A 72,089-nucleotide genomic window follows, 5' to 3' on the forward strand; every position below is an offset into this window, starting at 1 on the left:
GTAAATTCTGTGTAAATAGTTGCCAAGTACATTGCTTTTTGAAACTTTCTGGAGTTTAAAAAGAAGATAATTTCAAACTGCAGTTGGTAGAGTCCACAGATGCAGAGCCTGTAGATACAGAGTATGGAATGTGTAAAGTTCAGTAAGAAAAGGTAAAGTGTTAGTTGCTCATTTGTGTCTGACTCTTTTGTGACCCCATGGACTGTAGCACACCAGGCTACTCTGCCATGTAATTCTTCAGGCAAGAATACTGGAGTAGGTAGCCATTTCCTTCTCCAGGGAATCTCCTGACCCAGTGAATGAAACCGGGTCTCTTGCATTGCAGGCAGATTCTTTACTGTCTGAGCCACCATGTAAACCCTCAGTAAGAAGCAGATATCAACAAAAATGATCATGTGGTTTATAGATCAAAATCAAGCAAAGAAATGAAAATTAAATGAAACATCTTTTGGAAGAAAATTGTATTCTACAGTTTGCAGCTTAGAGAATGAATAAAAGAACTACAAATTATGCATTGTCTTAATGCCAAGTATATATCAGAGAATTTATTGAGAAAATGTTTGTGGTTACAGAGAAGAAACCAGGATGAGGTAGACTGAGGTATTAGCATGAGGCAAAGAACTAGTACTGAAGAGCTGACTCACTGGGAAAGACCCTGAGGCTGGGAAAGACTGAGGGCAGGAGAAGGGGACGACAGAGGATGAGATGGTTGGATGGCATCACCGACTCGATGCACATGGGTTTGGGTGAACTCGGGGAGCTGGTGATGGACAGGGAGGACTGGTGTGCTGCAGTTCATGGGGCCGCAAAGAGTTGGACACAACTGAGCAGCTGAACTGAACTGAAGGAACTAGAGAAATGAACAAAGAAACCTTGTTCAAAAAGTGGGGGCATGAAGATGAAAAAAGAAAAAGGGTGGTAGCTGGCTGTTAACGGAGAGTTGAGTGGGACAGCTGTGGTAATGCATCTTGTGTTCCTCCTGTTCCCTGGAGCATAATTGATAAATGGCCCCAGGTTCTGAGCCTTTAAAGGCATCATAGCATTCACAAGGCCACACCTCCTCTAAGCTTCACCTCCTTAACACAGTGAGTCAGAAATACTAAAGTAGACCATTCTGCAGAGACAGGGGCAGGCTTGGGCTCAAGGACTCCCTGATGACCTTGTTGAATATTTCTTAGATTGCACAACTTCCACCTAGCCTTCTCTCCTCTTTTACACTAAGGATCAAATTGCAACACTGCCTGGTTGGTTCTCTCAGCAGTCTTCCCTGCCTCTTTCCCTGTTTCCTTTAACATAGTCTTGCCTTTAATAAAATTTTTACATGCAAGGGACTTCCTTGATGGTTTAAATAGCAAAGAATCCACCTGCAATGCGGGAGACCTGGGTATGATTCCTGGTCAGGAAGATCCCCTGGAGAAGTGAATGGCTACCTACTCCAGTATTCTTTCCTGGAGGATTCCATGGACAGGAGCCTGGCAGGTTGTAGTCCAAAGTCGACTGAGTGACTTTCACTTTTTTTTTTTTTTTGCATGTTTACCTCTTTGTATCTACATCTCAGAGTGACTGACAAACATATCAACCCAGAGGTATTTTTTCATAGTGAGTTTCAAATTAATTTGGAGGTAGAGAGACTTTTCAGGGGGGATAAAAAAGAATAAGAACATAGGACTTATTATATGGACTTATAGGATTATAAGGACTTATATCATGGACTTTTATCATAGACTTATATCATGGACTGAGAGTTACAGAAAACATTTAAGCTGCAAGTTTTGAGGAGGTAAAAAGCTAGGGAAGGAAGCAGAGTTATGTTTGTGAGAAGATACATTATAATCTATATGGTGAGAAACTTCTAAGAAAGAAGAGTAAGCAAAAGGTTTTATTTATTTGCCTGTGATGAAAGAGAGGAACCTTGCACGGTTTCAGTTTTGTTTTGTTTTGTTTTTTCTTTTAATTGTGCAAGATCGCTTAGGATGAAATGTACCTTCTCAACAAAATTTTCCATCACAATGCCGTACTGTTAGCTACAGGCAGAGTGTTGCACAGCAGCTCCCTAGAACTTCCTCATCTTGCATAACTGAATCTATATGGTTGAAAAGCAGCCTCTCATTTCTCCCTCCCTCTAGCCTATGGCAACCACCATTGTACTCTGTCCCTGTGAATTTTACTGTTTAGGTACCTCATATATGGAGACTCATGTAGTACTTTCTCTGTGCCTGGCTTTTTTCACTTAGCATGTGTCCTCCAGTTTCATCCATCCTGTTGCATACAGCATTAGATTTTGAAAGAACTGTCTCTAGCCATCTCCTAGGGGATATTGGTTGGTAGGAATCAGGGCACCAGTGGTCAGATGCTTGCTATCTTGCCATTCTGGCAAAGATCCTGCTTATCAGTTTCCCTCAAGTGTAAAACAGAGGCTGCTGTTGTCAGATGCCTGGTCCAGGATCCGATAGAGGTATGGAAATTGCCATCATAGACTCTGGGCATGAGGAGAGAAGGATGGGCAGAGTCCTGATGGTAGAGAGAGCGCCTCACGTTTAGGCTAAAGCAGAAATCTTACTGGTCAGAAGCACTTCAATGCAGATGTGTATGTAGTTTCATGAAATATTTTAACCCATTAGCATTAATGTCAAGAAAATTTAATAAATAATTCAAAGTATATAAAAGGAGGTCCTATCTTATTTGTGTGGATTGGGAAAAAAAAAAAACAGCAAAAGAGTCTAGCTTGGATTAAAATACAGTTGAAAATCTTTCAAGCAAATGATATTCATATTTTGGGGGAAATTTTAGAATTTCTTTGTCAGAATGTATATTTAGGGCATCAAAGTTTTTGTCAAAAACTCTCTTGTTATTGGGTTGTGATGAATCATCTGTTTTACTATGACTAGCAGTGATCCAAGTTTAGAAGAATCAATATATAAAAACTCCAGACTTTGTCATTTTAAAGCAAATATTTATTTTGAACTTTGTGCTGGCAGCAGTCAGGATGTAGCAGGCATTGTAGAAGCATGTGCCTACAGATTCTAGGTCTACAAGAGGAAAATGATGAAAAAACTGGTAAAAGTAAAGTGTAATTTCATATCATAAATGAGCATTTAAATCATCAACCCCAAATTACCTCTTGGTGACAGGAAGTAATGACTCTGCATTTGGGATGAGCAAAGAATTCAAATAGATAGCTATATCCAACTTTCTGTATGAATAATAAACTAGAAATGTATATGAATGGGTGAGTTAATTTCAATTAAAACAGTTTGAGAGAGCCTAATGAAAAAGAAAAGAACCCATATTTGGCTCTTAATACCATAAGATGTTAGTCTAATTTCTTATTAGCTCTATGCTTTAAAATGAGGCCTTCTCTTATTTGTGTCATTTTGGAAGAAAACAGAAAAAAAATATTCTAACCTGGAGTAAAATAGATCTGAAAATAATCCTTTAAATGATATTCACGTTTTTTGAGGAAAATTTTGAGAAACTCCTCCATAATTTTTGTCAAAGTTTCCTGCAAAGTTCTACTGTGAAGCAGGGGCTTGGGAGAGGACCAAAAAGGATTTACTTTTTTTTTTTTAATGTACTTATATTTATTGTACAGTTTCAACATTTTCTGACTTTGGAGTTGCAAAAGGGGTGGCTTCTGTGTAGTTATCTTTTGTTTGTTTTTGGAAGAGTTGTTATTAAATGTGAAAACAAGTAGCCACATTGTCTTCAGCTGTGTGGGACATTACCTCTTCCATTCTATTTTATTGTCAATTATTTTTAGGATGCAGGACATCTTTAGATTTTTCTATGTTGGCCATATCTAGCAACTTAGTTTCTAAATGAATAAAACTAGTTTTTATATTGTTTATGTCTTAATAATAGTGTATATAGTTAGAAAGTGTGACTACTTGATTTCTGTCCTTGCAGATTCACTTATGGTTTGATGCAAAGCCATATACTTCAATTTATAAAGAGTTGATAGCTTCTTTACGTCACAGTTATGCATAAACAACCACACATTGTTAAGTATAAATTTATTAAATGTATATATAATAATTAAAGTTATGAAATTCAGGGTTTTTTAAGATGAAAGTCATTTATTGTATAGCCTACTGGGAACTGGCCAAAACTTAGAAAGTCAAGGAAATCATTTAATCTTCATTTGTGAAAAATATACTCTGAGTCTAAGTAACCAAGATATCATTGAGCCAACAAAATACAAGTGAACAAAATATAAATTCTCTTATGAAGTGCTTGCCATAGTTTTCCACTTAAACTATCTTTCTCATGTAAAGATAGTTCTCATATGAACTATAGAACCTGCTGCTGCTGCTGCTGCTAAGTCGCTTCAGTCGTGTCAGATTCTGTGCGACCCCATAGACGGCAGCCCACTAGACTCCTCTGTCCCTGGGATTCTTCAGGCAAGAATATTGGAGTGGGTTGCCATTTCCTTCTCCAATGCATGAAAGTGAAAAGTGAAAATGAAGTCCCTCAGTCGTGTCTGACTCTTAGCGACGCCATGGACTGCAGCCCACCAGGCTCCTCCGTCCATGGGATTTTCCAGACAAGAGTACTAAGTAGTAGTAATCAATATTATGCAGCTTCCTTGGGCAATGTAAAACTAAAATCAGATGAACAAAGATAAAAGCCATTATAGTTTTTCTTCAGAAGGAAAAAACAACAAAAAAACAATGCCCCATTCATACCCACAGAATATTGACACAAAAATTGCACAAGCTTGCTATATGTTGAATGAGGTATTTTATCTCATAACAAATTGAAAAGATATGCTCCTTCTGCTTATATTTTTATGAGCTGCTTTTTAGTTCACTGAATTTTCACTGAAAAGTTACACTGAATTTTAAACTTTCACTGGATAATCTTATATGAACTGCATAATATCCTTTCTAGGATATTGTTGGAGAAGGAAATGGCAACCCACTCCAGTGTTTTTGCCTGGAGAATCCCAGGGACGGTGGATCCTGATGGGCTGCCGTCTATGGGGTCGCACAGAGTTGGACACGACTGAAGTGACTTAGCAACAGGATATTGTTTTGATTCTTGGATATTGATCCACCTGTTGTGAAACTCATTTTTTCTTAAATATTTAACATTTCACTGTCTTAATTATATTCTCTCAGATTTATACTGCAATTATGATATCACACAACTGATTTTTTTAAACGTTCAAACTTTTCATTCAGAACACAAAGCATACATAAATAAAAGCATTATGGCACTCATTGTTAAAAGTTAGTTTAAACATAACATTGTTTAATAAAGTTAATAGATATTTGTGCTATTCTTGGTGATACTTAGGATTTTTGTCATTTCTACTTTTATTATGTATTCCTAATGTTTTAATATGTCACTTTGCTATCTTACAATGTTTGCAGCTAATTTATCAGATCTAAAAGCAAAAGACTATTAGTTCACTGAAATTCACAGTATAGCAATTTTCAACTGATTGCTTCTTAAAATAATTACAGATTTGACCTTTTATGTAAAAGCGATTTAAACTTAAACCATTGAGCTCAGGCTTAGCTTTCCTTTGATAAACTTCCCATCACTGAAAGTAACACACCTCACCACCACCATTTCCTCATCTAGTCTCAGTTATCCGGTCTTAGAAACCTGTATGAGAATGTGCAAAATATAATACAGCTCTGTGACCAAAGGGAATCAAAAATAGGTTTTCTGAATACATGGCAGTCTATACCCACCATTCTTTCCAAGTTTTTGCCTATTTTGTATGCTTCCTGAGAGGCACCCATTACCAACTCCAAATAACAGATTTTTCAAATTCTTGTAATTCTTTCAATATTTCCTGTATTGTATAAGGGACATTACCCCAAAATGCTTGTTGTCATGACTAGCCCTTAACTGGCTCTTAGATGATGAACTCAGCCTTGGAATATTCTCCCTGATAAAGAGGATTTTTGTATGCCTGAAACTTTGCTCCACGCTGTTCCCTTTGACCAGGTAAGTTAGGCTAACAATGTAATCTGTGATGATGCTTGTTTTTTTATTCCTGAGGACATGGGCCATGCTGTACCAGTTTGGTTGTATAGTTTATGTTAACAATGTAATTTGTAGTTAACACCTGTTTTCACTCTGCAGGGACTGGAGTCTGAGTGAGGCCAGTCATTCAAGTGCTGCATGGCTGACCCCATTAAAAACCCTGGAGATGAGGAACTTCTTTGGTTGGCAACACTTAACATGAGTTGTTACGTATCATTGCTGGGAGAATTAAGTATGTCCATCATGTGACTCCACTGGGAGAGGACACCTGGAAGCTTGTGCCTCCTCTCTCCTGAGCTTCACCCAGATGTCTTTCCCTATGCTGATTTGACTCTGTATTGTTTTCCTGTAATGCAACTTTGTCTTGTGAATCCTTCTTGTGAGTCATTGAGCCTAAGAGACCCTGGTGCAGGACCTTAACGATGAATAGACAGAAAGACAGAACTTTGTGTTCAGTCGTGTCCTACTCTTTGCAACCCCATCAGCCTGCAGAAGGTGGGTCCCATATAGCCTGCTAGGCTCCTTCATCCATAGGATTTTTCAGGCAATAATACTGGAGTGGGTAGCATTTCCTTATCCAGGGCATCTTCCCAACCCAGGAATCAAGCCCGGGTCTCCTATATTGCAGGAGGATTCTTTACCAACTGAGCCACCAGTGAAGCCCTCCTTTGATGATGAATATTATTATATTAAAAAAAAGACATCTTCAATCCTTATCTTGATTTAATTTTCAGTTTATAAATTTTTATTCTATTTGTAGATCTTCTTACTATATGGCTCAAGCCTCCATCAGGGTGTCTTGTTGTGGTTCAGTCAGTAAGTCATATCTGACTTTTGTGACACCATGGACTACATCATACCAGGCTTCCCTGTCCTTCACTATCTCCCAGAGTTTGCTGAAACTCCTTGTCCATTGAGTCAATGATGCTATCCAGCCATCTCATCCTCTGCCCCCTCTTCTCCTTCTGCCCTCAGTCTTTCCCAGAATCAGGGTCTTTTCCAATGTGTTTGCTCTTTGTACCAAACAAAGTATTGGAGCTTCAGTTTCAGCATCAGTCCTTCGAATGAAGAGTCAGGGTTGACTTCTTTTAGGATTGACCGGTTTGATCTCCTTGCAGTCCAAGTGAGTATCAATAGTCTTTCCCAGCATCACAGTTTGAAAGCATCAATTCTTTAATACTCAGCCTTCTTTATGGTCCAACTCTCACATCTGTACATGACTACTGGAAAAACAGCTTTGACTAGATGGACCTTTGTTGGCAAATTATGTCACTGTTTTTTAATATGCTATCTGTGTTTGTCATAGCTTTTCTTCCAAGGAGCAAGCATCTTTTAATTTCATGGCTGCAGTCACCATCCACAGAGATTTTGGAGTCTAAGAGTATAGAATCTGCCAATGTTTCTACTTTTCCCCCATTTATTTGCCATGAAGTCATGCAACCAGATGCCAAGATTTTACTTTTTTGAATATTTAGTTTTAAGCCAGCGTTTTCACTCTCTTTCACACTCATCCAGAAGCTTTTTAATTCCTCTTTGCTTTTTGCCAATAGGATGGCATTATCTGCATATCTGAAGTTGTTGATATTTCTCCCAGAAATCTTGATTCCAGCTTATGATTCCTCCAGCCCTGCATTTCTTATGATGCACTCTGCATATAAGTTAAATAAACAGGGTAACAATGTACAGCCTTGACAAACTCCTTTCCCAATTTTGAACCAGTCCATTGTTCCATGACCAGTTCAAACTGTTGCTTCTTGACCTGCATACAGGTTTCTCAGGAGACTAAGGTGGTCTGGTATTGCCATCTCTTTAAGAATTTTCCACAGTTTGTTGTGATCCACACAGTTAAAGGCTTTAGCATAGTCAATGAAACAGAAGTAGATGCTTTTCTGGAATCCCTTTGCTTTTTCTATGATCCAGTGGATGTTGGTAATTTGATCTCTGGCTCCTTTGCCTTTTCTAAATCCTACTTGTACATCTGGAAGTTCTTGTTTAACATACTGTCGAAGCCTAGCTTAAAGAATTTTAAGCATTACCTTGCTAGCATGTGAAAAGAGCTCAATTGTCTGGTAGTTTAGCATTCTTTGACATTGCCTTTCTTTGGGATTAAAATGAATATTGATCTTTTCAAGTCCTGTGGCCTTGAGTGTTCCAAGTGTGTTCCAAGTGTGCTCACATATTGAATGAAGCACTTTAACCGCATCATCTTTCAGGATTTGAAATAGCTCAACTGGAATTCCATCACCTCCACTAGCTTTGTAGTAATGCCTCCTAAAGCGCGCTTGACTTCATATTCCAGGATGTTTGGCTGTAGATGAGTGACCACACCATTGTGATTATCCTGGTCATTACGACCTTAGTTGTATAGTTCTGTGTATTCTCGCCATCTCTTGTTAATCTCTTCAGCTTCTCTTAGGTCCTTGTCATTCCTGTCTTTTATTGTGCCCATTTTTGCGTGAAATGTTGTCTTGGCATCTCCAATTTTCTTGAAGAGATCGCTCTAGTCTTTCCCATTCTATTGTTTTCCTCTATTTTCTTGCACTATTCACTTAAGACTTTCTTTTTTCTCCTTGCCATTGTCTATGATGTAATAATAGTTATTAATTTCTTTTTGCTAATCACCATGCTTACCTTCTACTCTTCATCCTCAGCTTACACCAGCTGTACTCATCCAAACACTCATTTTTTAAAAAATCTGAACCCAATAAATTTGGAATTGTTTCCCCTTCAAACCTTCCAAAAGGAAAGAAAATCCCCACATATCTTTGTAAACAAAGAAATGTTATATTCCTGACACTTCCATCATTTGTTTCCCACCGGAAGTGTGACTTTTTAAATGTAAAAACCATTCACTTATCAGAAAAATATTTGCTGAGCCTGCTGCTATATGATTGCTTTGATTGATACCTCATGCTAAGTACATCAAGTGTAAGTTTTAACTTCTGGAAGTTTAAAATGTAGCAAAAGTTTTAATAGTATGAAATGAATAATAAGAGCTGTAAGAAAAGTGCAAGAGGATATCAGTGGGATACTTAAAGACACTACTTTCATTCAATGCCAGTTCTGGGTTTTGTTGATTATTAATTTTTGTTTTCTCAAAAAGTTTCTTAAAGCTCAGCATTCAGAAAACTAAGATCAAAGGATCCAGTCCCATCACTTCATGGCAAATAGATGGGGAGACAGCAGCTGACTTTATTTTGTGGGGCTCCAAAATCACTGCAGATGGTGACTGCAGCCATGAAATTAAAAGACACTTAATCCTTGGAAAGAAAGTTATGACCAACCTAGACAGCAAATTAAAAACTAGAGACATTACTTTATCAACAAAGGTCCATCTAGTCAAGGCTATGGTTTTTCTAGTAGTCACTTATTGATGTCAGAGCTGGACTATAAAGAAAGCTGTGTGCAGAAGAATTGATGCTTTTGAACTGTGGTGTTGGAGAAGACTCTTGAGAGTCCTTTGGACTGCAAGGAGATCCAATCCAGTCCATCCTAAAGGAGATTAGTCCTGGGTGTTCATTGGAAGGACTGATATTGAAGCTGATACTCCAATACTTTGGCAACCTGATGTGAACAGCTGACTCATTTGAAAAGACCCTGATGCTAGGAAAGATTGAGAGCAGGAGGAGAAGGGGACAACAGAGGATGAAATGATTGGATGGCATCACTGACTCAATGGACATGAGTTTGGGTGAACTCTGGGAGTTGGTGACAAACAGGGAGGCCTGGCGTGCTGTGGTTCATGGGGTCGCAAAGAGTCAGACATGACTGAGCAACTGAACTGAACTGAACATTGGTATTTCCAGCTTTAATTTCAAATTCGTCATTAGCACAGTCATCCCTGCTCTTGTGAATTGTATCACGCCTAGTACAGTAAATTATAGAAACAGATAATGAATGTGAATTTGCTCAGTCGTGTCCGACTCTTTGCGACTCCATGGGCTGTAGCCTACCATGTTCCTCCATCCATGGGATTTTCCAGGCAAGAGTACTGGAGTGGGTTGCCATTTCCTTCTCCAGAGGATCTTCCTGACCCAGGGATCGAACCTGGGTCTACCGCATTGAAGCCAGACGCTTTACCGTGTGAGCCACCAGGGAAATCCTAGCTAATGAATAGTTTAAGAAAAATAGTGGTATTTAGGTGTTTAAAATGGAGTTATTTCACATAAATATTTTTAAAAATAAATGTTAATTTAGAAAACTCAACATTACTGGGTAACATTATTCAAAGGCTACTCATGCTTTTAACATTGGCTTCAAGGGATTGTCTCCATTTTTAACATTACTTTTATGTCTGAATTATTAATTATAATATTAGCAAAAATACTAGTAACTATTGTAAATTTATTCTGTAGATAAGAAGTAAAACTTCATGATAGTCAGGAAATATATTTATTTCATAAAGTGGTAAGGAAGCAGTGAAGTTTATTGAATGGAGAACATTAACATTCAACACCTTGATTCAGCTATCCCTATTTGCCCATTTATATTTCTAGTTATTTAAAATCATGTTAGAGTTTGTCACCCACTAGCTAGTGCCTGAGGTTTATATCATTCAGTTAAAATGTGAGATATTTACAGCTTACTTTTTTGTTGTTTTTGTTAGTCACTCAGTTATTTCCAATCTTTGTGACCCCTTGGATTCTAACCCACCAGGCTCCTCTGTCCATGGAATTCTCCAGGCGAGAATACTGGAGTGGGTAGCCATTCTCTTCTCCAGGGGATCTTCTTGACCCAGAGATTGAACCTGAGTCTCTCACATTGCAGGCAGATTCTTTTAATACCTGAGCCATCAGGGAAGCCCATATCTTACTTTGGTTGTCTACTATTCCTAATTGATTGTAGCTGGTGAGTAATATGTTACATTCTAAACTGTTTTTTTTTTTTAACTGTATGCACTATTTGAGAATCCAATTGCATCTTACGGAAACTTGAAAATTCATACGTCTTATGTACAGACCAAGCTTCAGGTAATTTGTGATATAAATTAGGAATAGCAAACAGCACTACTGTATTTCAACTTGCTGACTAAATTAAGTAGATCAAAAATCTAATGTTTGTATATATTATATCTAGTGGATATGTTATCACTAATAACCATAGTAACAAGGTAAATATAGAGTATACCGTAATCAACAAAAATGTATGTGTCATACTTAGGAAAATTATTGCTTACCTTGAATTCTCCATCCTGTGTTTCAAATATTAGTGCAAGATATTATTGAATTGATCTGAAGAGCTCTAGCTTGTAAGCTGCAAGTTGTAGGAAATTAAAAATAGACTTCTGTTTTACCAGAGGTGCAAGATTTTGTTATATTAGAGTAACATTATGGAAATTCATTAACTATTGTATTAATTCTCTACTAAGTATGAAGTTTAATACTAAGTTTTAGGGGATGCACAAACTATGAAAGCAAAATTGTTTACATTGAAGAAGTCACAATCTTGGGGGAAACAAATACATGTTTTTATTATTCAAACAAAATACGAGAGAACAAAATATCAAATTCATTAATACAGATTTTTTCTTCTTTTAATAATAAAAGGATCCCTTGGGTCCAATTTACAAAAGAATTGGAAATTAACTTGATTCAAGGGTTGACCTCACCCAAAGCATCCTCTACTCTATGGTGGAAAGTGTTCAGAAATGTATAGGGAATTTTAAGTCATATAAGGGTTTTATTCAGTCTATTATGTAGTCTGAGAAAAACATAACCCATAGAACATGGAAAACAAAGGCTAAATGAACCTGATAAAGACAACTACAGTGTATTGGTCTAGCTAGTTACACAGATGATTCCACTGTTAGGTGTGAAAGTAAGAGAACTAGCATCATTTATGGACAGAAAGGGCTTCTGGGACCATTTCAAACATGACCCAAATCCTTGGGAGAAGTGAAAGTTTAAACAAAACTATAATACAAAATTCAATCACAAAGAACCTCAAAAAAAGAAAAAAAAAAAAAGGTAGATAATCAAAGAAAGCTGCCATCGAAAAGGTGCCTAGACTCCATTCCAGGCAGAGCAAGTTTTGAATCAGTGCTCTCCTCCATGGAGCCCACGAGGCTCCTCTGTCCATGGAATTCTCCAGGCAAGATTACTGGAGATGATAGCCGTTCCCTTCTCCAAGGGGTCTTCCCAACCCAGGGATCGAACCCAGGTCTCCCACATTGAAGGTGGATTCTTTACCATCTGCAATACCAGAGAAGCCCAACATGTTTCTATAGTAATACAATTTTGCTCTACTCTGACACCCACTTTAAGCAGTACTAACGAAGAGGAGGGAAGTTAAGAGCCAGTGGTTATAGTTCATCACTTGTGTCCAAATGGAAATTCTGTCATTTCAATTTAGTAGTTAACTGAATACAAGCTGGAGTCAAGATTGCCGGAAGAAATATCAATCACCTCAGATATGCAGATAACACCACCCTTACACCAGAAAGTGAAGAGGAGCTAAAAAGCCTCTTGATGAAAGTGAAAGAGGAGAGTGAAAAAGTTGGCTTAAAGCTCAACATTCAGAAAACGAACATCATGGCATCCGGTCCCATCACTTCATGGGAAATAGATGGGGAACCAGTAGAAACAGTGTCAGACCTTATTTTGGGGGGACTCCAAAATCACTGCAGATGGTGACTGCAGCCATGAAATTAAAAGATGCTTACTCCTTGGAAGAAAAGTTATGACCAACCTAGATAGTATATTCAAAAGCAGAGACATTACTGTGCCAATTAAGGTCCATCTAGTCAAGGCTATGGTTTTTCCAGTGGTCATGTATGGATGTGAGAGTTGGACTGTAAAGAAGGCTGAGCGCCGAAGAATTGATGCATTTGAACTGTGGTGTTGGAGAAGACTCTTGAGAGTCTCTTGGACTGCAAAGAGATCCAACCAGTCCATTCTGAAGGAGATCAACCCTGGGATTTCTTTGGAAGGAATGATGCTAAAGCTGAAGCTCCAGTACTTTGGCCACCTCATGCGAAGAGTTGCCTCATTGGAAAAGACTCTGATGCTTGGAGGGATTGGGGGCAGGAGGAGAAGGGGATGACAGAGGATGAGATGGCTGGATGGCATCACTGACTTGATAGACGTGAGTCTGAGTGAACTCCGAGAGTTGGTGTTGGACAGGGAGGCCTGGTGTGCTGCAATTCATGGGGTCGCAAAGAGTCGGACACGACTGAATGACTGAAATGAACTGAACTGTCCTTTTAACGCTATCAAACACAAAAGGTGTATCCTGATAAATTCAGAAATAAATTCAGTTGCCTTTTCCCTATTTGAGTACTTTTCCCATTTAGAGTTGCCCAGAGTTGTTTTGCTAATATATGCTTAACTTCAAGAAAAATTACTTCTACTTCGAGTAATTTGAATTTCTTTTTTTTTCATTGCTGTCTCAGAACTGAAACATTTTAAACAATGTGCTTCAGTTATTAGTTTTAAAGCTAGATATATACATTTGTGGATGCTATTACAATAAAATCCATTCAGAATAACTAACCCTTTGGCACCGACTATTTCTTTCCATTACTTACCATATTTGAGACTCTATCCATAAAAGCAATAAAAAGTTAAAGCAAATTGATTCTTAATGGTGACAAATGACATTTAAAAAAAATCAGATTTGAAAGGAAGGGACATGTGAAAGATGAATGTGTAATACATTTCTTTTGAATGTAGGGGGAAAGTACTGTTATTTCCTATACTAATTTAGATCAGCATCTTTATATCTTTTACTATTTTCACACCTAAATGATGGCCAAGGATATATGGGTATTGTAAATGCATTTAACATCCCCAAGTACACACATATATTTGATTATTGCAAGCATCTTGAGATCCAGATTTGCAACCAGAAGTGCTACTATACTCTGGCAAGACAAAATTTGCCTCCACGTTGTGAGACACAATTTATTTTGGGTCAGATTGTTTCCTTTGGGTGTATATTGATTTGTATAACGATTTCATTGATTTCCTGCTACAACTCTAATGCAGTGCTGATACCAAATTTTGTGACTATAAAAGTAACTAGCTAAAAGCTGTATTAATTCCATTGTTAATCCCTTGACTTTTATTTTTATTTAGATTATATAATTAAATGTTCATTTATTAATTCAGCAAGAATTTTTAATTTTTCATTTTAGTTGTTCACTTTAATTGAAGTATAGTTTATGTACAATATTATGTTAGCGTCAAGTATTCAGCTTAGTGATTCAACATTTAAATACATTACAAAACAATCACCCTGATAAGTCTAGTAGACATCTGTTCCTGTACAAAGTTGTTGCATTATTATTGACCATATTCCTTATACTGGGCTTCCCTGGTGGCTCAGATGACAACCTGCCTGCAATGTGGGAACCCTGGGTTCAATCCTGGGTCAGGAAGATCCCTTGGAGGAAGGCATGGCAACCCACTCCAGCATTCTTGCCTAGAGAATCCCCATGGCAGGCTACAGTCCACCGGGTCTCAGAGTCAGACACGATTGAGTGACTAAGCACACACATGTTCCTTATACTATACAATGTATCTTCGTGATTGATTCATTTTACAACTGGAAGTTCATACTTAATCCCATTGAGCTATTTCACCCAACCTCTTGTGCAACTCCTTTCTGACATCCAATAATTTCTCTGCGTGTATGAATCTACTTCTGAGTGCATTTATCTTTTCAAATGAGAATGATCATTTTCTTCACTTAAATACTGAGAAATGGAGTTGTTGACTCATATGACAGTTCTGTTTCTAATTATTTGAGGAATGTCCATACACGTTTCTGTGGTAACTGTACAAATTTACATTTTCACCACAGTATATGAAGGTTCCCTTTTCTCTATACCTTTACCTACGTCTGTTTTATTTGCTTTCTTTTTGATGATAGCCATTCTGGCAGGTGTGAGATGATATGTCATTGTAGTTCTCATTGTGTCTCCCTGATGATTAGGGATGTTGAGTACCTTTTTGTGTGTCTGTTGGCCATCTATATGTCTCACTTGGAGAAATGTGTTTTTTTATAGGTCATCTTCCCATTTTTAATATTTTTTGTTATGGCATTATATAGGTTCTCTCTCTCTCTATATATATATATATATATATGTACATATATATATATATATATATATATAATATTAACCCCCTACAAGATGAATCATTTTGAAGTATCTTCTATTCAGCAAGTTGCCTTTTTGTTTTGTTGGTGGTTTCTTTAGCTGTGCAAAAACTTTTTAGTTTGATGTAGTCCCACTTGTTTGTTTTTATTTGTGTGTACATTACCAGAGGAGACATACCAGAAAAATATTGTGTAGAGTTATACCAGAGCACATACTGGCTATGTTTTCTTCTAGGAGTTTTATGATCTGGGGTCTTAAATTTAAGTCTTTAATCCATTTTGAGTTTATTTTTGTATATGGTATAAGAAAGTGACTTAGTTTCATTCTTTTTCACATTGCTCTCCAGTTTCTCAATATCACTTACTGAAGAGGCTGCCTTTTCCCACATGTTCTTGCATCTTTTGTTATAGATCAATTGCCCATATAAGAATGAGTTCTTGTTAAGATTATCTCTTCTGTTCTGTGGCTTTCCAGGTGGCACTAGTGGTAAAGAACCCATCTGCCAGTGCAGGAGACATGAAACGTGGATTTGATCCCAGGGTCAAGTAGATCCCCTGGAGGAGGGCATGGCAACCCACTCCAGTATTCTTGCCTGGAGAATCCCTACGGACAGAGGAGCCTGGAGGATTACAGTCAATAGGTGTGCACAGAGCCGGACACAACTGAAGTGACTTAACATGTGTGCCCCCATTCTGTTCTCTTGTTCAGTATGTCTGTTTCATGCCAGCACCATATTGTTTTGATTACTCTACATTTGTAGGATAGTTTTAAATGATGGCATGTGATACCTTCAGCTTTGTTCTTCTTTCTAAAGATAGCTTTGGGTATTTGGGGTCTTTGGTGGTTCTGATTCCAGACAAATTTTAGGATTATATGTTTTAAGTCTGTGAAAACTACCATTTGTATTATAACAATAGTATTGAATCTGTAGATTGATACATGTAGTATGGATATTTTAACAATATTAATTCTTCCAGCCCATAAGTATATTATATCTTTCCATTTATTTGTGTCTTTAATTTCTTTTACCAGGTTATATATTTTTCAGAGACTGCATCTTTCACTTCCTTGCTTAAGTTTATCGCTTAGTACTATATTAGATACACTTGTAAATAGATTATTTCCTTAATTTCTCTTCCTGTTAATCCATTGCTAGTGTGTAGAAATACAGTATTTCTGCTTACTATTTTTGCATCCTGAAACTTTACTGGACTTATTAGTTCTATTTTTTTTTTTTAATGTTTAGAGTGTTCTATAGATAGTATCATGCCATCTGCAAACTGTGACAGTTTTATTTATCCTTTTCCAATGTGGATGCATTTTATTTCTTTTTCTTGTCTCATTGTTATGGCTGGGACTTTCAGCAATATAGTGAATAAAAGAGACAATATAGGTTATCTTGGTCTAGCCCCTGACCTTACCAGAAATGCTTTCAGCTTTTCACCATTGAGTATGTTGTTAGCTGTGAGTTTGTCATATACGACCTTTATTATGTTGAGGTATGTTCCCTCTATATCCACTTTGTTAAAAGTTTTTATCATAAATAGATCTTGAATTTTCTTCTTCTTCATCTATTGAGATGATGATATGATTTTTATTCTTTGTTTTGTTAATGTGGTTTTTCATATTTATCAATTTGCTGATACTGATCCATTCTTGCATTCCTGGATCCATCCCAGTTGACCTTGGTCTGTGATATTTTTAATGTATTGTTGAATTCAGTTTGCTAATATGTTGCTGAGGATTTCTGCATCTAGGTTCATTAGGAATAATGACTTCTAATTTTCCTACTTATGTTTTTGTCTGATTTTGTTATTGAGGTAATGCTGGCCTCATAGAATAAATTAGGAAGCAGTCTTAGAATATATTATGTTTAGAATTTAAAAATGTGTTATTAATTTCTACTGCTAAGCATTTATATATTTGTTACATGAAGCATTTAAATTATTTGTCCTAAGATAAATCTATCAAAATGCAAATAACATTACAAATGAAAAAAGAAGTAGTCCAAATTATCTTCAATTTTTTTATGGTATTCAATACAGCAACTCAGATATTAAGATTAAAAAAAAGGAAAGAAGAGTTCAAAAGCGAAATGCAGAAGTTTTTCAGGAGCATTGAGCATTCATTAATAAATACTATTATTATACATGGCAATTGCATATAGATTTGTTTATTGTTGTTCAATCGCTAAGCTGTATCCAACTCTTTGAGACACCACAGAGGACAGCACACAAAGTTCCTCTGTCCTTCACTGTCTCCCTGAGTTTGCTCAAACTCATGTCCTTTGAGTCGATGATGCCATTCAACCATCTCATCCTCTGCTGCCCCCTTCTCCTCTTGCCCTCAATCTTTCTTAGCATCAGGGTCTTTTCCAATGAGTTGGGTCTTCACATCAGGTTGCCAAAATATTGGGGCTTCAGCTTCAGCATCAGTCCTTCCAATGAACACCCAAGACTGATTTCCTTTAGGATGGACTGGTTTGGTCTCCTTGCTGTCCTAGAGACTCTCAAGAGTCTTCTCCATTACCACAGTTCAAAAGCATCAATTCTTTGATGCTCAACATTCTTTATGGTCCCACTCTCACATCTGTATATGACTACTGAAAAAATGATAGCTTTGAATATATGTACCTTTTTTGGCAAAGTGGTATCTCTGCTTTTTAATATGCTGTCTAGGTTTGCCATAGCCTTTCTTCCAAGGAGCAAGCATCTTTTAATCTCTTGGTTGCAATTACCTTCTGAAGTGATTTTGGAGCCCAAGAAAATAAAATTTGTCACTGTTTCCATTGTTTCCCCATCTATTTGCCATGAAGTGATGGGACCAGATGGAAACTTGATCTTAGTTTTTTGAATGTTGAGTTTTAAGCCAGCTTTTTCACTCTCCTGTTTCACAGTCATCAAGAGGGTCTTTATTTCTGCTTAGCTTTCTGCCACTAGGGTGGTACCTTCTGCATATCTGAGGTTGTTGTATTTCTCCCATCAATCTTGATTCCAGCTTGTGATTCATCGACTTCAGTCATTAGCCCTAATATAGAGCCTGTAATCCTACCATAGAGCTACCAGATGGGTGACCCACAGACTGGAGAACAATTATACCAAAGCAGTTCTTGCACTGTTGCAAAGATTCCAGGACCCACATCTGACTGTCCAACCTGGGTATCTGGCAAAGGGACTAGGAATCCTCAGGTAATCTTACTTTTGAATGTCAGTGGGATTTGATTACAGAACTTCTACAGGACTGGGGGAAACAGTTTGGAAGGCACAAACAAAACCTTGTGTGCCCTATTACCCAGGGGAAAGAAGCAGTGACTCTGCCGGAGACTGGGTCATACCTGCCTATGAGTGTTTGAGGGTCTTCTGTGAAGCATGTGTTGACATTGGTCTGCTGTGGGGACAGGGGCACTGGCAGCAGCAGTCCTGGGTGACGTGTAAGCCCTTTTGGAGGTCACTTTAGCATAACCATAGGGCCTGTAGACTCCAGGACTGGGCCACCTTAGGCCAAACAACTAATAGGAAGGGAGCACAACCCCACTCATCAGTAGAAAATTGGATTAAAGATTTGCTAAATGTGCCCACCAGGGCAAGACCCAGTTTTCCCCCACAACCAACCTTTCCCATCACGAAGCTTGCAGAAGCCTCTTATCCCCATCCATCAGAAGACAGACAGAAGAAAAATCTACAATCCTAGGGTCTTCATAACAAAAATCACAATCACAGAAAACTAACCAAAATGATCACATGGATCAGAGCCTTGTGTAACTCAGTGAAGCTATGAGCCATGCCATGCAGGGCCACCCAAGATGGACAAGTCATGGTGGAGAGAGTTCTGACAAAACATGGTCCACTGGAGGAGGGAATGGCAAACCACTTCAGTATTCTTGCCTTGAGAACCCCCGTATGAAAAGGCAAAAAGATACGACACTGACAGATGAACCTCCACGTTGGTAGGTGTCCAATATACTACTGGGAAAGAGTGGAGAAATAGCTCCAGAAAGAATGAAGAGGCTGGACCAAAAGTGGAAACAGTGTCCAGTTGTATATGTATCTGGTGGTGAAAGTAAACTTTGATGCTGTAAAGAAAATATTGCATAGGAACCTGGAACATTAGGTGCATGAATCAAAGTAAATTGGATGTGGTCAAGCAAAAGATGCCGAGTGAACATCAATATTTTAGGAATCAATAAACTAAAATGAATGAGAATCAGTTCAGTTCAGTCACTTAGTTGTGTCCGACTCTTTGTGATTCCATGGACTGCAAAATGCCAGGCTTCCTTGTCCATCACCAACTCCTGAAGCTTCGTCAAACTCTTGTCCATCGAACTGGTGATGCCATCCAACCATTTCATCCTCTGTCATCCCCTCCTCCTGCTGCTTTCAATCTTTCTCAGCATTAGGGTTTTTTTGAATGGGTCAGTTCTTCGCATCAGGTGGCCAAAATATTGTAATTTCAGTTTCAGCATCAGCCCTTCCAATGAATATTCAGGACTGATTTCCTTTAGGATTGTTTGGTTTGATCTCCTTTCAGTCCAAGGGACTCTCAAGAGTCTTTTCCAATACCACAGCTTAAAAGCATCAATTCTTCAGTGCTCAGATTTCTTTATAGTCCAACTCTCACATCCATACATGACTACTGGAAAAACCATAGCTTTGACTGTACAGACATTTATTGGCAAGTTAATGTCTCTGCTTTTTAATATGCTGTCTAGGTTTGTCATAGCTAAATAAGAATGGGTGAACTTAATTCAAATGACTTAATTCAGATTATATCTACTAACGTGGGCAAGAATCCCTTAGAAGAAATGGAACAGCCCTCATAGTCAACAGAAGAGTCCGAAATGCAGTAGTACTTGGGTGCAATCTCAGAAAAAAACAGAATGATGTCAGTTCATTTTCAAGGCAACCCATTCAGTGTGTGTGTGTGTATAGACACACACACACACACAAATGCACACACACACACACACACACACACACACATATATATATATAAGTCTTCCCTCTAAATGACTTTCTAGGTGACCCAGTGAACCATATATTTGCTTTCCACTTGGTCAGAAAATGTGAGTTGGTAATATAGATCATCCTCAAATTATAATGGCATGACATCCTGGTAAGCCCATTGTAAGTTGAAACTGTTATTAAGTGGAAAGTGCATTTAATACATTCAGCCTAGTAAACACCGTAGCTTAGTGCAGCTTACCTTAAATATTCTCAGAATAATTACATTAGCCTACAGTTGAACAAAATCATCTATCAAAAGGCCTATTTTATAATAAAGTATTGAATATCTTATTTAATCCATTGGATACTGTACAGAAAGTGAAAACCAGAATGGCCATATGGGTGTATATATAGAGATAATTTATATAATTTTATATATTTATATATATATATATATATATATATATATATATATATATATATATGTTGTATGAGTTGTTTGTTTACCTTTGTGATCTTATGGCTGACTGGGAGCTGTGGCTTGAAGCTGCCTTGCATCACAAGAGAGAATTGTACTGCATATTTCCAGCCCAGGAAAAGATCAGAATTTAAACATTGAATAAGTCTTTGTATTGTAAAATCAAAACATTGAACACCAGGGGTTGTCTGTATGTAGAAAGTGCTGTATTATGCTGTGCATGTATAGCAATGGATGACTTTAATGTAGGTAGGATGAAAAAGCTTCTAAAACAGAGTGTGTTGAACTTGATCAATGGATACTGTGGGAGTGTAAAAGATAATTATGTGATTCAGCTTTGGGAGTGTGAAAGGGTCAGCAAAATATCAAACTTGAGGGAAGAGAAAAAGATGGGTCTTAGGCCTAAGCAGAGGTTACAATAGAATATTCACTGGAGGGACTGATGCTGAAGCTCCAATACTTTGACCACCTGATGTGAAAAGTAGACTCACTGGAAAAAACCCTGATGCTGGGAAAGACTGAACACTGGAGGAGAAGGGGAGATGGCGAAGGACAGGGGAGCCTGGTGTGCTATAACCCAAGGGGTCACAAAGAATCGGACGTGGCTGAGTGACTGAACAACAGAAAAGAGGTAACAGAAGTTGGGAAGGAGCAGGCTTGCTGCATGTAAGCACAGCTAGAAGCTTGGTATTACTGGAACTTGGGTATAATACTTAGAGGTAAGATGAGAGGGAGTAAGCCAGAGAGGGAGGCAGTGGCATGATCTTGAAGAGCTTTCATTTAACTTTAAATTAGACTTTTTAGTAAAGATGTGGCCTCATGAAATTATTTTGAGTGAAAATGAGAAAGGCTATATTTTTCTGGAATGGCTATACCAGAAGCTATGTGGAAATATATTCAATGTGAGGGGATTTATACCACGTTTTATCCTTTGCTGTCATCATGCTATTTTCTTCCTAGTTATCTTATTCTCACCAAAATCTTTACCTACTAAGTCATAATGCATAACTCTTTCCCACATCCTTTGCTGGCATGAAAGTGTTCTCACTTTGCATATTTGTATGAGTAGAGTGACTCCTACTAGTAAGGCTGTTGATATATGCATACCCCTCCCTTCTCCTTTGTCCTATTTTCTCATTTTTTCCCTGCAATATCAAATAGAGTGGTAGACTAAATACTCCTCTCTTTGTATCTATTTTTAACATGGTTATTCAATTAAATATTGCTTGTTCTTCTATGGACAGTGTTCTCATTTCTCTTTTGTGACTAAATCATTTGAAGAAACACCACATGTGTGACAGTGCTTATACTCTGGTGTTAATGAGAAACTGGTATCATTGGATGCTTTAAAATGTGAGAGTGGGCTAACGTTTTAGTTATATGTTAAAAAATCCTACATGGTTTTCCTGCTGGCTTGTGCCAGGAGTCTGTATAAAGAATAAGAGACAAAGAGAATTCTAGGTTCTTGCTAAAGAAATACATTGGAGTTGAAAGAACACTTTTCCAAGTTGATAAGTAAAACAAACAAACAAACAAACAAACAAAAAAACCCACACAATTGAAATAGTCAAAAGCTCAGTTGACCAAATGTGAAGGGTAGAGGAATAGGTTGAGAACAATTGAAGGAGAAAACATCTATGACCTAGAAGAGCTGGCCAATCTATAACTCATCTAGGACTATAACCTATCTAGCCTATCTCCAGTATTAGAAATAGAGGGTCAGAACTTCCGAATCAATATGTTAGGCACTGCCATGGAAAAGTCAGAAGGTTCCAACTAAAATACAACCCATCTCCTTGATGACAAGGAGCCCAGCAACAGTATGTTGGAATTGGTCCAAAGCATCCATCACTGTGTGATCATATCACTGCCTCTTCCATCAAAAGGTCCTTACACTTGCACAGTTCTTCCTATCTACAAAAAATAGCTTCTCCTTGCAGCAAAGAAGCAGAAGTGTATGTCTGAAGTTTCTTCAATACCACTCTGAAATGGAATTTCTTTTTCAGTCTAACCCATTGGATGAATATGTACATGAACCCCTTTCTTGGAGGAAATGTCTCCTTGTCTTTTCTCGTTCAGATCCAAGGACTATCTGACAAAAGTAAGTCATCTGTCTTAGATTTTTGCCCAGTGTTTCCTGTTTCACAAGCTTTACTTCTATTAACAGTTTTCTGAGTTTCAACTCTGTTCTAATTATAAAGCTCTCTGAATAGGAACCCTAGAGCCCCTCCTCATTAGCATGCTATCAGATTTCAGTATGCATGTTGGTAATGTTAAATAAGAACTCCAGCTAAGCATTCCAAAGTCTCTTAACCTGAAATAAGATACAACAATTAATAAAATCTAAGCTAGTTTTGGAGACTGTTCTATATGAATTGAAATCTAACAAAAACATGCAAATAAATACTGACAGAGCCATCACTGAAGTTATTATGAATTGATCATTTCCACTGTTTAACTGTATGCACTATGCATACAAAAATGGACTTTGTCTTGTTTTTTGTATAATGTGAGCGATAGAAATTCTCAAAGAAGCTGAACACACACACACACACACAGATTAATAATGAATGCTCATAAGTTTGAACTAAACCTGTGAACAGCTTTATTCCAATCAAGTCCCTTTGAAAGTTTGGTTCATACTTGAAGATTGGTTCCAGGTTAAATGTTGTAAGACACAATTTCAGGGAAAAAAAAAAAAAAAAACAACTGGTAACATTATTTTTTTTCTTAAAGCTTGGATTTCTTTTCTGTGGTCATACCCCTTTGAGCCATGTGATCATTTCTCTTTTTTCTCCTATTTTTTCTCCCTTATTTGAGTAAAGACGTATAAATACACATACCTCCTCAACCTCACTCTAATACAAAGGATAGCTAAGCTTCTGATTTTACTTCTTGCATGTCAAGTCAATATTTTGGGCCCTGATCATTTTACGTATTCTCCAGTGAATTACTCCCCCTTTCTCTTGATCTTGTATGTGTGTGGGTATGCATGTGCTCAGTGAGGCTTAGAATTAAAGACTCTATTCTGCACAATGCATCCACTCTATCAAGAGCCAAATTTTTATCTCGCTTTGAACCCTCAGGGATCATTGACTTCAAAAGAATATATTATGTTCCAAAGTGGCTCCATACAGCTGTAGAGGAAGGCATAAAATTGGTCCCGAGAGACTAGTTTCTCAATTCAGTGTGATGTTATTCCGCTGCATACATAAGCAGCTCTGTCTTTTTCTCTCGTGCATGAATGTTTACGTATGTTTTTGATCAGGCACACTTGCATAAGACAGAATTCTGATATTCTTTCTGTATTCTCAGGCAGTAATAGAGAAGGTATTATCAAAATAAAAACTTATTAATATTTTAAACAGAAAGCTGTTCTGTGATTTATGCTCCCTTTGAAGTACAAATAAGAAGTAAGTCAAATAAAAAACATATCCACAGTGAATAAACCGCCAGTTCTCTAGGTGCCCTCCAAACCAAAAGGTTTCTAGAATATCAGCTTACTTGTTTAATTTTGGTAATTATATGGGGATCTCAGATGTAAAGTAAAGATCACATTATAGAAAACAAAAGGAAAGTGAATGATCATTGTGTCATTGTGTATGAATACCTGATCTGCTTATATATATTCACAGGTAGCAGATACATAATATTCAGCCTAATGTCAAAGAAATATGAATTCCTAGGTACTAACAAAACTCTTTCAGCCTTTCCCCTGCACAGTCTAACTATACAAATTAATTTGGGATTCACATTTTTCTGTATCCATTTTTTACAAAAGGTGTTTTACGGTTAAAAAAAAAAAGATAAAACAAGGTTTGAAGGTCAAATGTGTTGGGAAATTGGGAGATAAAAAAGTCAATCAAATTTATTTTGTTAGTAATAAAGAACTTTGTAGAGCCTTCATTATGTCATATTGTCCTGCAAAAGTAGAATATAGAATAATTATTACTCCCAAAGTATATTTGACACCGAAGCAAAGCCTTTCTGCTATTCCATCCCTGCCTCAATATCAAGTTGAGATTTTGCAGGATTTTTTATACAGTACATATTTATATTTAGTACAGAACATTTCATTTTTTCCTTTATATTTCCCCATACATTTTTTTAAATCTTTTTGTTAATTTCTCAAAAATGAGCACCACTCTTTACAGTCAAATGCACTAACAGTTTTGCAATATTTGACAGTTTGAATTTGTACTGGTGCATGAATCTGGTGTTTTAACCAGTGGTTAAGGTAGAAGGTTTTCTAGCTCTAGATATTCAAATTTTTTTTTTTTGGAATATTATCTGGAGGCATAGCTACTGAGGCTAAAAGGTAGCAGTCTTTAATAGTAAATACCAATATAAGAGCAATATTCCCTGACATATTGAAAGATATTGATGGTTTCATTTCAGTTCAGTTCAGTCACTCAGGCATGTCTGACTCTTGGCAACCCCATGGACTGAAGCACGCCAAGCCTCCCTGTCCATCAACAACTCCTGGAGTTTATTAAACTCATGTTGATTGAGTCAGTGATGTCATCCAACCATCTCACCCTCTGTCGTCCGCTTCTCGCTCCTTCAGTCTTTCCCAGCATCAGGGTCTTTTCGGATGAGTCAGTTCTTCGCATCAGGTGGCCAAAGTATTGGAATTTAGCTTCAGCATCAGTCCTTCCAATGAATATTCAGGAATAATTTCCTTTAGGATGGACTGGTTGGATCTTCTTGCAGTCCAAAGGACTCTCAAGAGTTTTCGCCAATGCTACAGTTCAAAAGAGGATGGCAATTTGATCTCTGGTTCCTCTGCCTTTTCTAAAACCAATTTAAACATCTAGAATTTCATGGTTCATGTACAATTGAAGCCTGGCTTGGAGAATTTTGTGCATTACTTTACTAGCCTATAGGCATGGAGCCAAAGCAAACGCAATACCCAGTTGTGTATGTGACCGGTGATAGAAGCAAGGTCCGATGCTGTAAAGAGCAATATTGCATAGGAACCTGGAATGTTAGGTCCATGAATCAAGGCAAATTGGAAGTGGTCAAACAGGATATGGCAAGAGTGAACATCGACATTCTAGGAATCAGTGAACTAAAATGGTCTGGAATAGGTGAAGTTAACTCAGATAACCATTATATCTACTACTGCAGGCAGGAATCCCTTAGAAGAAATGGAGTAGCCATCATGGTCAAAAAAACAGTCCGAAATGCAGTACTTGAATGCAATCTCAAAAACAACAGAATGATCTCGGTTCAATTCCAAGGCAAACCATTCAATATCACAGTAATCCAAGTCTATGCCCCAACCAGTAATGCTGAAAGAGCTGAAGTTGAATGGTTCTATGAAGACCTACAAGACCTTTTAGAACTAACACCCCAAAAAGATGTCCTTTTCAATATAGGGGACTGGAATGCAAAAGTAGGAAGTCAAGAAACACCTGGAGTAACAGGCACATTTGGCCTTGGAATACGGAATCAAGCAGGGCAAAGGCTAATAGAGTTTTTCCAAGAGAACGCACTGGTCACAGCAAACACTCTCTTCCAACAACACAAGAGAAGACTCTACACATGGACATCACCAGATGGTCAACACCGAAATCAGATTGATTATATTATTTGCAGCCAAAGATGGGGAAGCTCTATACAGTCAGCAAGAACAAGACCAGGAGCTGACTGTGGCTCAGATAATGAGCTCCTTATTGCCAAATTCAGACTTAAATTGAAGAAAGTAGGGAAAACCACTAGACCATACAGGTATGACCTAAATCAAATCACTTATGATTATTCAGTGAAAGTGAGGAATAGATTTAAGGGACTGGATCTGATAGATAGAGTGCCTGATGAACTATGAACTGAGGTTCATGACATTGTACAGGAGACAGGGATCAAGACCATGTCCATGGAAAGAAATGCAAAAAAGCGGAATGGCTGTCTGGAGAGGCCTTACAAATAGCTACGAAAAGAAGCAAAGTGAAAAGCAAAGGAGAAAAGGAAAGATATAAGCATCTGAATGCAGAGTTCCAAGGAATAGCAAGAAGATAGGAAAGCCTTCCTCAGTGATCAATGCAAAAAAATTGGGGGGGGGGGAAGAATGGGAAAGACTAGAGATCACTTCAGGAAAATTAGAGATACCAAGGGAACATTTCATGCAAAGATGGGCTTGATAAAGGACAGAAATGGTATGACACTAACAGAAGCAGAAAGTATTAAGAAGAGGTGGCAAGAATACACAGAAGAACTGTACAAAAAAGATATTCATGATCAAGATAATCACGATGGTATAATCACTCACCTAGAGCCAGACATCCTGGTATGTGAAGTCAAGTGGGCCTTAGAAAGCATCACTACAAACAAAGCTAGTGGAGGTGGTGGAATTCCATTTGAGCTATTTCAAATCCTGAAAGATGATGCTGTGAAAGTGCTGCACTCAATATGCCAGCAAATTTGGAAAACTCAGCAGTGGCCACAGGACTGGAAAATGTCGGTTTTCATTCCAGTTCCAAGGAAAGGCAATGCCAAAGAATGCTCAAACTACCGCACAATTGCACTCATTTCACATGCTATTAAAGTAATGCTCAAAATTCTCCAAGCCAGACTTCAGCAATACGTGAACCATGAACTTCCAGTTGTTCAAGCTGGTTTTACAAAAGGCAGAGGAACCAGAGATCAAATTGCCAACATCCGTTGGATCATTGAAACAACAAGAGAGTTCCAGAAAAACAGCGATTTCTGCTTTAATGACTATGCCAAAGCCTTTGACTGTGTGGATCACAATAAACTGTGGACAATTCTGAAAGAGATGGGAATACCAGACCACCTGACCTGCCTCTTGAGAACCCTGTATGCAGCTCAGGAAGCAACAGTTAGAACTGGACATGGAACAACAGACTGGTTCCAAATAGGAAAAAGAGTACATCAAGGCTGTATATTGTCACCCTGTTTATTTAACTTCTATGCAGAGTACATCATGAGAAATGCTGGACTGGAAGAAACACAAGCTGGAATGAAGATTGCTGGGAGAAATATCAATCACCTCAGATATGTAGATGACACCACCCTTATGGCAGAAAGTGAAAGGGAAGGCTCTTGATGAAAATGAAAGAGGAGAGTGAAAAAGCTGGCTTAAAGCTCAACATTCAGAAAATGAAGATCATAGCATCTGGCCCCATCACTTTATGGGAAATAGATGGGGAAACAGTGGAAACAGTGTCAGACTTTATCTTTTTGGGCTCCAAAATCACTGCAGATGGTGACCGCAGCCATGAAATTAAAAGACACTTACTGCTTGGAAGAAAAGTTATGGCCAACCTAGATAGCATATTCAAAAGCAGAGACATTACTTTGCCAACAAAGGTCCATCTAGTCAAGGCTATGGTTTTTCCAGTAGTCATGTATGGATGTAAGAGTCTGACTGTGAAAAAAGCTGAGCGCCGAAGCATTGATGCTTTTGAACTGTGATGTTGGAGAAGACTCTTGGGAGTTCTTTGGACTGCAAGGAGATCCATCCAGTCCATTCTGAAGGAGTTCAGCCCTGGGATTTCTTTGGAAGGAATGATGCTAAAGCTGAAACTCCAGTACTTTGGCAACCTCATGCAAAGAGTTGACTCATTGGAAAAGATTCTGATGCTGGGAAGGACTGGGGGCAGGAGCAGAAGGGGACGAGAGGATGAGATGGCTGGATGGCATCACTGACTCGATGGACATGAGCCTGAGTGAATTCCAGGAGTTGGTGATGGACAGGGAGGCCTGGTGTGCTGCGATTCATGGGGTCCCAAAGAGTCGGACACAACTGAGTGACTGAACTGAACAAAATTGAAATGAACTGAACTTACTAGCATATATGATTAGTGAAATTGTGCAGTAGTTTGAACATTCTTTGCCATTGCCTTTCTTTGGGATTGGAATGAAAACTGACCATTTCCAGTCCTGTGGCCACTGATTCACTTTTCAAATTTGCTGGCATATTGAGTGCAGCATCTTCACAGCATCATGTTTTAGGATCTGAAATAGCTCAACTGGAATTCTATCTCCTCCACTAGCTTTGTGCATAGTAATGATTCCTAAGGCCCACTTGACTTCACATTCTAGAATGTTTGTGTCTAGGTGAGTGATCACACCATTGTGATTATCTGGGTCATGAAGACCTTTTTTGTATCATTCTTCTGCGTATTCTTGCAAACTCTTCTTAATATCCTCTGCTTCTATTAGGTCCATACCATTTCTGTCCTTTATTGTGCCTGTCTTTGCGTGAAACGTTCCCTTATTTTTCATTTCAATTCAGTTTAGTTCAGTCGCTCAGTCGTGTCCGACTCTTTGCGACCTCATGAATCGCAGCATGCCAGGCCTCCCTGTCCATCACCAACTCTCTGAGTTCACTCACACTCACATCCATCGAGTCAGTGATGCCATCCAGCCATCCCATCCTCTGTCGTCCCCTTCTACTCCTGCCCCCAATCCCTCCCAGCATCAGAGTCTTTTCCAATGAGTCAACTCTTCACATGAGGTGGCTAAAGTACTGGAGTTTCAGCTTTAGCATCATTCCTTCCAAAGAAGTCCCAGGGCTGATCTCCTCCAGAATGGACTGGTTGGATCTCCCTCCAGTCCAAGGGACTCTCAAGAGTCTTCTCCAACACCACTGTTCAAAAGCATCAATTCTTTGGCGCTCAGCCTTCTTCACAGTCCAACTCTCACATCCATACATGACCACAGGAAAAACCATACCCTTGACTAGACGGACCTTGGTCAGCAAAGATACTCTTATATTTACATGTTAATGATCATTACCCATTTTTTTCTGTTGGCAATATGTACTAGTATTCCATTAAATTTTGCTGATTAGAGGATTATAATCTTATTCTCTAATTGTGCTGGAAATTTGCAGTAAATAAAACAATTGTATTTTGACACACTTTGGATTGATAGATAGAAAAAAACACATTGCACTGAGACAAATATAATCTTTAACCTCAAGTTTCTTCAGCCTTATGAAGCAGGCATTAGTCATATCATTGTTGCTTTTTATCCGTGTTTTTATAAAGAACCCAAGAAGCAATAGGATAACAGAACAAAGTTCTTTTAGTGGGTCAAATCTACTCATAATTAAGAGATTTCTACCTCTTATTTCTGAATGTATGCTGCATAATTTTCTGTACTCACTAATGTGAGCAGGGAAGCAGTTTTATGTTTCTTTCTGGAAAAATTAACCCAGTATAAAACACCATATGAAAATAACTTATATATTAGTTTTCTTACTTCTGATTCATAAGAAAAGTTACATAAGCATTAATACTTGATGGAAAGAATAGAATCCTATTTATTATAAAATTATAAAACTAGGTAGGATATGTGAAAACATGTCATAATCCTGAATCTAGGAGTTTTGTGGATGGTGTGGGCAGAAATTTTACTCATATACAATCAAATATTTATCTATGTTTACTAAATTATGTTTTATTACTACAGTGTTTCAGGTCTGAAACTATTAAATTATTTGGGTTATCACTTGAAAGATGACTCACTATTTTTATCAGGAAAGTAAAATAGGATAAAAACAAACTTAATTTTATTTACCACCTTGTATACTTCTCTATGGACTTCCCTGGTGGCTCAGAGGTTAAAGCGTCTGCCTCTAATGCGGGAAACCCAGGTTCGATCCCTGGGGTTGGGAAGATCCCCTGGAGAAGGAAACGGTAACCCACTCCAGTATTCTTGCCTAGAGAATCCCATGGATGGAGAAGCATGGTAGGCTACATACAGTCCACAGAGTCGCAAAGCGACGGATACGACTGAGCAACTTCCCTTTCACTTTCACTTCCATACTTCTCTATAGCTGCAAATACATAATTCCACAATGGATATAATTTCAGTCAATACAATAATAATAAGTATGTTAACAGGTAGCCAGAAATCCATAAACCAGATAAAGATAAAAATTGGATGTTGTAGTGGCCTACAGATACAACTTAAGAGTAGGAGAGATGGCTTCCAAATATATGATGTTTTTCAAAATGTGTTTTTTGCTAATTTCTAAGTGTATTTATTTTTAAAGATGAGCATATGCTTGGATTTTGCATTTCTGTTTCACATTATCATCAGGAGAATAATGGTAATACATGAAAGTATACTTTAAAATTTGTTGAAAGAAACTTAGATATTATAGTCAAATTACCTGAATTAGAAATTGGTGAAATTAAGTTGGAAAAAGCTCTTAGCAGAGCATGTCATATAAATACTGATGTGCTTCTATGAGTGTCTGTTTATATCATTTGAAGACTAAGATGACTATTTTCCACTGATGTCTATAGCTTGAAACTTTCTGCAAAATAATTTTGTTATTGTTACTATCATAGTAATTCAGCAGGAAGTAGTGGTCATGGTAGTGGTAATCGTGGCAGTGACAGAAGACATTTAATATCAGCATTATTCCCTTTATTTCTGCCAAAGTACTGTAGTTTCAGCTTTAGCATCATTCCTTCCAAAGAAATCCCAGGGCTGATCTCCTTCAGAATGGACTGGTTGGATCTCCTTGCAGTCCAAGGGACACTCAAGAGTCTTCTCCAACACCACAGTTCAAAAGCACCAATTCTTTCGTGCTCAGCCTTCTTCACAGTCCAACTCTCATATCCATACATGACCACTGGAAAAACCATAGCCTTGACTAGATGGACCTTAATTGGCAAAGTAATGTCTCTGCTTTTAAATATGCTATCTAGGTTGATCATAACTTTTCTTCCAAGGAGTAAGCGTCTTTTAATTTCATGGCTGCAGTCACCATCTGCAGTGATTTTGGAGTCCCCCAAAATAAAGTCTGACACTGTTTCCACTGTTTCCCCATCTATTGCCCATGAGGTGATGGGACCAGATGCCATGACCTTCATTTTCTGAATGTTGAGCTTTAAGCCAACTTTTTCACTCTCCTCTTTCACTTTCATCAAGAGGCTTTTTAGTTCCTCTTCACTTTCTGCCATAAGGGTGGTGTCATCTGCATATCTGAGGCTATTGATATTTCTCCCGGCAATCTTGATTCCAGCTTGTGTTTCTTGTGTTTCTTGTTTCTTCCAGTCCAGCGTTTCTCATGATGTACTCTGCATAGAAGTTAAATAAGCAGGGTGACAATATACAGCCTTGACATACTCCTTTTCCTATTTGGAACCAGTCTGTTGTTCCATGTCCAGTTCTAACTGTTGCTTCCTGACCTGCATACAGCTTTCTCAAGAGGCAAGTCAGGTGGTCTGGTATTCCCATCTCTTTCAGAATTGTCCACAGTTTATTGTGATCCACACAGTCAAAGGCTTTGGCATAGTCAATAGAGCAGAAATAGATATTTTTCTGGAACTCTCTTGATTTTTCGATGATCCAGCGGATGTTGGCAATTTGATCTCTGGTTCCTCTGCCTTTTCTAAAACCAGGTTGAACATCTGGAAGTTCATGGTTCACATATTGCTGAAGCCTTGCTTTGAGAATTTTGAGTATTACTTTACTAGCATGTGAGATGAATGCAATTGTGTGGTAGTTTGAGCATTCTTTGGCATTGCCTTTCTTTGGGATTGGAATGAAAACTGAGCTTTTATGATTTAGTTATGTGTACAATCTCACCAGTTTAAGATCTCTTTCAGGCCATACCATCTATTATGGTTGCAAAAGTCTACTATTACAAAATGAAATAGTCAAGAAATAGTTCAAAATGTAACAGAATCTTTTCATTAAATACCTTCCACCAGAAGGTATCATGAACCTACCTGAATAAGTTATTTTTTCTTGTATGGTGGCTTAATAGAAGAATTCAATAATACCACAACTGATTCTATGTAAATTATCTTGTAGTTAATTTCCATTTTAAGAACCAGGGTTTTTCCTTTGAAGATCTTTGCACCTCATGGGATATATCCGTAGCTATTTTTCAGTATTTTGTCTTGATCTGCAAATATATATTTAAGCTCTCATTAATTTGCATAAACTCAGACATTAAAAACAGATTTTGTCTTAGAAATATATAACTGTAGTGGTTTCCTTAAAGAAGGTAACTGCAGTCTGTAGAGAATACAAAGTGTGATATTTTCTCAAAGATCTCAATAATATGATAAAAATAAGAGGAAACAGTTGAGGAAAATACATATTTTCACTAAACTAACATCAAGAGGATAACTCTTAAAGTTTACAATAATTCTTTTCTAATGAGAGAAATTTTCTTCAGTTGATTACTGTTAATAACAACCAAAATAGAGAATTTGAAATATAAATACATTAATAAAATGTTAATTTATAAAAATCATCACAATACCTAATGTATTAATAGACATTTGGTGGTGATGGGGGGGGGGGGCAAATGATCATTTGACCTGATTCACATGTTAAAAAAAATTCTGAAAGAAAATATAAATGATTATTAAGAAATTATTATGTTTCTTATAAAACCAAATGAGTTGGAAAAAGATTTTTTTTAATAAAAGCTAACTGATTCTCAGACCTAGAAACAACTTCATCTGCTCAGTATCATATGTTACATGATTATAACCCACTATGAAAAAAAATATACATATAAAAGCAAAAAGAATGGGACTTGATTTGAGCAGCAATTCTCAGCCAAATGAGAACCTTATTGTTGACATTTTATGCCTTGTCACAGAGTTAACATGAAAAAAACATGTGGAAGCCCATTCTGCAACCCATTATATTATCTTCTTTACTGAGCTGGAACCTCAGTGCAGTCTCACAAAATAAAGTACATATTGTTACTGAAAAAAATGGACTTTTGTTTCATGCTTCCTGTATGTGTATACCCTTCCTCCATCCAGTGCTGGGGTCTGTTTTTCCTTACTTGGTGAAAGGTTGTTAAATCACACAAAGACACCGGGATTTTCGGCCCCCGGAGGAAAAGAATTCAGTCCGGGGCCAGAGACATGGCTTGATCGCTCAGAGCATTTGTGTAAAAAAGTTTTATTAAACTATAAAGGAGATAGAGAAAGCTTCTGATATAGGGATCAGAAGGGGGCAGAAAGAGTACCCCCTTGCTAGTGTTAGCAATGAAGTTATATACTGTCCAATGAATCCAAAGAATGTCTGGAGGTTGTAAAGACCTCACCAGACCTACTCCCATAATTTGCATTTTAAAATAACAGAATTAGCCAGAAGGTTTAATCCAGAGACTGTCCTCAGGCAGGATACATTATTGTTATATAATCCTAAGGAATATGGAGAAGGAAAAAAGTTTGTCCTTTCTTCTTCCTTGAAAATTCCAGACCCCTCTCTCCTTGGGGACCCCTAGACTTCTTATCAACCTGCCTAGGGAATGACTCTCTCATTGGGATGTGAATTGATTGATTAACAGAATGGATGTGAGAGACATCCTGGTACTTCTGATATTTCATTATTAGAAACCTTGAATCTTTCACCTGTGCTTCCCAGGTTGCGTTAGTGGTGAAGAACCCACCTGCCAATGCAGGAGACATAAGAGATGAAGCTTCAATCCCAGAGTCAGGAAGAGCCCCTGGGGAAGGGCATGGCAACACACTCTCTCTCTCTCTCTCTCTCATCTGGGCTTTCCAGGTAGCCAGTGGTAAAGAATCTGTCTACCAATGCAGGAGACCCAGGAGATGCAGGTTTGAAACCTGCGTCAGGACAATCCCCTGGAGTAGGAAATGGAAACTCACTCCAGTATTCTTGCCTGGAGAATTCCAAGGGCAGAGGAGCCTGGTGGGCACGATCTATGGGTTTGCAGAGAATTAACACGACTTAGTGACCGAGCATGCATGTATCCTTCACCTAGACTTATTGCAGCACTCGCTCTGGAGAAAGCAAACAAATGGGTAAGAGGGCCACCTATCCTGAGACCACTGTATGGTGAGAAGCACAGCCACATGGATAGACCCAGGATTTGCTTTGTGGAGAAAACAAGAGACCAAGGAAAATTGGGGCACCAGACATCTGAATGATGAGGTCATTATGGAATTGTGTTCTCCAACCCCAGATAGCCAGCTGTCAGTGCCTGGATCAGAGACAAACCATCCAATCAGAGTGTTCCTGAATTACCACCCACAAATCATAAGCAAATAAAATAATTATTTTGAGTCTTAAATTATTTGAGTCTTGAGGTAGTGTGTTACCCAGAAATAGTTAAATGGGACAATTTCCAGTATCATTTCTAGGTGGTAGAGAAACCAGTTCTGTGAGCTTTTAATACAGAAGAGAAGGGAACATTTATTTCAGGTGAAATTATGCTGTGTGTGCTAACTAGACTGGGATTTTTGACACAGATTTAACTGAAACTTTTCTGGTTCAAAGGGTAAACTACAAAGAAACATGACTGAAATATTTTGACTGTTGGGTCAGAGAATACATCAGGGAATCAGATACTGCTTTGACATATATTTTTATCTTGTTGCTTTGTTTTCCTGCATCATTTAGGTATAATAATCATAAAAGAAACCCAATGCCCTGCACTGACTCTTCTAATGTTTTATTTATAATGTGAAGGTCTCTCTTTGCCTTTTAGCTGGGCTCTGCAGGGATATTTCAATGAATTCTTAATCTTCGTTTTAACCCTCCTTTAAAGTCAAGCTACAAGTGTGTCTCACAGAAGGCTATGCTGAGCAACCAGGTATTTGTCAGGCTGCCACATGAGTCTTTTTTTTTTTTTTTGCAGTGACAAAGCAGGTGGCTGCCCTGGAGGAGAACATAAAAGAAATCTCAGTAATCATGTCCTACTTGAGTTGCCTACACACTGCTGACTCAACAGCTGGCTCTAGGGAGAAGACGAGGCAGAAGATAAAATATAAACTAAAAACAAACAAACAAAAAGACTAAATGCAATAAAACCACTGGTGAAACAATAACCATTTTTTTCTTTTGAAGAAGGATGATTTCTTGTCAGGCATGCTTTAAATGAAAATGCATAAAACAAATTATAAACAGAAAATCTTTATACTTTATAGGACATTGGATATGGTGTTTCTTTGGCAAAATATGATAGGAAAATTACAATCACAAGATTCTCAATTCCTTTCTTGTTTGCAAAATGAAATATCTAAGCCCAGAGGAATTCTAGAAGTCCTAAATATGATCTCAGGCCAAGAACTGAGTCAGGAATTTCCAGGTCACATTACCACATGATTTGCTGCCAGCATCATTGCATAACAGTAAGAGATGTAATTTCTGAAAATACCTGAGAATACATACTGAGTGGAGACATGTCATTCTCTTTTTTAATCCAGTGGGGGATCAGCAGAGTCCCTCTAGTGGCATGGGAGTCTTTTAAACAATCACAAGGGCCTGTGAATATGTAAATAGGCTTCTTAGACATGATAGTAAGTTGAGACATATATTCTTCTTTTAAAAAGGTGTGAAATTGAATTCTACCAAAAATTTAGAGAAGAGCTAACACCTATCCTACTCAAACTCTTCCAGAAAATTGTAGAGGAAGGTAAACTTCCAAACTCATTCTATGAGGCCACCATCACCCTAATACCAAAACCTGACAAAGATGCCACAAAAAAGGAAAAGTACAGGCCAATATCACTGATGAAAATAGATGCAAAAATCCTTAAAAAAAATTCTAGCAATAATAATCCAACAACACATTAAAAGATCATACACCATGACCAAGTGGGCTTTATCCCAGGGATGCTAGGATTCTTCAATATCCTCAAATCAATCAATATAATACACCACATTAACAAATTGAAAAAGAAAAGCCATATGATTATCTCAATAGATGCAGAGAAAGCCTTTGACAAAATTCAACATCCATTTATGATTAAAAAAAAAACTGCCAGAAAGCAAGAATAGAAGGAACATACTTCAACATAATAAAAGCTATATATGACAAACCCACAGCAAACATTATCCTCAATGGTGAAAAATTGAAAGCATTTCCCCTAAAGTCAGGAACAAGACAAGGGTGCCCACTTTCACCACTACTATTCAACATAGTTCTGGAAGTTTTGGCCACAGCAATCAGAGCAGGGAAGAAATAAAAGGAATCAAAATTGGAAAAGAAGAAGTAAAACTCTCACTGTTTGCAAATGACATGATCCCCTACATAGAAAACCCTAAAGACTCCACCAGAAAATTACTAGAGCTAATCAATGAATATAGTAAAGTTACAGTATATAAAATCAACACACAGAAATCCCTTGCATTCCTATACACTAATAATGAGAAAATAGAAAAAGAGATCAAGGGAACAATTCCATTCACCATTGCAATGAAAAGGATAAAATACTTAGGAATATATCTACCTAAAGAAACTAAAGACCTATATATAGAAAACTTTAAAACACTGATGAAAGAAATCAAAGAGGACACTAATAGATGGAGAAATATACCATGTTCATGGATTGGAAGAATCAATATAGTGAAAATGAGTATACTACCCAGAGAAGGCAATGGTAACCCACTCCAATACTCTTGCTTGGAAAATCCCATGGACGGAGGAGCCTGGTAGGCTGCAGTCCATGGGGCCATGAAGAGTCAGACACTTACTGAGCAACTTCACTTCCACTTTTCACTTTCATGTATTGGAGAAGGAAATGGCAACCCACTCCTGTGTTCTTGCCTGGAGAATCCCAGGGATGGTGGAGCCTGGTGGGCTGCCATCTGTGGGGTCGCACAGAGTCGGACACAACTGAAGTGACTTAGCAGCAGCAGAGTATACTACCCAAAGCAATCTACAGATTCAATGCAATCCCTATCAAGCTACCAGCGGTATTTTTCACAGAGCTAGAAGAAATAATTTCACAATTTGTATGGAAATACAAAAAACCTCAAATAGCCAAAGCAATCTTGAGAAAGAAGAATGGAACTGGAGGAATCAACCTGCCTGACTTCAGGCTCTACTACAAAGCCACAGTCATCAAGACAGTATGGTACTGGCACAAAGACAGAAATATAGATCAATGGAACAAAACAGAAAGCCCAGAGATAAATCCACACACCTATGGACACCTTATCTTTGACAAGGGAGGCAAGAATATACAATGGATTAAAGACAATCTCTTTAACAAGTGGTGCTGGGAAAACTGGTCAACCACTTGTAAAAGAATGAAACTAGAACACTTTCTAACACCATACACAAAAATAAACTAAACCTAAGACCAGAAACTATAAAACTCTTAGAGGAGAACATAGGCAAAACACTCTCAGACATAAATCACAGCAGGATCCTCTATGACCCATCTCCCAGAATACTGGAAGTAAAAGCAAAAATAAACAAATGGGACCTAATTAAAATTAAAAGCTTCTGCACAACAAAGGAAACTATAAGCAAGGTGAAAAGACAGCCTTCGGAATGGGAGAAAATAATAGCAAACGAAGCAACTGAAAAACAACTAATCTCAAAAATATACAAGCAACTTATGCAGCTCAATTCCAGAAAAATATACGACCCAATCAAAAACTGGGCCAAAGAACTAAACAGACATTTCTGCACAGAAGACATATAGATGGCTAACAAACACATGAAAAGATGCTCAACATCACTCATTATCAGAGAAATGCAAATCAAAACCACAATGAGGTACCATTTCACGCCAGTCAGAAGGCTGTGATCCAAAAGTCTACAAGCAATAAATGCTGGAGAGGGTGTGGAGAAAAAGGAACCTTTTTACACTGTTGGTGGGAATGAAAACTAGTTCAGCCACTATGGAGAACAGTGTGGAAATTCCTTAAAAAACTGGAAATAGAACTGCCTTATGACCCAGCAATCCCACTTCTGGGCATACACACCAAGGAAACCAGAATTGAAAGAGACACATGTACTCCAGTGTTCATTGCAACACTGTTTACAATAGCCAAGACATGGAAGCAACCTAGATGTCCATCAGCAGATGAATGGATAAGAAAGCTGTGGTACATACACACAATGGAATATTACTCAGCCATTAAAAAGAATACATTTGAATCAGTTCTGATGAGGTGGATGAAACTGGAGCCTATTATACAGAGTGAAGTAAGCCAGAAAGAAAAACACCAGTACAGCATACTAATGCATATATATGGAATTTAGAAAGATGGTAATGATAACTCTCTATGTGAGACAGCAAAAGAGACACAGATGTATAGAACAGTCTTTTGGACTCTGTGGGAGAGGGCGAGGGTGGGATGATTTGGGAGAATGGCATTGAAATATGTATAACATCATATGTGAAATGAATCGCCAGTCCAGGTTCGATGCATGATACAGGATGCTTGGGGCTGGTGCACTGGGATGACCCAGAGGGATGGTGTGCGGTGGGGGGGGGGAGGGTGTGGGGATGGGAGGGTGGAGGGGAGTTCGGGATTGGGAACATGTGTACACTGTGGCGGATTCATGTTGATGTGGTGCAAAACCAATACAATATTGTAAAGTAAATAAAAATAATAATAAAAGGTGTGAAATTGTGTGAAAATAAAGGAATTTCTGGATAGATAATAAAAGAGAATACAGAGAGGATCAGAAAACCACAGTCCCCTGTATCACCTTACAGTAGAGGAAAAAGAACCATTTGTTTGGTGGAGGCCATTGACAGGATTATGTCCCCACCTGAGAGTAGGAATGCACCTAAGTCTGTTCTAAAAACCTTTGAAGTGGGAGTGAGGATAGATGAAGTCGCTCAGTCATGCCCAACTCTTTGCGACCCCATGGACTGTAGCCTACCAGTCTCCTCCCTCCAAGGGATTCTCCAGGCAAGAGTACTGGAGTGGGTTGCCATTTCCTTCTCCAGGGGATCTTCCGGACCCAGGGATTGAACCTGGGTCTCCTGAATTCCAGGCAGATAAGCAAAGGGAGCACAGGTAAATTGGTATGGAAGAGCAGCAGGGCCATGAGTGAAAGGCAGAATGGGTCAAAACATTTCTACCACTGATGGTCTAAGAGCAAAACGATAGAAGACGTTCCCAAAATAATTGTTTTAATGTTTCCATGTTATAGATACCATTTCCTGACAAATCAATTTTGAAGATCTGATCAGGAACTTTTAATCTTCAAATTATTCCATTTTTAAAACTGTATAGATTTAAGATTTGATATGCATCACAATGTAGTCACTACCGTCAAGCTGATTAACACGGACAGCATTTCACATAGTTAATTTCTGCTCCCTCCCTGGCCCTACCCACTGCTGCTGAGAACACTTAGGATCTATTCTTTTAGCAAATTTCAAATATAAGTACAGTATGATTACCTATAGTCACCATGTCATACGTTAGATCTTCCTAACCTATTCATCTTGCACAACTGAAATTTTGTATGTGTTGACTTTCATCTTCCTATTTCATCCTTCCCCAGGCTCTGACAGGGGCTTCCCAGGTGGTTCTAATGGTAAAGAATCTGCCTGCCAATGTAGGAGACGTAAGAAATACCAGTTTGGTCCCTGGGTCAGGAAGATCCCCTAGAGGAAGGCATGGCAATCCCATATTCTTGCCTGGATAACTCCATGGACAGAGGAACCTGACAGGTGTCCACAGGGTCACACAGAGTGGGACACGACTGAAGGGACTTACTGCGCACATGTGTACAGCCTCTGAAAATAACATTTCTACTCTCTGCTTCTGTCAGTTTGATAGTTTTTCATCACTTCTAAAACAAAATCAACCCATACTGCTGAGATAAAACCTTGTGTGACTGTTTTCTGCCTTTCTTATACCACCTTCTTCTATTTTTCCTCCAAATCAGCCATACTGGCCACCCACCAGCAGCTGATTTTCTGTCTCATTCTGCTCAGTGTCTATATATGCATTTACTATTCATTCCACCTAGAATACCCACCCAGTGTCCCACCACTGCTTCCTTTTGTAGGTCCCCAATATATACAATGTTACCTGTGTAATTTATTTTCTTTTCTATTTCAAAGCATCAGGTATAGTCATTCTCTGGAGGAAAACTTCACCAACCCTCTCAGAATAGGTTAGTAACCTCCTTCTCTCAGCACTCATGAGATGCTACTTTTTCTTATGACTTGTGTAAAAATCAATTCAATGTTTATTTCATCCTGCTAGATTATAACTCCCATGAGGGTAGGGCTCATATCTGTCATCCTAATCATTGTATCCGAAAGCCTAACATGAAGTCTGGAATAATAACTTAATAAATATTGGTTAAATAGTGAATGGTGAAAGTGCATATCTTAAAATATGTGTTTCCAAGACAATAGCAAAAGATAAAAGAAGCCACTAAAGAAATATGTTTCATCTCTATAACCAATCTGAATTGTTTATAGCTGTAAAAATACATTTTTCTTTCTTCCTAATTAATTACAGTCATATGTATTGTACTTTTTGTAAAACGTTAAGAACAGCCCAGTAGAAATTCTGCCATAATATAAATTGTCTAAGTTTGCACTATTGAACATTTGAAATGTGACTAATGAGATCAAAACTTTGCTTTTAAATTGTATTACTATTTAAATCAATCATAGTCACATAAGGGTGTTGGGTATAGTATTGGACAGCCTAGCTAAACAATACAGAAATGTGTCTAATAAATGCCACTTACTAGTTGCCTCTCTGAAGAGTGGAGGACAGAATTTAAAACGTTTGGAAACCATATCAAGGAAGACCAGGAAAGTAGAAAGGGTTACCTCTCACTCTGAGAAAACTCTTTGAGTTTTATGGCGAAATAGTTGTATGGCCCCTTCACTGGGGCTCATTGCACTCCATCTATAATATCTTTAGAAGGTTCAGTTCAGTTCAGTTCAGTCACCCAGTCATGTCTGACCCTTTGCGACCCCATGGACTGCAGCACACCAGGCCTCTGTGTTCATCACCAACTCCTAGAATCTATTCAGACACATGTCCATTGAGTCGGTGATGCCATCCAACCATCTCATCCTCTGTCGTCCCCTTCTCCTGCCGCCTTCAATCTTTCCCAGCATCAGGTCTTTTCAAATGACTCAGTTCTTCACATCAGGTGGCCAGAGTATTGGAGTTTCAGCTTCGGCATCAGTCCTTCCTGTGGATATTCAGGACTGGTCTCCTTTAGGATGGACTGGTTGGATCTCCTTGTTGTCCAAGGGACTCTCAAGAGTAGGGTGTATAAATAGGGTTTCCCTGGTGGCTCAGCAGTAAAGAATCCACCTGCAATGTGAGAGACTTTCAGGAGACACAGGTTTGACCCCTGGGTCATGAAGATCCTCTGGAGGAGGAAATGACAAGCCACTCCAGTTTTCTTGCCTGGAACATCCTATGGCTAGAGGAGCCTGGTGGGCTTCTGTCCATGGGGTCACAAAGAATCAAGACACTCATATGTTACTATAACAGGTATTAGATTTTGGTAGAAATTCATCAGAGTTTCTGCATATAATTACTAATAATTTCATTTAAGTGTATATTGAGCTATTCAAATGTGTGTATTTCAATTCTTGGTTGCTCATTACTTTTCTCATGTGTAGCCAGCTTCCTCCTATGTACTGTATGACTAAAGTCCTTCATCTGGGGGGCAAATGTCTGAACATAGCACTCTGTGCATCTTTGTGTATTTTTAAACTTTGTCAACATACCATTGACTAGGGACAATTGTAGCTCTGCATTAGGGCACATTAAAATTCAATATAGCACATGTTTGCTCATGTAAAAATGTAGAAGCAATAACCATCTACCAAACCTGAATGCTATGCTCAATTAAATGCCAAGCACATTCCCCATGCATCTGCTCAATGCGTGCTCCGGTCACAGCTTAATAGTCAATTGTGCAATGACAAATAAATGCATGACATATCATGTTAAGATAATTCCATGTTCTTAGGAAGTCTTAGCAGTTTTGAATTTTGAGCCTTTGTGCTTGAATCTTTATCATGGAAAGTAAGCAGTTCCTTTGGTATCATTAGTGATCTAACTTTAAAATGTCTTATTCTTTCAAGATGCTTTATCAGTCTAATTGAAGAGTGCAAACAAGACATTAAAAATGCAACTTATTAGCCTTGTGAGTCAGAATTTTCTCCATGGTTTACAAACCCAAAAAGGTCAATCAATTATATTACTTTTTCCATCATCTGAAGTCCAGATGTACATGTTTATGTATAGCTAAATAATCTAATTTCTCTTAGCAAACTCTTTAGAGTATAAATGTTGTGCCTTTCAATTTACAAACCCAATTTATTCCAGTTCAGTTCAGTTCAGTTCAGTCTCTCAGGCATGTCTGACTCTTTGCAACCCCATGAACCACAGCACGCCAGACCTCCCTGTCCATCACCAACTCCCGGAGTTTACCCAAACTCATGTCCATTGAGTTGGTGAGGCCATCCAACCATCTCATCCTCTGTTGTCCCCTTCTCCACCTGCCCTCAATCTTTCCCAGCATCAAGGTCTTTTCAAATGAGTCAGCTCTTCACATTAGGTGGCCAAAGTATTGGAGTTTCAACTTCACCATCAGTTCTTCCAATGAACACCCAGGACTGACCTCCTTTAGGATGGACTGTTTGGATTTCCTTGCAGTCCAAGGGACCCTCAAGAGTCTTCTCCAACACCACAGTTCAAAAGCATCAATTCTTTAGCACTCAACTTTCTTTATAGTCCAACTCTCACATCTATACATGACTATTGGAAAAACCATAGCCTTGACTAGATGGACCTTTGTTGGCAAAGCAATGTCTCTGCTTTTCAATATGCTATCTAGGTTGGTCATAACTTTTCTTTCAAGAAGTAAGTGTCTTTTAATTTCATGGCTGCGATCACCATCTGCAGTGATTTTGGAGCCCAAAAATATAAAGGCAGCCACTGTTTCCACTCTTTCCCCATCTATTTGCCATGAAGTGATGGGACCAGATGCCATGATTTTAGTTTTCTGAATATTGAGCTTTAAGCCAACTTTTTCACTCTCCTTTTTTATTTTCATCAAGAGGCTCTTCAGTTCTTCTTCACTCTATGCCATAAGGGTGGTGTCATCTGCATACCTGAGGTTGTTGATATTTCTCCCAGTAAATATAACTTTAAATGCATAAAGTGTACTTATCACAACAAAATATCACTTTTATATTTAGTAATTCCTATTTGTAGTGGGTATGAATAAACTTTCTCCTCCAACCTGGGGCAGAAAAATGACAACCTATCTAGAAAATATTTGCAAGTTATACATATGAGAAAGGATGTGTAACCAAAATGTAAAGAGAAATCCTTCAGCTCAGTAAGAAGATGACAGGCAAGCCAATTAAAAAATTGAGCAAATTATTTTCTTACTTATTTGAGCAGATATCCACTGTTATCATTAAAAAGTTACAAAAAAGAAAAAATCCTGATGATACCAAGTGTTGACAATCATGTAGAGAAAACTGAACCTTTATATAATGCTGGTAGGAATGCAAACTAGTACAGTTGCTTTGGAAAAGATCGTGACAGTTTCTTAAAAAGTTAAATATGCATTTAATTCCATTCTTAAGTCCATGAGAAATCGAAACATTTGTTTACACAAAGATGACTATGCAAATGCTCATAGCAGCATTATTCAGAACAGCTATAAACCAGAAACAATCTGAAAATCTATCAACTAGTGACTAGATAAAAAAATTTAATTTCACAATAAAAAGAACAAATTATTGATAAATTTTGCAACATGAATGAACCACAAAAACGTTATTCTCAATGAAATAATCCAGGTACAAAAGACTATGTTTTCTGTGGTTCCATTTATGTAAAATATCCAGAAAAGTTGATTCCATAGAAATACAAAGGATATCTTTGAGTGATGGAGTGCTCTGTAACTATATTGAAGCAATGGTTGGACCTACTAATTTCCTTACAATATATCGAATCGTGCACTTGAAATGAATGTATCAAATAGTATATGAGTTATAGTTTTAAAAATCTGAGTAAAAGAGACCTAACATCCTCTTCTCAGTTGTTCTTTAGAAAAACAATGCTTGAGTCTTTTAACAAAATTGTTAGAATTTTCTAACTTTCTCATTTCATGTTGTTATATTTATGTGAACTTGCTTGTGCTAATTTTTTTAAAAGTTTGGAAACAAAATTAGTTATAATGTCTTTCTCAGGCTACATGTATAAACCTATTCATACTCCTCTGTATTCAAGAGATATATTTTTGAAAAGTAGAAATATTTTTGTTCTTAAAAAAATTAAGTAAATCATTAGGAAAACCTTCAAAAAAAAAAAAGGATTTTCCATGTCTGTTGTGTAACTCACAGTTAAAATTAATTTTTGTTGTTTGTTTTTAGTGGGTTAAATCATCCAAACTACCTGTTTTCTTCAACTCATGAAAAGTGAAAATTTTCAACATAAATTATGTGTATTTTTTAAGTAAAATGAATACAACTATTATTGTCCTAGAATTCTCCAAGTTGAGAGTCTATGAATTAGTCTGGATTGTCTAACTGCAGGCACATCAGATCACTAGCTCTCCTTTCCAGGCTTCTGGTGGCAATGAGGTCATCTTGCTTGTACTTATGATGTCCTCTTACCTATTTGAAACTTCCATCCCTGTGTCTTCCTGTGATGGCTACACAGATTTTTGGTCATGATGCAAGCATAACCTGCTTTTCTTACTTAAGCACCTTGACCTGAGCTATGCTGTTGTTTTACACAATCTCTAACATTCACCTTGAACTACTGTTATGATGCCAAAAATATTCTGATGATCTATTTTCCATCCTTGACTATGCTGAAATAAGGGAGCTACAATCCATTTCTTTTACCCGGTTTTACTACATCACAGGGCTGCCCAGGTGGTGCAGTAGTGAAGAATCTGCCTGCCAGGAGATGAAGGAGATGTGGGTTCGATCCTAGCTTGGGAAGATCCCCCGGAGGAAGAAGTGGCAACCCACCCCAATATTCTTGCCTGGGAAGTCTCATGGATAGAAGAGCCTGGTGGGTTGAAGTCCATGGGGTCATCAAGAGTCAGATGCGACTGAGCTAGGTCACAAAGTAGTCTTACCTTCCTTGTTTGTTGTTTTATAAGATGTTCAATATTAGAATACTGAACCTAAAGCTAGCAGGCCATACAAACAGCCCACAGCATATTGTTCTCAATATCATACCTTACCTTTATTAGCTAGTTTTTTACTGAATAACAAATTACCCATACACTCAGAGACTTAGAATAAAATATATATGTATACATATATATATGTGTGTGAATAGATATATATATATATTTGTCTTGCTCACAGATCCAGTAGGTCAGATGGAGTGACTTTACGTCAAGCTTTCAATATTTGTTCAGCTCTGCTTTGTGTGTCTTTTTGATTCTGGGTCAGTGGTTACTGCAGAACATGCTTTTAATTGATAATCATAAGAGAGCAGAAGGGAAAACCCAACCAGGAAATCATTCTTAAAAGCTCTCCCTGTATCTTATAAACTGAACAAACCCAACTAAATACAGTGGATATATATTTTTATCCAGATGAGATAATATACATTTCTAGGACTGAAAAGTCTGTGTCTGACATAGGAGTGATAATTAGAACAGCAATCTAGTCTGCCAAAAATCCCTTCCATGAGAATCTATTCATTCAAAGCCAAGTGTATGTATTTTGACCTTCTTCCTACCCCTTTTCTTAAAAGTTTCTATGAAAATATTCCTCTTTCAGGTCCATTTCTTCAATCAGCTTTTTCTGCTTCATGTTCTAGGCATAGTCACAGAAATCTGAGTACCATGCAATAGTAAACATGTGTTTCTAGCTCACATGTTTACGGTTGGCTGGGGCAGCAAGGCTATCTGTCTGTGATATTTCATTCTTGAATTGAGGGGAAGAGAAGTATCTATCTTCATTGTATTTTTCTCATGGCAAAGGCAGGTACACAAAAGAGCAGCCAATCTGCTAGGCAGTACATCTCAGCCCATAGTACACCTGCTAACATCTCATTGGTAAAGCATCACATAGCCAAACCCGGAGTGAAAGGGAGGAAAAGTACTCTCTGTGCCCTATGAGACCACAGTTGGCCATCTTAGTCACTATGAGTCATTTCCCTCCCACATATTTTAAAGCTATGTCACCTACCTTTGATTTAATGAGCTATCACTTTATTTAAAAACATTGGTATTTTTAGACTCTGTATTCCCTCTGCATTCCCCTTAAACTGGCCAGATAATGTTATACCTATCATGGCAGCTAGTTCACACTTTTAAATCTCTGCATCAAAGCTTTCTTGCCCAGGGTGGCAAGTTCATTAAGGTACATTGGTGTGTACTTTTACCAGATATTGTATGACTGCTGCTGCTAAGTCACTTCAGTTGTGTCCGACTCTGTGACCCAAGACGGCAGCCCATCAGACTCCCCCATCCCTGGGATTCTCCAGGCAAGAACACTGGAGTGGGTTGCCATTTCCTTCTCCAGTGCATGAAAGTGAAAAGTGAAAGTGAAGACACAGTCGTGTTCAACTCTTCGTGACCCCATGGACTGCAGCCTACCAGGTTCCTCCATCCATGGGATTTTCCAGGTAAGAGTACTGGAGTGGGTTGCCATTGCCTTCTCCATTGTATGACTACAGAATATAGTTTATGGTTCTTACAGCCTCTGATAAGTTTTCTTGCCAAAATCCAATGCACATATTTTAAGGGTTTAATAGAACCTCTATTCTCATATTAAAATCAATATCAGACAAGGTTTGTTCAGGAAAATAGAAACCACTGTATATGTGGTAGTTTAGTCACCAAGTCGTGTCTGACTCTTGTGACCCTACAGACCATTGCCTGCCAGGCTCCTCTGTCCATGGGATTTTCCAGGCAACAGTACTGGAGTGGGTTGCCATTCCCTTCTCCAGGGGATCTTCCTGACCCAGGGATCAAATCTGGGTTTCCTGCACTGCAGGCAGATTCTTTTACCAATTGAGCTACCAGAGAAGCCCCGAAGCAAATTACTTAATAAACAGTTAAGCAGAAAGCTGAGTCCCTGGTGGCTTAGACAATAAAGAATCTGCCTGCAATGCGGGAAACCTGGGTTCAATCCCTGGGTCAGGAAGACCTGTTGGAGAAGGGAATGGCAACCCACTCCAGTATTCTTGCCTGGAAAAATCCATGGACAGAGAAGCCTGGGGGACTACAGTCCTTGGGGTTACAAAGAGTCGGACACGACTAACACTTTCACTTTGCTTCCCTTGTGGCTCAGCTGGTAAAGAATCCACCTACAATGTGGGAGACCTGGGTTCGATCCCTGGGTTGGGAAGATCCCCTGGAAAAGGGAAAGGCTACCCACTCCAGTATTCTGGTCTGGAGAATTCCATGGGTTGTATATTCCATGGGGTCCCAAAGAGTTGGACACGACTGAGTGACTTTCACTTTCAAGCAGAAAGAGCCAGAAATCAGAGATGCTGCATTGTGGATGAGAGGATTTGACTCTGAAACAGTTGAGAGGTGGTTCTCACGAGCATGCTGGCAGTGGCTATAAATCTTTGTCTACCTACAAGTCCCTTCACGAGAATAATAGTTTCTCCTTTTCATTTACCTTCCTAGTCTTACATGAACACTTCTTTTGGGAGAAGAAATTAATAAAATGAAGAGAATTCTGGGAAAGATAATTATCAGCCTTCAAATATGGTGGAACTGGGTTAGCAACAGAAAATCCAGCATGGTTGTCTTTTCACCAATGGGTTAGTTGAGGTTTAACAATGCATCCCTGGATCTGAGATCCCCATGCATCTTGAATTAAATCAAAATGCTTTTAAATATATATCAAGGATTAGAACATCAGCGTGGAAGGAAACGGAGTTTAGAAGAAGCTGTGAAACACATAACAGACACATTTTAGAGAGACTAGTGTCTCTCTTGAGAAGAATTTAACTGGAACCATTTCATAAATTGCCTAAAATGAACATATGATCCCAGTCTTTTAATAACAGTGAAAAAATTAAATATATCACCACTAATGTACCAAAACTATTTTGAATGGGTATTTTTCCTGTCCTGCCTCTATCTCATTTTTATTTTCATTTTGTTCTACTTCCATGTGCTATGTTTCTTTACCGATATGATAGATACACACAAATAATATTTAAACTGAAAGTGAAGTCGCTCAGTCATGTCTGACTCTTTGTGACCCTGTGGACTGTAGTCCACCAGGCTCCTCTGTCCATGGGATTCTCCAGGCATGAATACTGGAATGGGTTGCCATTTCTTTCTCCAGGGGATCTTCCTGACCCAGGGATCGAACCCAGGTCTCCCACACTGCAGACAGACGCTTTTAACCTTTGAGCCACCAGGGAAGCCCATGTAAAAGCATCTATTATTTGGAACAAGTATAGCATTAATCAGCATAAAGCGTATTGACTTGTATAAAGCTGAAGATAATTCCTAATGAGAAAAACTTGATCATTAAATTCCTATAGAAAAGTGTACTTCCACAGAGTTAGTATTAATAGTCTTGAAAATCATAAGTTGTAGGTTGGGATACAAGATCAAAAAATGGAAATTTAAGGACTTAATGAGTATCCTCTATATTTCATGCTTCCTGTGATTTAGTGGCTAAGTTGTGTCCCACTCTGTGACCCTATGAACTACAGCACTCCAGGCTTCCCTGTCCTTCACCATCTCCCATAGTTTGCTCAAACTCAGTCTGTTGGGTCTGTGATGCCATCCAACCATCTCATCCTCTAAGCCCCCTTCTCCTCTTGCTCTCAATCTTTCCCAGCATCAGGGTTTTTTCCAGTGAGTTCGCTCCTCTCTTCAGGCAGCCAGAGTATTGGAGCTTCAGCATCAGTCCTTCCAACAAATATTCAGGGTTGATTTCCTCTAGGGATGTCTCCTTTGACATCCTTGCTGTCCATGGGACTCTCAGGAGTCTTCTCCAGCACAATTTGAAAGCATCATGCTTCTTAATGACAAAGAAAAATAATTATAGAAATTTAATGTTGATTTACAGTGTGGGATAGAAGAAACAGTTTCAAATTAAAATCAGGATATGTGGATTTTTTTTTTTCACATGTTTCCCTGTTGCCCCTACTAATCTATGATTTTGGTCAGTTGTTTAAGCTAAGACTTGTTTTCCTGAATTACAATAACAGATTGAGATTCAGTTTTCTCTCAAATGATGTCAAATCCAGGATCTATGATTATGTAATATTGAAGATATTTTAAGCATATTTTGAAAAGTATTTAAGCTCCTTTGTGGAAATTCTAATGATAAAATTCTGATATTTGCTTTGAAGTTATTTGCTTCTAGCCTAGTATGCCCTGTAGCACACGTATGTGACTCAGCTCACTGCCCAGTAACACCTATAAACCTTTGCCCAACTTTGCATTTGGACATCATTCCTATGAGAGTGGAATTATAAATGCCCTTTCTTTAAGATGAATGCTTTAGATTGGTCAAGATATCATGTAATAAGTTGTTTTTTTTTTTTTTTCCATAAAGTAGAACTTTTTGTTAAAACCATTTTGAAATCAAAGATGATTTTGATGCAGCCATTTCATGACTTTGGTGCTGGCAGTTTTATGCTAAACATCACTGTTTGATCTGTTATTTGGATTTCTGACCTTTGTCAGTAATACCTTTTATGTAGCAGTCTTGCTGTGGCTAGATAAGAGAGGACTGATACTGGCATATTTGAGGGATGGCAGACGGAAAGTAGTGTGTGGAGCTTGATCATTGCTGATGGGTAAAGACTGATATGCAGACTTCAAAAAGTAGAATGAAGTTGTTTTGGGCAATATCAGAATGCTCTGGATGGCTTTAACACTTATTTCGCATCTTCTTTGTCACTTAAAAAAAAAAGGAAAATATTTTGATTCCACTATTGCTTATCTTTTCCTCTATCCTTCTTAAATTATTATAGATTTTCAGTCTTGCTATCGATAGAGTAAATTTAAATATTGTTTGAGAAAATATCTTGGTTCTTCTTCAATTATATACTTTCACTATATAAGTTTTAGAACCTATTTGAAAATATTATGACAAATAGGATTATGCACCATATTTATCCTTTTCTTATATTCTTTATAAGATACATAAATTTTCTGTTTCCATAGAATTCAAACTCCCATGTGGAAGAGAATAAACATTCAAACTGGGTTTGAAATATAAACACTGGTTTGATAAAAATATAATAGGCCAATGATGAAAATAAGATGTTTCAATTCATATTTAATTTAAAATGCCCTTATATTTTTCTTTCATTTTCATGTGTAATAACTTTATAGTTTTAAAATCAAAACTGGACAAATTTGAGTTAAATTTTCTTCAGCTTCACCCCAGTGATGAGGTACAGAAATTATTAAAACTGAGTATACTACCCAAAGCAATCTATAGATTCAATGCAACCTGTATCAAGCTACCAATGGTATTTTTCACAGAGCTAGAACAAATAATTTCACAATTTGTACGGAAATACAAAAAAAACCTCGAATAGCCAAAGCAATTTTGAGAAAGAAGAATGGAACTGGAGGAATCAACCTACCTGACTTCAGGCTCTATTACAAAGCCACAGTCATCAAGATAGTATGGTACACAAAGACAGAAATATAGATCAATGGAATAAAATAGAAAGCCCAGAGATAAATCCATGCACCTATGGACACCTTATCTTCAACAAAGGAGGCAAGAATATGCAATGGATTAAAGACAATCTCTTTAACAAGTGGTGCTGGGAAAACTGGTCAACCACTTGTAAAAGAATGAAACTAGAACACTTTCTAATACCATACACAAAAATAAACTCCAAATGGATTAAAGATCTAAACCTAAGACCGGAAACTATAAAACTCCTAGAGGAGAACATAGGGAAAACACTCTCTGACATAAATCACAGCAGGATCCTCTATGACTCACCTTCCAGAATATTAGAAATAAAAGCAAAAATAAACAAATGGGACCTAATTAAAATTAAAAGCTTCTGCACAACAAAGGAAACTATAAGCAAGGTGAAAAGACAACCTTCAGAATGGGAGAAAATAACAGCAAATGAAGCAACTGACAGACAACTAATCTCAGAAATATACAAGCAACTCCTGCAGCTCAATTCCAGAAAAATAAACGACCCAATCAAAAAATGGTCCAAAGAACTAAACAGACATTTCTCCAAAGAAGACATACGGATGGCTAACAAACACATGAAAACATTCTCAACATCACTCATTATCAGATCAGAGAAATGCAAATCAAAACCACAATGAGGTACCATTTAACTCCAGTCAGAATGGCTGCGATCCAAAAGTCTACAAGCAATAAATGCTGGAGAGGGTGTGGAGAAAAGGGAACCCTCTTACACTGTTGGTGGGAATGCAAACTAGTACAGCTACTATGGAGAACAGTGTGGAGATTCCTTAAAAAATTGGAAATAGAACTGCCTTATGACCCAGCAATCCCACTACTGGGCATGCACACTGAGGAAACCAGAATTTAAAGAGACACGTGTATCCCAATGTTCATCGCAGCACTGTTTATAATAGCCAGGACGTGGAAGCAATCTAGGTGTCCGTCAGCAGATGAATGGATAAGAAAGCTGTGGTACATATACACAATGGAGTATTACTCAGCCATTAAAAAGAATTCATTTGAATCAGTTCTAATGAGGTGGATGAAACTGGAGCCTATTATACAGAGTGAAGTAAGCCAGAAAGAAAAACACCAATACAGTATACTAACACATATATATGGAATTTAGAAAGATGGTAACAATAACCCTGTATGCAAGACAGCAAAAGAGACACAGATGTATACAACAGTCTTTTGGACTCTGAGGGAGAAGGAGAGGGTGGGATGATTTGGGAGAATGGCATTGAAACATGTATAATATCATATATGAAACGAATCGCCAGTCCAGGTTTGATGCATGATACTGGATGCTTGGGACTGATGCACTGGGACAACCCAGAATGATGGTATGGGGAGGGAGTGGGAGGGGGGTTCAGGATGGGGAACACATGTATACCTGTGGTGGATTCATGTTGACATATGGCAAAACCAATACAATATTATAAAGTAATTATCCTCCAATTAAAATAAATACATTTATATTTAAAAAATAAAATAAATAAATAAAACTAGTGGTGGAAACTAACACCAAATTGTAAAGTAAATACCTCCAATTTTTAAAAAAGCTACTAAGTATAAAATAAATAAGCAACAAAGATATAAAGTACAGCACAAGGAAATATAACCTTTATTTTGTAATATTGGAAATCAACTATACTTCAATTTAAAAAAAAGTAAAAAGAAGAGAAATAATGGACTGTAAACAATAAGTAAACTTTTTAAGATTCAATTTTATTTGACTTTTTAAAATAGAATGAAAAGTCATATCAAGTAGTTAAAAAAACTAATGGAATTTATATATTATTTTAAGACATCTATCATAACTAAGAGTCTGAAATTTAAAGTTAAATAAAGGTAAGACATCATTACCCAAAAAAAAAAAGCTCCTTATTCATTAGAAGCATATTTTCCTGAATATTCTCCTTTTTAAAAAAATTGGGGAAATGTTAATTTGAAATTAGTAGAACGAATGAGCAAATTTTTAAAATAGCTTTAAAATAAGCATATTGTTATGGCTTTAAGATGACTTAACTATAAGAGTATTCATTTACTATTTGTAAATAGTCTTCCTGAATTAAATTTGTTTAATATCATTTCGGCTTACATGCCTGTATAATTAAACAAACACAAAGATACATACGCATAGAGGACTAAAAGTAACTAGAAAACATGTCAACATCCTTAAGTTTGTAACATCTCACAGTCACATGCTTTGATGTCAAAAATGTAGGAGGTTTTGATGCAGATTTAAACGAAGTATCAAGCAGTATGGAACTCTGATCTAACCCTTGGCTCATTTGGGTACTAAGCCAGTGTAAGAAAAAGAAATGAAGGGGAATAAAGAGAGAGAATTGATAGATTAATAGAAAGGAAAGGGAAGGAAAAAAGGGGAAAAGAAATGATAGGCTAGCAAAGGAAATGAATTGGTAAAGAGAATGTAAGTCATTGAGATAAGACTAAAGATTTATAAATTTGAGGTATACATATATGTATTACATATTGGTATATTTTGTGTTGCTATATATTTTGCCTTTTATATATTTAACAATGCATTGTTCATTTTTATGAATTATATTCAATAATAGATAAGATGAAAGATTATTCATAGCATTTCTCATACCCATTTAAAATTTAGTCCTAGCAACTGAACACAAGGTGGACTTCTTCATCAACTACAGAAGTACAGTGATTACAGAAATGTTACCATGATAATTCCATCTCAAAGTGTACCTCTTCCAAAGTAAATAATAAGATGCAATTCAGTTCAATTTAGTCGCTCAGCAGTGTCCAGCTCTTTGGGACCCCATGGACTGCAGCATGCCAAGCTTCCCTGTCCATCACCAACTGCTGGAGCTTGCTCAAATTCATGTCCATCCCATCAATGATGCCATCAAACCATCTCATCCACTGTCATCTCCTCCTCCTGTCTTCAATCTTTCCCTGCAGCAGAGTCTTTTCCAATGAGTCAGTTCTTTGCATCAGGTGACCAAAGTATTGGAGCTTCAGCATCAGTCCTTCCAATGAATATTCAGGACTGATTTCCTTTAGGATTGACTGATTTGATCTGCAGTAACAAATGTGAAAATAAAGGCAAAGAGAGATTGTTTGCCTATAGAAAATAAGGTTATAAATATAATGTAACCACTGTATGTTCTGTAAATAATCCTTAATCATTGAAGTCAAATCCCCTTAAGGATTATCTGTGTCCCCCTGTAGTAAGAAACATAAAAATTCATGTTCTTAAGGGAACAAAGCTTCTAACTTAAATTGCTAGACTTGCTTCAGTAGTTTTCTTTATATCTTTTGCATTTGTGGAAGTCAGTTCTGGTGCCTCTGAAGTAATCACACATGGAAAAGTTTCATCTGTTTGTAGTCAGCCACAATTCAAGGGGACACTTTGTATAATCTTATTTTAGGATGGCAGAGTTTCCACATAACATATTTCAGAAAATGTCCTAAAAGGCAGCTTAGCAATAGCCACCAGCAGCAAGTCAATACAACAGTCAGCAAAGAAAGTACAAGCTGTCGGGTAGAATTCTTGTTTGATAGAGAGATTTGGAAAACTTTTTGTTTTGTTTCTCTAGAGTAGGTTTTGGCATTCAGGTGTCACTGGAAATGCCACAGTAAATGTTCTTAGTACCTTTTGAGATCAGAGAGTATAACTTCAGAGAATACATAATCAATTTATATTTAGTTATTGCAAGAATAATTTTGTTTCAGTATGATTATATAATTCTAAATCAGGTGTCAATATATGTGATTGTACAGTCTTGGCTTATTATACCCTCTTGTATATATATTCAGGCTTCCCAGTTGGTGCTAGTGGTAAAGAACCTGCCTGCCAGTGCAGGAGACCATGAGATGTGGATTCAATTCCTCAGTTGGGAAGATGCCCTCGAGGAGGGATAGGCAACCCGCTTTGCCTGGAGAATCCCAGGGACAGAGGAGCCTGGTGGGCTACAGTCCACAGCGTTGCACAGAATCGGACAGGACTGAAGAGACCTAGCGGTGTAAACTGATTAAATAGAAACATTGAGTAAAAATAGTAACTCAGATTAAGAAGTCTGACAAGTAATTGGATTCTTCAATAAACTTGAGTTCCTAACATTTGGACAAAAAGAAAAATACCTTCTAAATAAATTATTTTATTTTAATTTCCTTGCATATAATTATCCACATAATATATAATTGTCCTATTTATGATAGTATACTTACTATGTTACTTTTATAAAACACATTGAAAGCATATTTTAATTGAAATAAAGTTCTAGTTGATATTTAATATACTCTGTGGATAAATTTAGAAAATGGAATGGAACTGTTTTATAATACTTGGTAATGGATAGCACTTACATTCAGTTCAGTTCAGTTCAGTTGCTTAGTCCTGTCCGACTCTTTGCGACCCTATGGACTGCAGCATGCCAGGCTTCCCTGTCCATCACCAACTCCCGAGGCCTACTCAAACTCATGTCCATCACATCGGTGACGCCAGTAAACCATCTCATCCTCTGTGGTCCCCTTCTCCTCCCGCCTTCAATCTCAGCATCAGGGTCTTTTCCAATGAGTAAGTGGCCAAAGTACTGGAGTTCCAGCTTCAGCATCAGTCCTTCCAATGAAATTAGTCCTGAATATTCACTGGAGTACAGAAAAATCACTTATACCTTCATCTGAATGTCAGTGATTTTCCACTGAATACGTTAATAGATGTTGAGCACATCTCAGGATTCTGGTGCCTTAAATTAATAAAGCAATGACATTTTCTCAAGGGGCAGCTGTGTTCCATTGAATAACACAGGCATACTAGATTGTGACACTTTCAGAGAAATCTACTGCACTGGTAGTTATATGTTTTTTAATACCCCAGTCATGAATTCAAAGCAGCATTTTAATGGTACTGTATGTGTGTGCTCAGTTGCTCAGTCCTGTCTGACTCTCTTGCGACCATGTGGACTGTGGCCTGCAAATCTCTGTCCATGGGATTCTCCCCGCAAGAAGAGTGGAGCTGGTTGTCATTTCCTTCTCCGCGGGATTTTCTGGACCCAGGGATCGAACCTACGGCTCCTGCATTGGTAGGCAGATTCTTTACCACTGAGCCACCTGGGAATACAACTTGAGAACATTTGAAGATGTGTATATGAAGTGTTTATGACGTATATTAAGAGAGAGATATGGGAAGTAGCAATGTGAAAACAGTATAAAGCATGAAAATACTCAGGGGATACTTGAGAGTTTTGTATGATATGATGAGAAGCCACTTAGGCAAGCTTGGAAGCTATCACCATGCATACTTATATTTAAATACTAATTAAATCCTATCAATTTAAATTCACTCTGGGATTGAAAATGTGAAAAAAAAATCACTATGTGCAGTTTAGAAAATTACTGAAATGGATTTTGAAAGAATTCCATCTTGTGGTTTTTAAGGAATCATGAAATATTCTTAGTTCTCTCCTGGTTTTGATGTAATTTATCCCTTATAAATCTCTATAGACCATGAACCATTCATAGACTTAGAAAGCCACACACTCTCATCAGTTATTCAGTTGTTATTATTGTTCAGTTGCTCAGTCGTGTCCAACTCTTTGCGACTCCATGGACTGCAGTATGCCAGGCTACCCTGGCCTTGACCATCTCCGGAGCTTGCTCAAACTCATGTCAATTGAGTCTGTGATGCCATCCAACCATCTCATCCTCTGTTGCCCTCTTTTCCTCATAAGCTCAGATCTTCTGTAACATCAAGGTCTTTTCCAGTGAGTTGGCTCTTCTCATCAGGTAGCCAAGGTATTGGAGCTTCAGCTTCAGCATCAGTCATTCCAGTGAATATTCAGGATTGATTTCCTTTAGGATTGACTGGTTTGATCTCTTTTCCATTCAAGAGTCTTCTCCAGCACCACAGTTCAAAAGCATCAATTCTTTGGTACTCAGCCTTCCTTCTGGTCCAACTCTCACATCTGTACAGGTCTGCTGGAAAAACCATCGTTTTGACTATATGGAATTTTGTTGGCAAAGTGATATCTCTGATTTTTAATATTCTGTCTAGGTTTGTCTAGATTCAGTGGTTTGTTTAAAAAGAAGTTTCAGTCTCTGAATGCCACAGTCTTAGCACTTCTCTCTCCCTGTCACTCCATGAATATTCTTCCAAAGGCAGAAAGGTAAAACACAAGCATTATTTCACAATCAAAAAAGGGAAAATTATATTCTTCAACTTGTGAAATTTTGAAAGCCTAGGAGAGCAAAGGGGATTATGTAAGCACATGGGGCACAAAGGAAGTTTCTAAAACAGACGGCTTCTACTGCCACTGTTCTCAGCAAATAAATTATTACATTAAAATGATGTTTGTAAAAATCTGTACATGGTGTACTATTTGATGTGTTACAAATGCTTTTTCCTGGTAAGAATATTCTTTTATGAATTAAAAACAAACGTCCTAAAATGTAAAAACTTTTACTATGGAAACTTGTATGAGAGATATTATGGGGAGGGAGGTGGGAGGGGGGTTCATTTTGGGAACGCATGTACACCCATGGTGGATTCATGTCAATGTATGGCAAAACCCATACAGTATTGTAAAGTAAAATAGAGTGAAAATAAAAATTAAAAAATAAATAAATAAATAAATAAAATATTTTGAACTAAAAAAAAAAAAAAGTAGTGAAGAAAACAAGATCTCCCATGTAACCGTCTCCAATGTAAACAATTATTGTGCAATGGGCAGTCCTATTGCATTGACACCCTACTCAGTAAAACCTTTGGAACATTGGAAATAAAAGACTGTTATCATTTAAATTTAATCCTAAATGCTTCAATGTTTATCTCTAAAAGACACAGATTCTTTTTTCTTAACTAATACCAAATTCCTCAGAAAATAAGAATAATCCTTTAACATCATTAAATATTCAGCCAGTGTTGGCAGGTCTCCAGTTGTCCTAAAGAGTTTTTTGTCCTGCTTTATTGTTGATTTTAGTGTCTTGACTTATATAAGGCTTATATATTGTTATGTCTAATATTTTTAACATTTATGTTCTCTCTCTCCCATTTGAGAGTAAGTTAAAACATGATGCTCCATTTCCACTTCTTAGTTCCACTTCTTAGCATCCTCTAAGAGTGTACTTCCTTAGAGATAAACATTGTAATTAAAAAAAAAAAGAAAGAAAGAAAGAAAATTAATACTGAGAGAATACTATGATGTAATGTATCCAACTCAATTATCAGTAACAGTCTTTTCTTCAGATGAATACCAAAATTTGGTTCAGAATCAAATCCAGCAGAACATACTGCATCTAGTTGTCATAGCCTTCATTCTTTTTTAATTTGAAGTATTCTTTCTTTGTCCATGATGCATTTGTAACTTGGAAAAGGACAGACTAGGCTTTACTCTTTTTTTTTTTTTGTAAAAAATTACTCAGTTTTGGTTTATGTGATGTTTCCAACTGAATAGAAAAAAGTTCATTCTTAGTAGAAATAACAGAGATAATGGTTTATGCTTTCTTAGTGCATCATTTTGGAAAACAAGATTTTAAAATTGTCTCCTGACTTATCATAACTTTGATCATTTGGTTAACATGGTGTCTGACAGTCTTTCCATTATAGCATTACCATTTTTCACTTTTCAATCAAAGCCTTCAAGAAAAGGTACTTGAGACTATGCAAGATGTTCCAGATCAAGCATACCTCACTAAATGTATCGTCATTAGTGATTCTTGTGTGAATCAGCTATTATTGTGATGGTTTTAAAATGGTGTTTCCCTTGTTTTTCACTTCTTTTTCACTTCTTCACAAAGAGTGAAGTTTGCTGTCATTCAGTTGCTTAGTCGTATCTAACCCTGTGACCCCATGGACTGCAGCATGCTAGGCTTCCCTGTCCTTCACCGTCTCCTGGAGATTACTCAGACTCATGTCCACAAAATCGGTGATGCCATCCAACCGTCTCATCCTCTGTCATCCCCTTCTCCTCCTGCCTTCTATGTTTCCCAGCAGTGAAGTTCTCTTTGTGACCCCATGGACTATACAATCAATGGAATTCTCCAGGCCAGAATAGTGGAGTGGGTAGCCTTTCCCTTCTCCAGGGGATCTTCCCAACCTAGGAATCAAACCCAGGTCTCCAGCACTGCAGGCGGATTCTTTCCCAGCTAAGCCACAGTGGAAGCCCCAGTGAAGTTAAGGATGCTGATCATCAATATCTTTGACACTGGTTAATATTTTATTACAAATAAGAACTTCCCTGAGTAATTTACAAACAACTTTTAGTTTTTTTTTTTTTAATTTCCCTTTTCTTTATACTGAAATAAACATCTCAATATACTTAATTATTAGTAATCTTAAATACAGAGAAACTATCTCAAACCTGCTAGCTAACATGACTCAGAATCAAAAACAAATACTGTTGAGAGTTCAATATTTGTTTATTTAATGTTTTCCTTTTTTCTTTGGTCCAGAGGTGATTTGTAGTCGAAATATGTTGTTCAAAAGTAATTTGGGTTTCTAAAGTCTATAATTTTTCACCTTCTTAAGGACTTTGCTCTTGCAGTTATACTTTTGTTTTTGTGTTTATCCATTTTACCTTGTCCATTTCCATCAGCATATAAGGTCACTTTATTTCTCTCTAATCTTGAAAAATAGAAACAATTTTATTTCTTCCCTTGCAATTTAGATGTCTTTGTTTCTTATCACTATGGCTCATATTCTATTCAATACTATGTATAAAAGTTGAGAGAGTAGGCATAATTTTCCTGATTTTAGCAGGAAAGCTTTCAGCTCTTCAACACTGAGTGTGTTGTTAGCTATGGATTTGTCATATATGGTTTTTATTATGTTGCAATATACTTCTTCCATAAGAACTTTTATAGGAGTTTTTACTATGAATGGATGCTGAATTTCATCAAATGATTTTTCTGTGTTTATTGAGATGATCATGTGATTTTTATCTTTCCTTTTGTTAGTATGGTATATTACATTAATGTGTAGATGTTGAACCATCCTTGCATCCCTGGAATTAATCCCACTTGACTATGATGTATGATCCTTTTAATCTGGTGTTGAATTTGCTTTTCTAATATTTGTTGAGGATTTTTACATTTATATTAATCAGAACTATTGGCTTTTAATTACCTATTTTTGTAGTGTCTTTGTCTGGTTTTGGTATCAAACTAACGATGGACTCACAGAATTAATTTGAGAGTATTCCTTGATTCTTCTTTTTTACCATATCATTATGACAGTTAAACATTACTGTATCTAAATATTTCAGTGCTCACCTGAAAACCTTTCATGTAATGTTTTTTCCTGTTTATGTGCCAATTTGCTTCTTATTTTAGTGAACTATAGTCTTTGATGCTTTCTTTATGAATGATATAGGACATTATTCAAGTAAATTCTTAGGAATGAAATATTTGAAATGTATGTGTGACCATTGTTCCTCCAAATTAATGAAGTCAGTTGGGTTAGGTTTGCAAGAAATTCCCCCATGTCTTCCAGTACTTTATTACTCTCTTAGGAAGGCAAAAAGTGTATGAATTCTTGGTGTTCACCATTTTTTTTCAATCTGTACAGTGTTTAGCAAATATTTTTCTCAGTCATGGTCAGCACTATTTCTACTTAGTTTATTTCAGCACTAATTGAGGCCAGCCAGTGATCCCATCTGAAATTTTGCTTTAGTCATTTTAGTCAGTTTCTAATTGTTGAGTTGGAAGCATACTTGATTTTACTTTATTTTCCAGAGCTTTACCTTTAAGTTGTTGTTGTTGTTGTTATCTTAAGTTTAAATTAGAACTGTATTTGGAGGTCTGTGTTATGGTTATTTTACTTCCCATAAGCCTGCAAACAATTGATATAAAATAGGCTGTATGCACACATACCAAATTGATGATTTAATTGAAATGAACACAATTTTTTTAAAAAAGAGGAAAACCAATTCTTGTTAGAAAAAAAAAAATCGGTCAAATATATGTATTTTTGCTTCTTGAAAAAAGTCATTTTGCAGCCTACCAGGGTTTTAATCTCAATGTAACTGAAATGGTTAGTTTATATTGTGAATGGGCATGTCTTATTTCTTATACATCTATATCCTTGTAGTTTTATGTTTTGGTTTCCTTTATAGTCTTATTTGCACTAGGTCCATTATGAAGTTGTTCTACTTTGTTTCACCATTATGGAGAAATGCAACTACTCATCTCTGCAGTTAGCTTTTTTTTTCTTTTTCCTTTCAGTCTGCTAGCACAGAGGCTTATATTCTTCAGGAAACATTGTTAGAATCAGATACATAATTATAAAAGAAATGCCAACAAGCTCATAAATGTGTGACGTTCTGAGATGATCAGGAACACAAAGGTCAAAGGAATGGCCTCCAAGAAGATTTATCTGCAAATATTGAGAGGTGTCCTTTCAAAGCTGATTTTTTAGTTCATTCATAGAGATGAAAATAGGTGATATTCATGAGTTAGACAACAGTATCAGTATCCAAACCATTACACCCTAGAAAAGAAAGAAATTTTCCTGGGATATGGGTATGTAAAAAAAATAGAAGGTACAGAATCTGTGTCAATAAAATATTTGAACTCTGTAAGTCTTTTTTTTTTTTTTGTAATTAATGCATAGGTCAAAAATGAGATAATGTGAAACTGTTAAACAGATACACATTAGAACAGCTGATAGAATGCAGTCAATAAGCAAATATTTTCATTTAACTTTCAATCTTCAACACATCAAGCCTGGACTCAGGCACTATTTTGAACATTTCAGGTGTGTATACATTATAGATGTTTGATAAAAATCTAGATGATAGGATACACTGATCTGTAATATTAATTTTAGATAATCTTAAATTTCTCCAACTAATGTTAGAGGATCTAATTTTGATAATTTTGGAGAAAGAAACAATACTTTCAAAAATGCAATAATTTTAAATTCCTGAAGAAATGTTGTGGAAGAATCTTCATTTCAATGGAACTCAGTTGCTTTTAATATTTGAAATCATTTGTTTGATGCTTCCATAAGCCATTTACCAAAATTTAAGCAAATTTGACCTTAGAAAGAAGTGCTGTAAGATTGGAAATGAGTGAACAGTTTCGAAGACATCAACAATATATTAGAAAGATCTTATTAAAATCCAGTTTTAAACATTTAAATATCTGTACCCCAAACACCTGAACACACACATTGCTTTTACCTCTCAGATACTGGAGATGGTAGCTAGATATTTATTTAAAAGAATTCAAACGTAAAAATATGGCTGAATGAATGTCAGCCTGTAACTTGAATGCTGCTGGACATGGAACATCTAATTCTAACAAAATGATCATTCAGGGAGAGAGTTGAGTATTGTAGAAATAGATCAGTGTTCATCTTTGATGTTTGCAATATGATATAGTATCGATTAATCATCATGTCAGGCCACAGGAGGGGAAAAGAGAGCTTCTGACTCAAGTCCAGCACAAATGCATATTTTAATGAAGCACCTAGGAGTCTGAGCTAAGAATTTTAAATCCAAAATGAAACAAACTTTGAAAATGCCACTGTGTTTTTATGGTTTTCTTTGCCAGGCATGTGAATTAGAGGAATTGTTTAAGTATCATGTCTGTCCTCAGCTATCTCAAAGAATGATGCTTCAGGTTCCTAGTCCAACTGGAGGGCTTGTCTTCCAGTGTCTCCTGAGGTTTATAAACCATGCAACTAGCTCTCATGAGATGCACTCATGAGTCCTGCAAGTGACCCAGGAAGGGTATTAAGTCTGGGCCAGGGCTTCCCTGATGGCTCAATGGGTAAAGTGCAAGAGACATAGGAGACCTAAGTTCGATCCCTGGATAAAAAGATTCCTTGGAGGATGAAATGGCCACTGACTCCAATATTCTTGCCTAAAAAAAACAAAAAAAAAAAAAAACAAAAAAAAAAAACCATGATCATAGGGATCTGGCAGGCTGCAGTCCATGAGGTTGCAAAGAGTTGGACACAACTGAGTGACTAAACACACAGCACAGTAACCTAAAAAGGTGGCCAAGCTTTGTGTGCTGGGTGGGCTTGGGGTGTGGTTGCAGGGTGAGTATGCACATGTCACATGATAGCCTGGGGAAGACAATGACAGCATAACCAATAATGCACATTGTCCATAAGTCATTAGAACACCTTAAATCTAGGAAAGTTGGCAGACTACTCAACCCCCTCAGACACTGGCTGCTACACTCTGGCCATTGACAATGTTATTGTTTTTATTATTATACTACATAAAGTGAAATCTGGAAACTTAAATTCTAGATTTTACTTTATGTTAAATTTCTAAATTTTCCATTACAACAATAAAAGAAGATAAACCCAGCATGCCCATGTAAACACATTTATGTATTATTCAATAGAAACTCAAAGTACACTCTTCTTTTAAAACTCAAAAGCTTTATCAGCTTTGTTTTTTAGAAAGGAACTTAAGGTTTCCAGATTGTTAGAATAGTTTGAGAGCAGCCTAAACATCACCTTGGAGATTTTAACACCATGTCATAGCAAGAAATGAAAAGTAGAGTGCTTAGTGAAGAGGCATACATCCTGTCAACTCAGAAAGTGCTTCTCCTGAAACACCAAGCTTCAAGGAAGCATTTCCAAATGGGTTTGAGGAAAAAAACCTTCCTGGAAATGTACTTTGGTAAATAAGCAAAGGCTACTTCAGTCAAAATCTTCTCTGAGAAATGTTCCTTTTTTCCCCTCTCTCAAAGAGATTTTTTTAATGCACCTTCCCTATTTGCATTTTTAGATACAAGAAAGAAAACAGGAGTAAATTGACATACCTAGTTTGAAAAGAAATTGCAAACACATAGTGACATCTCAAGTTAGATTTTGAAGAGAAAAAAATGCAGGTTTAATTGTTTACCATGGTCTTCCAAATTAAGTGCTTTTATTTTAATTTGGGGAGTTCCAGAATGAATTTTATACTCTTTTATCAAATGAAATTCCTATGTGTAAAAATATGAAATACATTTGTCCTAGTCAATGATTAGCTTTCTTAATCTTTTTAAGTTATGTCTCATAAAGTATAGCTTTTTGTTGATGAAACTGTGCTACAATCCCTATGTTAATATTTTCATAAGGCAACTTTTTCTACCCATCTCCCAATTCCACCATCTTTTGGAGACTATAGACAAGAAAATTACAAACAAATTAATATGAAATATTATACCAGGCAAAAGTGTATGCTGTAAATAGACTACAACAGGATAGAGGCTGAGAGAGGCTTGGGCTGGGGATGTGAATGTGCTTCATTAGTTATGGTGTCAGAGGAGACTTACGATTTTGGTGGCTGCTATAGACTGACTGTGGGTGTCCCCTCAAAGTTCATTGAAATCTAACCCCCAGTGTGATAGGATAAGAGGTGGGGTCTTTTGGGGGTGATTAGGTCATGAAGATTGAGCTTTCGTAAGTAGGATTAGGACCCTTAGGGGGCAATTAGGTTATGAAGATGGGGCTCTCATAAATAGGATTAGTACCCTTAGAAAGGGTCTTTAGTGGTAAAGAATCCACCTGTAATTGCAGGAGACGCAAGAGATGAAGGTTCAATCCCTGGGTCAGGAAGATCCCCTGAAGAAAGAAATGGCAATTTTACTCCAGTATTCTTGCCTGGGAAATCCCATGGAGAAAGGAGACTGGTGGACAGTCCATTGTGTTGCAAGGAATCGGACACTGCTTAGCAACTGAGCCCAGCACTGCTACTACCAAGTCGCTTCAGTCGTGTTCGACTATGTGCGATCCCATAGATGGCAGCCCACCAGCCTCCTCTGTCCCTGGGATTCTCCAGGCAAGAATACTGGAGTGGGTTGCCGTTTCCTTCTCCAAAATACCTACTATCTACATCAAAGGTCTCTCTCCTAACCTTAGAAGTAAATTAGGGCATTACTAACATATGCAAGAAAAATAATAAATTATTGCTTGGAGAGAAAGACAAACAGGACTATTCCCTGCTGGTCCAGTGGTTAAGACTCTGCACTTTCTCATTGCAGGAAAGTGAAAGTGAAGTCGCTCAGTTCGACTATTTGCGACCCCATGGACTGTAGCCTACCAGGCTCCTCCATCCATGGGATTTCCCAGGCAAGAGTATTGGAGTGGGTTGCCATTTCAGCACAGAGCACCCTTAAAAAAAGTGATCTCAGTGACCTCCTTGTTCACTTCTGTCATATGAAGACATAGTAAAAAGACTACTAAATGAACCAGGAAGCAAATTCTCACCAGACTCCAAGTCTGCTGTTGCCTTGATCTTAGGCTTCAAAAAGTCTCCAGAACTGTGAGAAATAAGTTTCTGTTGTGTATTAGTCACCTACTCTGGCAATTTTGTTACAGCAATCCAAATGAACTAAGACAGTGATATTTTTATATATGTTACAAATATTTTCTCCCACTCTGTTTTTTTTCTTTCACTTTATCAGGAACTTTTGGATAAATATATATTATCATTTTGATATTGCTTAAAAATCTGTATTAGCTTTTATAGATTTGTTTTAAAGAATTTCTATGCCTCAAAGTTGTTTTGAAAAATGTAAACCATACATATATTCTGCTCTTTATATTTATATATTTTGTGAATGGTAAAAAGAGGTGGAACTTTTTTAAACTAATCATTTTTTCCAACTTATTTTTTAATTAGTCCATATATCCCCACATATTTTAAATTCTAACTTAACCATATTAAATTCCTATTTGCACATCCACTTGTAATATATTTATTTTTTCAAACTGAGAATGAGAACTGATGGGAAGATATTGAATATGAAAAGTAGCCGAAGTTTTCTGGACCCTGTTGTTTGAGGCTGTGCAGTGTCATCAAAACTATTAAGTAGGGTCTTTCTTAAGGTGTACCCATGAAGCTTATAAATACTGAAAAAATGTTTTCTATTGCTTGAATATGAGGCAATTTGACCATTAGAGCAAAGTATTTGTCTATAGTTTACTTTGTAATTATAAAATAAGATATTCCCATTTTTATTATATTTTATTAGTATGCAGGAATTAATCTAATTATGTAGTGTAAATTATTGCTAGTAATTACTCCCCTCAGCCCTACCTTCCACAAAAACAAAAGAATGATATTTCTATATAACTAATAATATCTGTTTACTTAATTCAGTAGTAAACACTACTCTATATATAAAGTAGAGTTGAGGATCATTATAATGTCTCTTTTAAAATTAAGATTTAGGAAAAATGACATTTGTAGAGCCAATATGTTCCTTTTAAAAAATAGCTCCCTAGTTCACAATGTAAATTTTGTAATTAACATATACTTTTTGTCCTTTGCACACAAGAAAGCACTGAACCAAATGAGTAGTCTAATTTTAAAAACTCTATTTGACTCATAGCTGAATATTTCCTTAATTCACACTCATATTCCCCATGATAATAAATTCCTTTGCTCTGTTTTTTTTTTTTTGCTCTATTGCATGTATTCTAAGGAAAGTACCTCAAATTTTCTGTGAAATGCATCTGAGTAAAGTTATATTTATGATATATGTAGACAGCTTAAACACAAACTGCACAATAGAAATAGCTATGAATTATATTACAGTGAAGTATATTAATGTTAAAAGAAATAAAATGAAGCCAAGGATAAAATACATGCCATAAGGTTCTACACACTTTTTAAAATCAGACCACAAATTTGCTCTGAAGTTTCTGAGAATCACTAACAAGGGAAAAATCTCAGTTACATTACTTAGAGTGCCCAGAGTTAAGATGAAGTTTGGAAAGTCTAGCCCCATTTCTAAGACCTCAGTAAGTCTTATCCCAGGAATTCTCATAAGGACCATACACTGTGATGTATAGAATACTTATCAATAATATGTCTATAATAAACAACTCTAATTTCTCCTCTTTGGAAAATAACCACAGAGCAGAGATTTGACATTGCTAATTCAGGAAATTCTGTATGTTAAACAGTAAGCTAATTGTATGTTAAACAGTAAGTCAACATGCATGCTAAGTCACTTCAGTCATGTCCAACTCTTTGCAACCCTATGGATGATAGCCTGCCAGGCTCCTCTGTCCATGAGATTCTCCAGGCAACAATACTGGAGTGGGTTGCCATGACCTCCTCCAGGAATAGTGGATGGGGTTAATTCCCTATTGTAAAGGCTGAAGAGTAAAATGAAGATTTATGCCTGAATGACAGGCTGCTCTACCTACGTGTAATTAAAAGTGGATGACATAAATATACATACAAATGCATACAAATTAATTCAGGTCTTAGGAATAAGTACAGCATTCTCTTCAAAGAGGTTTTAGTGAGTTTACATATGCATTGCCTTGCACAGTGGAAGCACATGCAATATATTATCACTCCACATACAGTAGAGGAAGATGTTTTATAATAAGGTTTAGCTATGATTTAAACTGAACAAGACACTTAAATTTCTCTAAAGGAAAAATGGAGTTGATAGCACTGAACCTGTAGGGATACTATAAAAAATAAGTGCAGAGGGTACGTGAGAGACACTATATATGTAATTTTGGTACGCTGCAGAAACTGCAAATTATCTGCAGTGCACGTATTCTGTATACAGTGATAATATTGACAAATTATTATAAGATTGCAAAGTTCTGCTTAATTTCTCAGTTTCTGTATTACAATGCATATTTATTATGCTTTAAAATTGCAACTTGGGCTGTAATGCCTTTTAGCTAGGCATTGTGAGATATATAATAAAACTACAAAAATGCAGTCACTCATAGAATTCACATATCAATATAATGCCATTTAAGAAGCAAATATGCCTTACTGTCCCCTTGCATCAGTAGGCATATATATGAGTGTATACTTTGCACAATAAATTTTTAAAAATTTTCTCCAAAGTATAACTATCTTTGGCCATAATATAGGGAATGAAATGATGTGAATGACGAGGCACCTGTATATAAGATCTTTGATCTATGACCTTCCTTAAACTACCCCGCTCCCGAGGACAGGAGCGGTAGCTGAGAGGGGCTACCCCACGTAGGAAATAAGGAGCAGTGACAGCTTTGCTGGAGCAGCCGTGAAGAGAGACCGCACATCCAAGGTAAGTGAAACCCAGGTAAGATGGTAGGCACTGAGAGAGGATCAGAGAGCAGACAGACTGAAACTACAGTCACAGACAACTAGCCAATCTGATCACATGGACCACAGCCTTGTCTAACTCAATGAAACTAAGGCATGCTGAATGGGGCCACCCAAGACGGCCGGGTCATGGTGGAGAGGTCTGGCAGAATGTGGCCCGCTGGAGAAGGGAATGGCAAACCACTTCAGAATTCCTGCCTTGAGAACCCCATGAACAGTATGAAAAGGCAGAAAGATAGGACACTGAAAGAGGGACTCCCCACCTTGGTAGCTGACCAATATGCTACTGGAGATCAGTAGAGAAATAACTCCACAAAGAATGAAGGGAGGGAGCCAAAGCAAAAACAACACTCAATTGTGAAAGGGACTGGTGATAGAAGCAAGGTTTCATGCTGTAAAGACCAATATTGCCTAGGAAGCTGGAATGTTAGGTCCATGAATCGAGGCAAATTTGAAGTGGACAAACAGGAGATGGCAAGAGTGAACATCGACATTCTAGGAATCAGTGAACTAACATGGACTGGAATGGCTGAATTTAACTCAGATTACCATTACATCTACTATTGTTGGCAAGAATCCCTTAGAAGAAATGAAGTAGCCATCATAGTCAACAAAAGAGTCTGAAATGCAGTACTTGGATGTAATCTCAAAAACGACAAAATGATCTCTGTTTGTTTACAAGGCAAACCATTCAGTATAATGGTAATCCAAGTCTATGCCCTGGCCAGGAATGCTGAAGAAGCTGAAGTTGAATGGTTTTATGAAGACCTACAAGACCTTTTAGAATTAACACCCCAAAAAGATGTCCTTTTCATTATAGGGGACTGGAATGCAAAAGTAGGAAGTCAAGAAACACCTGGAGTAACAGGCAAATTTGGCCTTGGAATGCGGAATGAAGCAGGGCAAAGACTAATAGAGTTCTGCCAAGAGAACACACTGGTCATAGCAAACACTCTCTTCCAACAACACAAGAGAAGACTCTACACATGGACATCACCAGATTGTCAACACCGAAATCAGAGTGATTATATTCTGTGCAGCCAAAGATGGAGAAGCTCTATACTGTCAGCAAAAACAAGACCAGGAGCTGACTGCGGCTCAGATCAGGAACTCCTTATTACCAAATTCAGACTGAAATAGAAAAAAGTGGAGAAAACTAATAAATCATTCAGGTATGACCTAAATCAAATCCCTTATGACTATAGAGTGGAAATGAGAAATAGATTTAAGGGACTAGATCTGATAGACAGAGTGCCTGATGAACTATGGATTGAGGTTCCTGGCCATCCCCAAGAAAAAGAAATGCAAAAAAGCAAAATGGCTGTCTGAGGAGGCCTTACAAATAGATATGAAAAGAAGTGAAGTGAAAAGCAAAGGAGAAAAGGAAAGATATACCCATTTGAATGCAGATTCCCAAAGAATAGCAAGGAGAGACAAAAAAGCTTTCCTCAGCAATCAATGCAAAGAAATAGAGGAAAACAACAGAATGGGAAAGAGGAGAGATCTCTTCAAGAAAATTAGAGATACCAAGGGAACATTTCATGAAAAGATGGGCTCAATAAAGGACAGAAATGTTAGGGACCTAACAGAAGCAGAAGATATTAAGAAGAGGTGGCAAGAATACACAGAAGAACTATACAAAAAAGATCTTCACGACCCAGATAATCATGATGGTGTGATCACTCACCTAGAGCCAACATCCTGGAATATGAAGTCAAGTGGGCCTTAGGAAGCATCACTATGAACAAAGCTAGTGGAGGTGATGGAATTCTAGTTGAGCTATTTCAAATCCTGAAAGACAATGCTGTGAAAGTGCTGCACTCAATATGCCAGCAAATTTGTAAAACTCAGCAGTGGCCATAGGACTGGAAAAGGTCAGTTTTCATTCCAATCCCAAAGAAAGGCAATGCCAAAGGATGCTCAAACTACCACACAGTTGCACTCATCTCACACGCTTGAAAAGTAATGCTTAAAATTTTCCAAGCCAGGCTTCAGCAATGTGAACTGTGAACTTCCTGATGTTTAAGCTGGTTTTAGGAAAGGCAGAGGAACCAGAGATCAAATTGCCAACATCTTCTGGATCGTTGAAAAAGCGAGATGGTTCCAGAAAGATATATATTTCTGCTTTATTGACTATGCCAAAGCCTTTGACTGTGTGGATCACAATAAACTGTGGAAAATTCTGAAAGAGATGGGAATACCAGACCCCCTGACCTGCCTCTTGAGGAACCTATATGCATGTCAGGAAGCAACAGTTAGAAGTGGACATGGAACAACAGACTGGTTCCAAATAGGAAAAGGAGTACATCAAGGCTGTATATTGTCCCCTGCTTATTTAACTTCTATGCAGAGTACGTCATGAGAAACGCTGGGCTGGAGGAAGCACAAGCTGGAATCAAGATTGCTGGGAGAAATATCAATAACCTCAGATATGCAGATGACACCACCCTTATGTTGGAAAGTGAAAAGGAACTAAAAAGCCTCTTGATGAAAGTGAAAGAGGAGAGTGAAAAAGTTGGCTTAAAGCTCAACATTCAGAAAACTAAGATCATGGCATCCGGTCCCATCACTTCATGGGAGACAGATGGGGAAACTGTGGAAACAGTGACTGACTTTATTTTTCTGGGCTCCCAAATCACTGCAGATGGTGACCGCAGCCATGAAATTAAAAGATGCTTACTTCTTGGAAGGAAAGTTATGACCAAACTAGACAGCATATTAAAAAGCAGAGACATTAATTTGCCAACAAAGGTCCATCTAGTTTTGAACTGTGGTGTTGGAGAAGACTCTTGAGAGTCCCTTGGACTGCAAGGAGATCCAACCAGTCCATTCTGAAGGAGATTAGTCCTGAGTGTCCATTGGAAAGAATGATGTTAAAGCTGAAACTCCAGTACTTTGGCCACCTCATGCGAAGAGTTGACTCATTGGAAAAGACCCTGATGCTGGGAAAGATTGAGGGCAGGAGGAGAAGGGGACGACAGAGGATGAGATGGTTGGATGGCATAACCGACCCAATTGACATGAGTTTGGATGAACTCCAAGAGTTAGTGATGGACAGGAAGGCCTGGTGTGCTGCAGTTCATGGGGTCGCAAAGTCAGACACCACTGAACGACTGAACTTAACTCTACTGAACTGTAATTGTATCACCAGTAATCCAGCATACATGAATTTTGTTATGTTTTCATAGAATCTGTTTTTTTTAAGAGTTCAAGTTACTTGCACTTTATTTGTATATTAAATTTTTCAGGGAATATAGTTGATATACAGTGCTGTATTCATTTCAGGTGTATAGCAAAGTGAATCCATTATATATACATATGTGTGTGTGTATATATATATATATATATATATATATATATATATATATATATGTACATCACTCTTTTTTAGATTCTTTTCCCATATAGGCCATTACAGAGTATTGTGTAGAGTTCCCTGTGCTATAGAGTCCATCCTTATGTTTTGACCCAAACACTTCTTTCTCATGACTAATGGAACATATTGGCAAATTCTCTAAGTTTGAATATGCACTCTGTGACCAAGGAAACAGGAATTAAAATGGCATCAAATGAGATAGTATATACTGCTACCTTAGTTTGATTAAAAGTGTATTCTAATCAACTTATATAATCAGGAGAAGGACAAATATAACTTAAGTAGAGCTCTGCCAGAAAAAAAAAATACTATTACATTTACTTTTATGGGAATTATGTAATTTACCATAATTTGCATTAAATGAATCTGTATTGCTTAATACTCAACAATAGCCAAAGTTCAGTAAACATTATATTTAAGTCTATTTAGTGTGAACTTAATGACAAAATTACTTCAAAAGAAATTCAATATTATTGTTCTGATATAGAAATTTTTTGCTGTATTCCTACTAAGTTCTATGTCATTTCTAGTTTTATTTCAAATGTGAGTTTTTTATGAAAGAAGTTCTCTAGAATCATTTTTGATACAATTGAAGAATCCTTATGTTTTTATGTAATGCAATTTTCAGGAAAGTAAAAGATATTTGAAATTTTCAATTTGCAAGAAAAATAGGGCCCAGCTTTTTTTTTCAAATACATTGTTTTTAATTTTCCTTCTTTTACATCTTAATAAACTCAATTTTAAAACAGCTTATACAGTTTGCCCTT

This window comes from Ovis canadensis, chromosome 4, assembly GCF_042477335.2.
Source record: "Ovis canadensis isolate MfBH-ARS-UI-01 breed Bighorn chromosome 4, ARS-UI_OviCan_v2, whole genome shotgun sequence".
In the NCBI taxonomy this organism is placed as follows: Eukaryota; Metazoa; Chordata; class Mammalia; order Artiodactyla; family Bovidae; genus Ovis; species Ovis canadensis.